The sequence below is a fragment of the Ranitomeya imitator genome, chromosome 6 (genome assembly GCF_032444005.1).
Source record: "Ranitomeya imitator isolate aRanImi1 chromosome 6, aRanImi1.pri, whole genome shotgun sequence".
NCBI lineage: Eukaryota > Metazoa > Chordata > Amphibia > Anura > Dendrobatidae > Ranitomeya > Ranitomeya imitator.
Window position 1 is genome coordinate 391,538,270 of NC_091287.1, and position 72,089 is coordinate 391,610,358.

The following is a 72,089-nucleotide window of genomic DNA, read 5'->3' on the forward strand; positions in this document are numbered from 1 at the left end:
GACTTACGAACAACACTTAATAGACCTGGCAGAAGTGTTCGAAGCCTTATCCAGGTATGGCATGAAAGTCAAGCCATCCAAATGTCACCTTCTCAAGCCAAAGGTACAGTACCTGGGACACATCGTGAGTTCGGAGGGAGTAGCACCAGATCCCGAGAAAATAAGCGCCATAAGGGATTGGCCAAGACCTACCAGCGCAAAAGAAGTGAGACAATTCCTGGGATTGGTGGGTTACTATCGCAGATTTATAAAAGGATTTACCAAGTTGGCAGCACCCTTGCAAGACACCTTGGTAGGGCAGACGAAGAAACCTTCAAACCGAAACCCTCCTTTTCAGTGGAACGACGAAAGGGAAGACTCCTTTGAACAACTAAAGAAGGCACTAACCGGAGAAGAGGTTCTGGCATACCCAGATTACCATAAACCTTTCATCCTCTACACCGATGCCAGTAATGTGGGACTAGGAGCGGTGCTGTCACAAAAGCAAGAAGGTCGGGAGAAAGTCATCGCCTTTGCAAGTAGAAAGCTCCGGCCTACTGAAAGAAATTCAGAAAATTACAGCTCCTTCAAATTGGAACTACTGGCAGTAGTTTGGGCTGTGACGGAGCGTTTCAAACACTATCTGGCCCTGCAGAATTTATTGTCTATACTGACAACAATCCGTTGACCCACCTGGACACAGCCAAATTAGGTGCGTTAGAACAGCGATGGATAGCCCGGTTATCTAATTACAACTTCATAATCAAGTATCGAGCAGGTCGCAAGAATGGAAATGCCGATGCCCTATCCCGGATGCCACACTTGAGAGATGTAGAAGAAGAAACGGGGGAGCTTGAAGAAATTGAACTACCAGCCTTCCATCGTCCCAAGGCAAAACATCATCAGTCAAGTACCTATCAGAAACAACAAGAGGTGAATTTTAATCCGTTAGCACACCATAGATGGGCTGACACCCAAGACAGCAATCCGGCTGTGAAGTTGGTGAAGGAACTGTTGACTGAGCAAAGTGCATATCCCTATGAGGATGCCCCAGAAGAGACGCATCAACTCTGGAAAGAGAGAGGCAAAATGTTCCTGTATCAAGGGAAGCTCTGTAGAAGATACACCAATCCGAAAACACATGAATTGGTTTGGCAGATTATTGTGCCTAAACAAGATGTGAAGATGGTCCTCGAAGCTTACCATAATGGTGCTGGTCACTTCGGTTGGAAAAAGTTAGAAGTACTTCTAAGAGAAAGATTTTATTGGGTCGGGATGAGAAAATCAATCGAACAGTGGTGCAGAAATTGTGGCCCGTGCAACCTCAGAAGAAACGATCAAAAGAACCAAAGAGCACCACTGCAGCCCATAATCACCAAACAACCACTTGAACTTGTAGCCATGGACCACGTGAAGTTGACACCAAGCCGGTCCGGCTATGTCTATGCCTTGACCATCGTGGACCATTATTCACGTTTCTTGGTAGTAGTACCCGTAAAAGATCTGACAGCAAAAACAGCAGCCAAAGCGTTCCAAACGTACTTTTGTAGACCCCATGGATATCCGGAACAGGTTCTCACCGACCAAGGTACAGCCTTTGAATCAGAGATCTTCAGAGAATTCTGTAATATGTATGGTTGCAAAAAGATCCGGATGACGGCCTATCATCCACAAACAAACGGCTTATGCGAGAAGATGAACCATATTGTAATAGACCTACTAAAGACTTTACCTGAGACAGAAAGGAATCAATGGCCAGAGAAATTGCCTGACTTGGTGGATCTGTATAATCATGTCCCGGTGAGCTCCACCAACTGCACCCCAGCTTACCTTATGCGTGCAAGACCCGGCCAATTACCAATCGATGTAGAAATGGGAATTCTGAAACCAGACGCAGAAGTTCAAGACTCCAATTGGGATATCATACGGCAAAAGCAGTATCGCCAAGTGCAAGAGAGTGTGGAAAGAAGCCTTCAGCAAACTAGAGAAAGACAAGAGCGAACTTTCAACCAGAATGCTCTAGCGACCCCATTAAGACCGGGTGACCAAGTGCTCAAGAGAAATCGTCGAACCAATAAACTGGACAATCAGTGGGAAGCCGTACCCTACACAGTTTTACCAACAAGAGTGGATAATCCTAAAATGTGTCTCATTAGCAAAAACGGAGGCTTAACATCTGTACTAGTGTCAAGAGACAATCTTAAATTATGTCCGGAAGCATTGAAAGAGCCAGACGTTGTCCAGCCAGAACCAGAAGTTATTCAACCCATACAGGTTCAACCAGTAAAGGAAAAAGAAGAGGAAGTGTATCACACCTGTATAGGAGACTTTCCCAAAACCCTACTAACATACCATGGTGCAGTAGTGGTTCCCATGGTGGCCTTTTACCCAACACCGAACCCAATACCAGAAGTCCCAAGACAGGAAGAGGCTGACCCCGTACTACAGGAGGTTCCAGGCCAGGAAGAACAGATTCCTGGTCAGAGTAATCCCATTCACGGTGGACTTGCCAACTCCATAGTCGTGGAATTATCTTTAGCAGAGCGGGCAGATACTACATCCGCAGTAGACAGTAGTACACCACATGAAGAGACACCGCTATTACTTAGATCACAGCGTAGTACCCAGGGTCAATTACCGGCCAGGTATGCAGATTACCAACTATAAAGCTCATAATGTGAATTGTATATATGTTATGCCGTATATAGTTAAACAGAAAATGTAGTATAGTCATTGCTATCAGTCTGCAACGTTTAAGCCCAGTGCCTACAGAGACTTGTCTGTATGAACTTATTGCATATTCTTTTTATCAGCCCGGAGGCACTAAATCAAAGCTCCGGAAAGACTGCTTTTTGAACTTTGCTTTTTGCTCTTTTTGAACTTTCTTTAGACTTTATATTGATAACTCCGTTGGAAAAATGGAACTAAATTCCTGGACACTAAGTACAGTGCCGTTCCTAATACCTTCAAGGATAGAACTGTATTAATGGACGCTATTTGAAGTGACTTTTTACAGAACTCTATTTTTGTTTCCTTGAGTGGTTTTTGTAACTTTTCATTTTTAAGACTCTGTACATATTAATTGTTATTTCAAAATGTTATTGTCCCACAGTCCCGGAGTACTGTTCTTAACTAAGGGGGAATGTGGCACCCCTAGGGGTATTTGCCACAAAAATAGTTACTGACAGTAAGTACAAATACTAAAATAGCAAGACTGCACTACCACCTCCGGCCAGAAGGGGGAGCTCCAGAGACTCCCCTTGATCCATTCCGGTCTGAGAGAAGAAATGGCAGTTGGGCCAAGGAGCTGATAGTGAGAGGTCATACAGTTGAATCTCTAACAGCCCTGTGACTGTTATCAGGCCTAAATCACCGGCCTGAGGAGAAGAGGGATAGAGAAAAAGGACATTGTGAGAACCGGGTAGCATTAATCACTACCCAGAACAGGCGCAAAGACGGATACCGGATCCGTGGCTGTATTCATTATATATAATACAGCAACCTGAAAAACGTGAGGTGATATCAGCTTCACTAGGGCCGGACGCAGCAACAGACACAGAGTTCAGCGGTACTCCCAGAGGGGGTAAACCGATAAAAGGACTCGGGTTGCCCGTCGAACCAGGACCCGGAGGGGACAGATTGGGCCGGCAGCCAGTTCACATACAGCAGCAGGGCCACACAGAAATTGCGCACAATAAGAGGCGAAGACCCCGGCAGGGTCAAAGTAACTCAGAGTTCCCATACAGACTCCGGTGACAGGACTGGTTGTAAATCCTTTTATGTTAAAGTAAACTGGTTAAACGTTTCAGTGCCTCAGTCTTTCATTTGGACAATAGCCATCTATCCAGGATCGAGATCGTCACCGCTGGGAGAACCTGCTGCTGATCAAGTAAGTGCCTGTCCCCTCATGATACCCCTTACACTGTGCATTGCCTGAGGCCACAGCACCGGGTCAAGCCACCCGTGACATCCCCCTCAAGAGACAGACTCCATTGGTCCGGTGCTGGGTATCCCGGTCTCCTGGGCGTCACAGGAACATCATGGGGATAGCCCCTGGAAGCATTTCTGACTCCTAGGTTACAGCTGTAAACAATGTTGTCAGAGTTTCACGCCATTTTTACAGGTGCACAAAAAAACATACAAAAACTAAAGCAAAATGGATTTTGCTGGGAAATATGTTAAGGAACATCTTTTCCAGGGTAATGAATTATATAAAGCAAAATAAGTAACCCCAACCAAAAATGTTCCTCCACCCCTTGGCAGCGTTTTTGATGCGTTTTTCAACTTTAGCATTGCTTTCAACCAATACAAATGCATTCACTGGGTAATGTCATTGTAACATTTAACAACCCTAGCTGGCCATGTGGTGTGTGACACATAAGCAGACACATCTTGTTTCATTTATGAAGGCGGGACTCAAAGTCAGAGAGCCTGTTTTTCGGAGGGCATCAGATGGCATTAATGTTCTTAAAGGACCATTAAACAGTGGGCTGCCAAAAATTATGATGCACCCAAATATCCCTTTCACAGACGTATAGTAGGGCTTCCGGAAAAAATGTTGCATTGAATGCACGGCGTGCCCTGCCCCCATGTTACATGTACCCCAATGACCGTTTTTTCAGATGTACTTGAGATTCTGGTTAACCCATTGAGTTTGCCCATTAGATTACGGGTGAAATGCTGAAGAGATTGACAGGTGGATCCCCAAATGAGTGCAAAATGCCATCCAAAATTTGGATAAGGTCTTGGCGTTAGGTGAAGCGGTCAGCGCAATAAAGTGTAACATTTTACTGAATCTGTCCACCACAACCAAAATTACAATATTGACTGCTGACACGGGTAGATCAGGGATAAAATGGACCGATAAATTAGTCCAAGGTCTACTTGGAATCATCAATGGTTGGAGAGACCCAGACGGACGAGTATGAGAGGTTTTAGAATGGGCACAGACACTGCAGGCGGCTACATACTCCTGGACATCCTGATGTATCCTTAACCACCAAAACCACTGAGTAAGAAGATCTGTGGTACTTTTAATACCGGAATGTTCGGCCAAGACTGAATCATGATGTTCACTAAGAACTTTCAGATGGAAATTCACAGGTACAAACAGTATCCCTAACAGACAGGCAGCAGGGGTGTCCCACTGAGCCTCAACAACCTTTTTCACAAGATCAGAGTACATAAACGCAATAATCACACCTTTTTCTAGTATAGGAGCTGGTTCACAATTATCTCCACTCCCAGGAATAAAATGAGATAAGGCCTTAATGTTCTTGTTCCCCGGCCTATATGTAACAAAAAAGTTAAACCTGGTGAAGAATAATGCCCATCTTGCCTGTATAAGCATTAGATGTTTTGCAGATGCTAGATATATGAGATTCTTATGATCCATGATTACCATAACCGGAAGAACTGGCCCCTCCATAGAATGATGCCTCTCTTCAAAGGCCCACTTGATTGCCAAGACTTCCCTGTTACTAATGTCATAATTTCTCTCTCACAGATGACAGGTTTTTAGAAAAGTTTGTACGTGAGACATAGCGTGCCACTAATTAACCCCTTCATGACCGGAGATATTTTCGTTGTTGGGTTTTCGTTTTTTTTTTTGCTCCCCTTTTTCCCAGAGGCATAACTTTTTTATTTTTTGGTCAATATGGCCATATGAGGGCTTGTTTTTTGCTGGATGAGTTGTACTTTTGAACAATACTATTGGTTTTAATATATCTTATACTGGAAAATGGGTGAAATTGCAAAAATAAGTGCAATGATACAATTGTTTTATGCTTTGCTTTTTTGCTATATTCATTAAATGCTAAAACTGACCTGTCATTATGAACTTCAAGGTCATTATGAGTTTATAGACACCAAACATATATAGGTTCTTTTTATCTAAGTGGTGGAAAAAAATTCCAGAATTTGCTAAAAAAAAAAAAGTGCCACTTTCCAATACCCATAGCGTTTCCATTTTTCATAATCTCGGGTTGGGTGGGGGCTTATTTTTTGTGTGCCGAGCTGACATTTTTTAAAGATTTAAGATACCGTTTTGGTGCAGATATGATCTTTTGATTGCCCCTTATTGCATTTTAATGCAATGTTGTGGCAACCCAAAAAATGTAAGTCTCTCGATTTTACTTTTTTTCTCATAACGCTGTTTAGTGATCGAGTTAATTTTTTTTTATATTGATAGATCGGGCAATTCTGAAACCGGGCGATACTAAACATGTGTATGCTTGATTTATTTTTATTGTTCTATTTTGAATGGGACAAAAGGGGGGTGATCTGAACTTTGATTTTTTTTATATTTTTAAAAACTTTTTTTTACTTTTGGCATGCTTTAATAGTCTCCATGGGAGACTAGAAGCTGCCATAACTTTATCACCTCTGCTGAGGGCCGCCATCAGGGCATTACAGCCGTAACTGGCGTATGGGGCCCGGTGGGCAGAGGGGGCCCGCATCGGGCCCCATCTCATCTGCCCATCGGGCCCCGACCCCTGCGGCAGGCTTCAGACAGTACACTAAACCTGCGTCTGAGACGCAGGTTCAGTGTCCTCTGTTGCTTGCGGGCCCTTCCGGGCCTGCTAATAAACAAGAAAAGAAAAGCCACTATAATGTATGCACACCACCAAAAGTTATAATAAGTCACACAAGCGTTATTGGTAACATATAAAAACAATTAAAACCATACACACAAAACTCCCTCCATATACATGTGCCCAACACACAATACTTCCATATAGTAGTGGAAAACATGCATCAAATATGGCAGATAATGAAATAGTATACACAAATAATTACTGGCAAAGCCGCCCTGTCCTGATCAGCAAAAGATATATCTGTCAATAGCAAAACCCTGTCAGGCTGCAGCTTACCCACAGCAAATAGTCCTCCTGGTATATAATGAGTAGGGCACATGCAAATATGGCCAAATAATTACCCCAAATAGGAAAAAGGAGCACGGCTGTCACCCGTCCTGAGCATAAGAGGGGACATGCTGCGGCAGCTAGAAGGTGATCCAGACAGAAGGCTCACAAAATATAGAGACAATTGTTATGGCTGGCAATCAGGCAACACAGCGTGCAGTAATCAGCGCACATACAGAGATCTGGCAATAACCCAAAACAATAGGACGAGCTCTGAGACGTGGAATCTCTGTAGACTGCAGTACCTGATCTATCCTCACACAACTGGAAGCAGCAGTGGATTGCGCCTATCAACTACCTATGCAACTCGGCACTGCCTGAGGAGCTGACTAGCCTGAAGATAGAAATACAAGCCTGACTTACCTCAGAGAAATACCCCAAAGGAATAGGCAGCCCCCACATATAATGACTGTTAGCAAGATGAAAAGACAAACGTAGGAATGAAATAGATTCAGCAAAGTGAGGCCCGATATTCTAGACAGAGCGAGGATAGCAAAGAGAACTATGCAGTCTACAAAAAACCCTAAAACGAAAACCACGCAAAGGGGCAAAAAGACCCACCGTGCCGAACTAACAGCACGGCGGTGCACCCCTTTGCTTCTCAGAGCTTCCAGCAAAAGATAATAACAAGCTGGACAGAAAAAACAGAAAACAAACTAGAAGCACTTATCTAGCAGAGCAGCAGGCCCAAGGAAAGATGCAGTAGCTCAGATCCAACACTGGAACATTGCCAAGGAGCAAGGAAGACAGACTCAGGTGGAGCTAAATAGCAAGGCAGCCAACGAGCTCACCAAAACACCTGAGGGAGGAAGCCCAGAGACTGCAATACCACTTGTGACCACAGAAGTGAACTCAGCCACAGAATTCACAACAGTACCCCCCCCTTGAGGAGGGGTCACCGAACCCTCACCAGAACCCCCAGGCCGACCAGGATGAGCCACATGAAAGGCACGAACAAGATCTGGGGCATGGACATCAGAAGCAAAAACCCAGGAATTATCTTCCTGAGCATAACCCTTCCATTTGACCAGATACTGGAGTTTCCGTCTAGAGACACGAGAATCCAAAATCTTCTCCACAATATACTCCAATTCCCCCTCCACCAAAACAGGGGCAGGAGGCTCCACAGATGGAACCATAGGTGCCACGTATCTCCTCAACAACGACCTATGGAATACATTATGTATGGAAAAGGAGTCTGGGAGGGTCAGACGAAAAGACACCGGATTGAGAATCTCAGAAATCCTATACGGACCAATAAAACGAGGTTTAAATTTAGGAGAGGAAACCTTCATAGGTATATGACGAGAAGATAACCAAACCAGGTCCCCAACACGAAGTCGGGGTCCCACACGGCGTCTGCGATTAGCGAAAAGCTGAGCCTTCTCCTGGGACAAGGTCAAATTGTCCACTACCTGAGTCCAGATCTGCTGCAACCTGTCCACCACATAATCCACACCAGGACAGTCCGAAGACTCAACCTGTCCTGAAGAGAAACGAGGATGGAACCCAGAATTGCAGAAAAATGGAGAGACCAAGGTAGCCGAGCTGGCCCGATTATTAAGGGCGAACTCAGCCAACGGCAAAAATGACACCCAATCATCCTGGTCAGCGGAAACAAAACATCTCAGATATGTTTCCAAGGTCTGATTGGTTCGTTCGGTCTGGCCATTAGTCTGAGGATGGAAGGCCGAGGAAAAAGATAGGTCAATGTCCATCCTACCACAAAAGGCTCGCCAGAACCTCGAGACAAACTGGGAACCTCTGTCAGAAACAATATTCTCAGGAATGCCATGTAAACGAACCACATGCTGGAAGAACAAAGGCACCAAATCAGAGGAGGAAGGCAATTTAACCAAGGGCACCAGATGGACCATTTTAGAAAAGCGATCACAGACCACCCAAATGACAGACATCTTTTGAGAAACGGGAAGGTCAGAAATGAAATCCATCGAAATATGTGTCCAAGGCCTCTTCGGGACCGGCAAGGGCAAAAGCAACCCACTGGCACGTGAACAGCAGGGCTTAGCCCTAGCACAAATTCCACAGGACTGCACAAAAGCACGCACATCCCGTGACAGAGATGGCCACCAGAAGGATCTAGCAACCAACTCCCTGGTACCAAAGATTCCTGGATGACCGGCCAGCACCGAACAATGAAGTTCAGAGATAACTTTACTAGTCCACCTATCAGGGACGAACAGTTTCTCGGCCGAACAACGATCAGGTTTATTAGCCTGAAATTTCTGCAACACTCTCCGCAAATCAGGGGAGATGGCAGACACAATGACTCCTTCCTTGAGGATACTCGCCGGCTCAGATAACCCCGGAGAGTCGGGCACAAAACTCCTAGACAGAGCATCCGCCTTCACATTTTTAGAGCCCGGAAGGTACGAAATCACAAAATCAAAACGAGCAAAAAATAACGACCAACGGGCCTGTCTAGGATTCAAGCGCTTGGCAGACTCAAGATAAGTAAGGTTCTTATGATCAGTCAAAACCACCACGCGATGCTTAGCACCCTCAAGCCAATGACGCCACTCCTCGAATGCCCACTTCATGGCCAGCAACTCTCGGTTGCCCACATCATAATTACGCTCAGCAGCAGAAAATTTCCTGGAAAAGAAAGCACATGGTTTGAACACTGAGCAACCAGAACCTCTCTGTGACAAAACCGCCCCTGCACCAATCTCAGAAGCATCAACCTCGACCTGGAACGGAAGAGAAACATCAGGTTGACACAACACAGGGGCACAGCAAAAACGACGCTTCAACTCCTGAAAAGCTTCCACGGCAGCAGAAGACCAATTAACCAAATCAGCACCCTTCTTGGTCAAATCGGTCAATGGTCTGGCAATGCTAGAAAAATTACAGATGAAGCGACGATAAAAATTAGCAAAGCCCAGGAATTTCTGCAAACTTTTTAGAGATGTCGGCTGAGTCCAATCCTGGATGGCCTGAACCTTAACCGGATCCATCTCGATAGTAGAAGGGGAAAAGATGAACCCCAAAAATGAAACTTTCTGCACACCGAAGAGACACTTTGATCCCTTCACGAACAAGGAATTAGCACGCAGTACCTGGAAAACCATTCTGACTTGCTTCACATGAGACTCCCAATCATCTGAGAAGATCAAAATGTCATCCAAGTAAACAATCAAGAATTTATCCAGATACTCACGGAAAATGTCATGCATAAAAGACTGAAAAACAGATGGAGCATTGGCAAGTCCGAACGGCATCACCAGATACTCAAAATGACCCTCGGGCGTATTAAATGCCGTTTTCCATTCATCTCCCTGCCTGATTCTCACCAGATTATACGCACCACGAAGATCAATCTTAGTAAACCAACTAGCCCCCTTAATCCGAGCAAACAAGTCAGAAATCAATGGCAAGGGATACTGAAACTTAACAGTGATCTTATTAAGAAGGCGGTAATCAATACACGGTCTTAGCGAACCATCCTTCTTGGCTACAAAAAAGAACCCTGCTCCCAATGGTGACGACGATGGGCGAATATGTCCCTTCTCCAGGGACTCCTTCACATAACTGCGCATAGCGGTGTGTTCAGGTACGGACAAATTAAATAAACGACCCTTAGGGAATTTACTACCAGGAATCAAATCGATAGCACAATCACAATTCCTATGCGGAGGAAGGGCATCAGACTTGGACTCTTCAAATACATCCTGAAAGTCAGACAAGAACTCTGGGATGTCAGAAGGAATGGATGACGAAATAGACAAAAATGGAACATCACCATGTACTCCCTGACAACCCCATCTGGTTACCGACATAGAGTTCCAATCCAATACTGGATTATGGGTTTGTAGCCATGGCAACCCCAACACGACCACATCATGCAAATTATGCAGTACCAAAAAGCGAATAACTTCCTGATGTGCAGGAGCCATGCACATGGTCAGCTGGGCCCAGTACTGAGGCTTATTCTTGGCCAGAGGTGTAGCATCAATTCCTCTCAACGGAATAGGACACCGCAAAGGCTCCAAGAAAAATCCACAACGTTTAGCATAATCCAAATCCATCAGATTCAGGGCAGCGCCTGAATCCACAAACGCCATGACAGAATATGATGACAAAGAGCACATTAAGGTAATGGACAAAAGGAATTTGGACTGTACAGTACCAATAACGGCAGAGCTATCGAACCGCCTAGTGCATTTAGGACAATTAGAAATAGCATGAGTAGAATCACCACAATAGAAACACAGTCTGTTCAGACGTCTGTGTTCGTGCCGTTCTACTTTAGTCATAGTCCTGTCGCACTGCATAGGCTCAGGCATACTCTCAGACAATACCGCCAGATGGTGCACAGATTTACGCTCGCGCAAGCGACGACCGATCTGAATGGCCAAGGACATAGACTCATTCAAACCAGCAGGCATAGGAAATCCCACCATTACATCCTTAAGAGCTTCAGAGAGACCCTTTCTGAACAAAGCCGCTAGTGCAGATTCATTCCACAGAGTGAGTACTGACCATTTTCTAAATTTCTGACAATATACTTCTACATCATCCTGACCCTGGCATAAAGCCAGCAGATTTTTCTCAGCTTGATCCACTGAATTAGGCTCATCGTAAAGCAATCCCAGCGCCTGGAAAAATGCATCAACATTACTCAATGCAGAATCTCCTGGTGCAAGAGAAAAGGCCCAGTCCTGTGGGTCGCCGCGCAAAAAAGAAATAATAATCAAAACCTGTTGAATAGGATTACCAGAAGAATGAGGTTTCAAGGCCAAAAATAGCTTACAATTATTTCTGAAGCTCAGGAACTTAGTTCTGTCACCAAAAAACAAATCAGGAATCGGAATTCTTGGTTCTAGCATCGATTTCTGATCAATAGTATCTTGAATCTTTTGTACATTTACAACGAGATTATCCATTGAGGAGCACAGAGCCTGAATATCCATGTCCACAGCTGTGTCCTGAAGCACTCTAATGTCTAGGGGAAAAAAAAGACTGAAGACAGAGCTAAGAAAAAAAAATGATGTCAGGATTTCTTTTTTCCCTCTATTGGAAATCATTGAATGGCTCCTTGTACTGTTATGGCTGGCAATCAGGCAACACAGCGTGCAGTAATCAGCGCACATACAGAGATCTGGCAATAACCCAAAACAATAGGACGAGCTCTGAGACGTGGAATCTCTGTAGACTGCAGTACCTGATCTATCCTCACACAACTGGAAGCAGCAGTGGATTGCGCCTATCAACTACCTATGCAACTCGGCACTGCCTGAGGAGCTGACTAGCCTGAAGATAGAAATACAAGCCTGACTTACCTCAGAGAAATACCCCAAAGGAATAGGCAGCCCCCACATATAATGACTGTTAGCAAGATGAAAAGACAAACGTAGGAATGAAATAGATTCAGCAAAGTGAGGCCCGATATTCTAGACAGAGCGAGGATAGCAAAGAGAACTATGCAGTCTACAAAAAATCCTAAAACGAAAACCACGCAAAGGGGCAAAAAGACCCACCGTGCCGAACTAACAGCACGGCGGTGCACCCCTTTGCTTCTCAGAGCTTCCAGCAAAAGATAATAACAAGCTGGACAGAAAAAACAGAAAACAAACTAGAAGCACTTATCTAGCAGAGCAGCAGGCCCAAGGAAAGATGCAGTAGCTCAGATCCAACACTGGAACATTGCCAAGGAGCAAGGAAGACAGACTCAGGTGGAGCTAAATAGCAAGGCAGCCAACGAGCTCACCAAAACACCTGAGGGAGGAAGCCCAGAGACTGCAATACCACTTGTGACCACAGAAGTGAACTCAGCCACAGAATTCACAACAGACAATATAGCAAGGACTGGGCAGCCAGCAAGTGAAGGGCAACAGAGGGAGAGCCCTACGCGTATCGCTGTTCAAGACAGCTTCGTCAGGGGAAGTGAGCTCTAAAAGCACCAACAGCGCTTGTATATACCCGATCTAATGAAGCAGATCGCAGTCTGGTGTGCAGGTAATCAGGAACGATGGCGTCAGAGGCTGTAGTAAGAAGATATTGCACTGACCCCTGGTGGATGAACAGCGCATACGCCGGCCTGCCAGACCAACGGATCGCACAGAGGAAAAATAAGAAGCTGGAGCAGGGGAAAACAAATAGATAGGAAATGCTAAAGCGCACGCGCGGCTCCCGGGAGCGGGCGATGTGACAGTCAAACATGCTCGACTGTCACAGTGCCACAGAGAACCCACTGAAAAATGAAGAGATAATTTATCTGTGCACATATGCAGAAAGAGGGGACAAAGATAAGTCCTATTGCCATAAGTCCTGTTGTCACAGTACCAAGGAGAACACACTAGAAAATGAGAAGATAACTTATTTGTACACATATGCAGAGAGAGGACAAAGATAAGTCCTAAGGTGAAAAAAAAAAAAAAGACGCTGTCATATAAGCCCAAGAAAAAGCAGGAGGGCAGAAGAACGCCCCCCCTAATCTAAAAGAGAAGTTGCATAATTAAATAAGGCATAGGGATGTGTGTATGCCACACTAGATATTATAACATGAAAAATACATACACATGGATGTCCATAATATATAATTAGTAGGAATACAAAATGGTGATATACACATTTATGCATTATCCATAAGGAACAAGCAAATGAATGGCAATGCACAGCCAAAATGCTGAAAAAAAATTTAGTGAATTTCTTCCATTCTAAACAAAGTTCGTTCTCATATAATCATCTCCCGAGCAGGATCGAGCCAAGTCTCACTCGCCAGAGACCAATTCTTCATGCTTGAACATAGCACGCAGCCCCATATTCTCCAGATCCACGCGGTATAGATGTAGTTTTGACTAGACAAGGTCCCATTTCGTGTCCACATAATAAAGTCCAATTATCCCAGGAAGCCTGTAAATAAAAGATCTTCGTTAATCCCGTGGGGTGCCATGGAGTGAAGTAGGTAGATCCATCGGGATTCTACCTGTAACAGCTTGGTCCGTAAAGATCCACCCCTGCCTGAACTTTTCAAATGTTCAAGTCCAACCACCCTCGTATCCGTATAGCTCCCAGTGTGATGGGTCAGATAATGAGCTGCCACTGTGGTTAATGTTTTACCTTTCCGCTTGTCAGCAGCTGCTGTGTTGATCGTAGAGAAATGTCCCTGAATCCTTCGTCTTAACCCTTGTGAGGTTTGCCCTACATATACACGAGGGCAGGGACAAATGATGGCATAAATAACATTAGAGGTTTTACAGTTGATATAGGATTTCATTTTATAAGTCCTCTGATCAAGTGGGTTAATGAAACTGTCACGAGTGGGATGCATATATGGACATACCGTACAATCTCCACATGGGAACGAACCTCTAAGTATGATACCACGATTGAGTCTAATGGTTGGCCTGGAGTAGTGGCTCCTTATGAGCATGTCCCTAAAATTTGGGGCCCTTCTAGCCGTCACCAAGGGTCGTGGGCTAATTACTTGCGCCGTTTGTGTGTCCGTAGTCAATATTCTCCAATGGTTATTTAAGATGTTTCTTACCTGATCCCACTGGGTGTGGTATCCTGTAATAAAGCGTGCAAAGTTGTCCGTTTTTTTCTTTTTGGGGACAAGTAGGACATCCTGTGACTTAGACTTGGCTCCCTGATATGCTCGAGATATGCACTTCCTGGGATAATTTCTCATTTTAAATCTTTCTGTGAGATCACGTGCTTCCTTTCGAAAGTCTTCGTCACTTGTACAGTTACGTCTTGTCCTAAGGAACTGGCCTCTTGGAATTCCATCTTTCGTGTGTCCAGGGTGAAAGCTGCGATACTCCAAACTATTAACCGCTGTAGGTTTTCGATATAGGCAGGTGGACAGAATGCCGTCTTGACACTTGACCTCAAGGTCTAAAAAATAAACTGCAACAGAAGAAAACTGGTGGGTCAAAAAAATATTAAAGGGATTATGATTGAGCAAATCCAAAAACTCCATACATTCCTCTGGAGAACCTGACCAAATGAAGAAAATGTCGTCTATGAATCGCGACCAATGGCGTACCTTGTTGTTGAACTGGCTTGAAACATAGACGACCGTGGATTCCCACCACCCTAAAAACAAATTTGCGAAAGCCGGGGTACAGCGCGCCCCCATAGCTACGCCGGATGTTTGAAGAAAGACCTGTCAAATAAGAAAAAAATTGTGTCTCAAAACAAAATCCAATAGATCAATGATAAAGGAATCGTGCATTCTGTGAGAGTTCACTTGTTGGTCTAGAAAAAACAAAACTGCCTGTAAACCATCATCATGGTTAATATTTGAGTAAAGGCTTTCCACGTCACAGGTGACCATAATCTCATCTGGAGATAGAGTAGTACCCTTATACGTATTAAGAAAATGTGACGAATCTCTGATATACGAAGGTAGTTTTAACACAAGTGGCTGGAGAAAAAAGTCAATGTACGTGCATGCCCTCTCACAAAGGCTGCCAATACTAGACACAATTGGCCGACCCGGAGGTTTAGTCAGGTTTTTGTGAACTTTGGGTAGTAAATAGAACGTAGACGTTATTGGTTCATCTACCCAAATAAAATTCCGTTCACTAGCACTGATGACTCCCAGTTCAAAAGCTCTATCTATCAGGGTTCTCATTTTACTGGCGAAAATCTCCGTAGGATTAGAGGGAAGTTTCCGGTAAAACCGTTGGTTATCCAGCTGTCTATGGGCTTCTTCAAGGTACATGTCATGAGGCCATAAAACGACATTACCCCCCTTATCTGCTTCCCTAATTAGAAACTTGTTGTTCACTCGCAAGGCAGATAAAGCCTGCCGCTCCTGAAATGTTAGATTAAATGTAGGGTATGATCTTAGGGGTAACGCTTCAATGTCCTGTTTCACCATATCAAAAAAAATGTTTACAGCTGGTACAATAGAGAAAGATGGAGAGACAGTAGATCTATTTTTAGGAGGGAATCTTGGCCTACCTGTGGTCGAATCAGCTTCCTGAAGAAGATCCATCAGATCTTGAAAGACCCTATGTTCCGTTTGTTCCAAGGAGGACATAACCTGCGGCTGGATATGCAGGACCTGTAGGACAATTTTCCTACAGAATAAAAAAAGGTCCTTGATCAAGGTAAATTTATCAGTCTGTTGTACGGGTGAGAATGTTAATCCCCTGTTGAGACAGATTAATGATCTGCAATGTGTCATGTTTAACAGCAGAAATACACTCACCCATGTCTGTAGTACATGATGTGATTATTTGCGATGTTGTTTCCGTCTGTTCTGGTACGAGGGCCTGTGCCCCCTGCTTCTGATAATCCGAGTGAACAGACCTGTATTTCCTACGCCCTCTCCTGGTCCGAGTCCTGGTTCTGACTCGCTTTCCGCGGATGATAAAAAAAATCACTTGATGACGGACCGTCCGTTGTAAGAACATTCTGTGAGGAGCCAACAGGACCTTGTCTAGTATTTGTCCCCCGACGCCGGTTACCCTGATGTCTCCATTTATATGCAGTGTGTTGGTCAAAATCCAACTTGTCCCTTAAAAATTTGGATCTTTTTTTATTCATGATTTCTTGATCGTACTTATCAAGACTTTCTTTAAGTCTAACCTTGAATGGTTGAACTTGTGAGACATCAAATTTATGGAGCCCACCTTCCAAATCCTTGATTTCGGTTTTTACCTGTGCCAGAAGTTCTTTGTCATGCGTAATCAGCATCTTAATCACAATCTGTGAGCAACGGAGCAACCCCTCCTCCCAAGTAGTGCGAAAAGCCATGGAGGGTTCCCACGTTGGGAAAATAGATACCCTCAGACCTCTGGGAACTAAATTGAGTTTCAAATACTCTTCTAGGCACTGAATGTTCCACAGTAGTTTAATGCCATGCTTTTGTGCTGCCATGAGGTCCATGGATAACCATGTAAAGTCTGAGTCGGGGCCCTGGCTAGTGGTCTCTACAAATACCGTGGATGCCGTGGCCCTCCATGCTGCCTCTCTCGCCTCCCAATCCATAACCACAACAAACCGTCCGTTAGGGAAACCAATGATAATTGTTTCCACCAATACATATGTCAGCTAAAATGAGCCGTGTGCTGCCAAACACAAGAAATAAACACCATTAGGTGTTTAGAGAAGAATCATGCATCATAGAAAAATTAGTTGGCGCACCACAATGATATCAAATAAATAAATATATATTGGGGGTGCAAAACAATGGCTAATACGCAGAGCAGATAATAAACAAGAAAAGAAAAGCCACTATAATGTATGCACACCACCAAAAGTTATAATAAGTCACACAAGCTTTATTGGTAACATATAAAAACAATTAAAACCATACACACAAAACTCCCTCCATATACGTGTGCCCAACACACAATACTTCCATATAGTAGTGGAAAACATGCATCAAATATGGCAGATAATGAAATAGTATACACAAATAATTACTGGCAAAGCCGCCCTGTCCTGATCAGCAAAAGATATATCTGTCAATAGCAAAACCCTGTCAGGCTGCAGCTTACCCACAGAAAATAGTCCTCCTGGTATATAATGAGTAGGGCACATGCAAATATGGCCAAATAATTACCCCAAATAGGAAAAAGGAGCACGGCTGTCACCCGTCCTGAGCATAAGAGGGGAACATGCTGCGGCAGCTAGAAGGTGATCCAGACAGAAGGCTCACAAAATATAGAGACAATATAGCAAGGACTGGGCAGCCAGCAAGTGAAGGGCAACAGAGGGAGAGCCCTACGCGTATCGCTGTTCAAGACAGCTTCGTCAGGGGAAGTGAGCTCTAAAAGCACCAACAGCGCTTGTATGTACCCGATCTAATGAAGCAGATCGCAGTCTGGTGTGCAGGTAATCAGGAACGATGGCGTCAGAGGCTGTAGTAAGAAGATATTGCACTGACCCCTGGTGGATGAACAGCGCATACGCCGGCCTGCCAGACCAACGGATCGCACAGAGGAAAAAGTAAGAAGCTGGAGCAGGGGAAAACAAATAGATAGGAAATGCTAAAGCGCACGTGCGGCTCCCGGGAGCGGGCGATGTGACAGTCAAACATGCTCGACTGTCACAGTGCCACAGAGAACCCACTGAAAAATGAAGAGATAATTTATCTGTGCACATATGCAGAAAGAGGGGACAAAGATAAGTCCTATTGCCATAAGTCCTGTTGTCACAGTACCAAGGAGAACACACTAGAAAATGAGAAGATAACTTATTTGTACACATATGCAGAGAGAGGACAAAGATAAGTCCTAAGGTGAAAAAAAAAACAAAAACGCTGTCCGGGCCTGCAAGGCAACAGTTAAAGCCGCCAGCCAATCGGAGGCTGGCAGCGATGTCAGCGCGCACGGACGTCATTCGCCGGCGACTCCATGCTGAAATGCGATGCCTGGTATGGACGTCGGCGCTGGAGCCTGGCCAAGTAAGGAGAAAGGATTTTTTTTATTTTTTTTACTGAATGCGGCAAGCCCGGGGCATGATAAAGATAAGAGGGCAGGATGGGAGACACAGGGGCTTGATGTAGACACGGGGGCAGGAATGTGAGACACAGGGGCAGGAATGTGAGACACAGGGCAGGAATTAAAACACAGGGGGCAGGAATTAAAACACAGGGGGCAGGAATGTGAGACACGGGGCAGGAATTAAAACACAGGGGGCAGGAATGTGAGACACGGTGCAGGAATTAAAACACAGGGGGCAGCAATGTGAGACACGGGGCAGGAATGCAAACACGGGCAGAATGTGTGACACAGGGGGTAGAATGTGTGACACAGGGGGTAGAATGTGTGACAAGGGGGCAGGATGGAGACAAATGGGGCAGGATGGAGACATGGGCCAGGATGGAGACATGGGCCAGGATGGAGACACGGGGCAGGATGGAGACAAATGGGGCAGGATGGAGACAAATGGGGCAGGATAGAGACAAATGGGGCAGGATAGAGACAAATGGGGCAGGATGGAGACAAATGGGGCAGGATGGAGACAGATGGAGACAGATGGGGCAGGATGGAGACATGGGGCAGGAATATAGGGCAGGATGGAGAGAAATGGGGCAGGGATATGGGGCAGGATGGAGACAAATGGGGCAGGATGGAGACATGGGGCAGGATGGAGACATGGGGCAGGATGGAGACATGGGGTAGGATGGAGACACGGGGCAGGATGAAGACAAATGGGGCAGGATGGAGACATGGGGCATTATGGAGACATGGGGCAGGATGGAGACACGGGGCAGGATGAAGACAAATGGGGCAGGATGGAGACAAATGGGGCAGGATGGAGACAAATGGGGCAGGATGGAGATATATGGGGCAGGATGGAGACAGATGGGGCAGGATGGAGACATGGGGCAGGAATATAGGGCAGGATGGAGACAAATGGGGCAGGAATATGGGGCAGGATGGAGACATGGGGCAGGATGGAGACATGGGGCAGGATGGAGACAAATGGGGCAGGAATATAGGGCAGGATGGAGACAGCTGGGGCAGGATGGAGACAGATGGGGCAGGAATATGGGGCAGGATGGAGACAGATTGGGCAGGATGGAGACAGATGGGGCAGGATGGATACGATGGAGACAGATGGGGTGGCAGGATCATTGGACAGATAGGTCAGGATCATGGGACAGATAGGGCAGGATCATGGGACAGATGGGGAGATCATATGGGGGCAGAATGTGAGAACATATGGCTGGAGCCAAGAATGAGATACACAGGCCAGGATGGGGGATATTATTACCATAGGGGCTAATTAAGGGATATTATTACTGCAGTGATGTATTTATTTTATTTTTTGAAGATACTGTTTTAATTGGGGGACCGTCCTGTTACTGTGTAGAATGATACTATGTCACCTTTTTTTCTTCATCTGGTGTAGTGTAGAAGTTGTGGAAAAAATTAAGCAATGTGTTCTGCAAGAGGAGCTCTAGATAACTGTGTTATTTCCTGCAGAGACAAGTCCTGGCTGGAAGACGTGATGGCGGTCTGTGCTGGATAAAGATGGAAAGCGAGGCTGAAGGACTTCTTCTAGAGACGTCACTGGTGAGTCAGTGTGTTACCTGTACACGGACACTGCATACTAAGTACAGATCTCCTGTGTATAATGGCTCGTATGGTGATATTAGTATTGTGGTTTTTTTTTTTATTAATGGTCAGTATTGCAGTATTCAGTCACTATGTGGTGGTAATATGTGGACTGGTCATGGTGCGGTGGTATTTGTCCCTTGTATGTGATATTATTCGGTCACTGTGGTGGTAATATGTGGTCTGGTCATGGTGTGGTGGCATTTGTTCCCTGTATGTGGTTTTATTGACCACCATGTGGTGGTAATATGTGATTTGGACATGATGCGGAGATATTTGTTCCTTGTATGTGGTATTATTCGGTCACAGTGGTGGTAATATGGTGTTTGGTTATGGTGTGGTGGTATTTGTCCCTTGTATGTGATATTATTGGTCATTTTAAAAATTGAAAAATAAATAAAAATATACCTAAATTGTATTTCATATTTTAACAAATTTTTAATAGGGTACAGTAGCGTAGGGCCTGGCCAAAAGAGTCTACCGTGTCGTGGTGGCAGATTAGAAATTTTTTTTGGCCAAAACAAAAGCTGCTGTTATATGTGTAATCTGGTGATGGGAACTGTTAATGTGTGATGATAGGTGAGAAGTGGAGTTTTTCCAAGAGAGAGCGGTGGGGCTGTGGACAGTTCGAGGGGTGGAGCCTGGGTGGAGTCTCAAGGGGGCCCAAAAAATGTTGCCACTATGGGGCCCCGAAATTCCTAGTGGCAACCCTGCCTCTGCTACATTCAGACGATGATCAGATCGCCTGTAAGTAGCAAAATTGCTGACTTGCTATGAGCGCCGTCCACCGGGTGGCGCTCATAGCAATTTGGAAGCCACAACCATAGAGTAATCAATAAATATAACCCCAGGCTCATAATGCAAAGTGTCCAAGTACCATGTCCTGGGCGCTATAAATCACTACTCCAAAAAGTACTGATATAATTAAAGGAGAACAAAAGGAGCATAGAACATACCGACGTAAAAAAGTACAAAATTTATTGAAACATAAACAAAAGACATATACAAACACATACATGAAGATAAGGACACTAAAAAGAACCCCTAACACCCACACTGGTCCTCAAAGGTGTAGAACGTGTATAAGGCACCAGAAAAACGTGTCACGCAAGAGGCACAAAATGGGCAACCGTGTCCATATAGAGCACCCTGGGTCCTAGACTCAGCCCCTATGGTCTTAAGGTATAGACCTAAATGGGGCTGACAGACAATGCTGCAATATAAACAGTCTATGATCCCAGAAACACTCTAGGAAACCGATGGCACTGCCGGTATAAGGAGAGCATATAGCATAATAGACGCAGTGAATTCAGTAACAAAAACGTACCTCTTACCCGGGTGAAGGGATCAAAAGAGTTGGGCGACACCCCTGACGCGCGTTTCGCACTAGCGTTCTCTTTGCTTTCTCAAGGGGAAGTGTCTAAAACTCCACCGAAGAAGCCCTATATCCCATACTTCCGGTCACATGAAAAATCATGTGACCCGGAAGTCATTACGGCTGCAAATGAACGGCGCATGCGTCCATGGCCCCCGACGCCGCAACCACCCCGCCCAGCCAGGCTACTGAGCCAAGCGAGTGGGAGCATGGAATAACCATGACACCCAGTCACAAGACCCAGAACGCCGAGCGGCCGGACCGAGGGGGGGCGGAGCCAAGGGCAAACGGGCGCATGCGCACTGCAGGCACAGGACCATGTCAGGGCATGGAAACACTGGAAACATGTATATGTAGTGGACACACTATCATGACAATTGAAGTATCCAGCATACCAGAAAAGGTAACAAGATAGAAATAAATGGTCATAATCAAAATATAACCGAATATAATAACAATAATTATACCAGACAGATACAATGGCATACAATTATAGCAGCAAATGTGAAAGCAGTAATTGCAGCGAACATGTATTGAGTCCATCCGGTGCTTCAACATGCCAGTCACAGATCCAGATATGTAAAGGGATATCAGGAACATAATGGAAAATATTCAAAGCATATCAGGAACATAATGAACAACTATAAAAAACACAAAAACAAATAATTAAAAACATGTATTAAAAAGGTGAAGCAGACACCTAAAGAAACAGAGGGAAGATCAAAGATCTTAAAAAGAGGGGCTACAGGAACGGGGCAAAATTGAGAGATTCGTTAAGACCCCCGGGTCTAACAGTGCCCAAGGTCACAATCCACTTAAGTTCACGTTGGGCAAGGAGTTGTTTAACATTACCCCCCCGTATACCCATGTGGACGACATCAATCCCCCTTACAAAAAACTGGCTGGGGTCACAATCGTGATACTTACTAAAATGTCTCGGTATGGTTTTCAATTGAGAGACATCCTCCACCATCTTGGCTGCGCCAATGTCCCGCACATGCTCCCTCACCCTCACTCTTAATTCTCGTGATGTTAGACCTACATAAATGAGACGGCAGCTGCAGGTAGCATAGTAGATCACATTTTTGGTACCGCAGGATATATAATGTCTTATGTCAAATTCTCTTTTGCCGTCTGCCGAGGAGAATGAGGAGCTGCGCAGGACATTGGCGCAAGCCACACAGTGTCCACACGTATAACACCCTACAGTACGACGGACCGAACCAAAAAGGGGAGCCTTGGGTGCCACATAGTGGCTCCTAACTAAAAGATCTTTAAGGCTCCTGGCTCTCCTGGGAGTCATCAGGGGGTGGTCAGACAGAAAGGGGCTCAGAGACGGCTCAGTACTTAAAATCCGCCAATGTCTACCCAAAATAGTACGTATATTGTCCCATTCATGATTGAATTCAGATATAAACCGAATCGACTCGTCCTTCCTTTGTTGTTTTTTCGAATACAAAAGCCGATTACGCGATGTATTATTAGCCCTGTTATACCCATATCTCACACACCGATGGCTGTATCCCCGTTGTTCAAAGCGTTGTCTCAAATCGCCAGCCTGCTGTTTAAAGGTATGGTCATTCGAGCAGATCCGTCTCACCCGGAGGAACTGTCCGACCGGGACGGCCCTAATTGTGGCTTGACTGTGCCCAGACGTGGCATGCACCAAGGCATTAACAGCCGTAGTTTTTCTAAAGACCTCTGTCTCTATAAGCTGATCATCCCCTACCCTCAGAAGTATATCTAAGAAATCGATTTCACGGGGGTCAGACTTATAGGTAAGCTTAATATTGAAGGTGTTAGAATTGAGCACAGTCATAAAATCCCCGAGCTGCTGTTCCGTTCCGCGCCACAAAAACAAAACATCATCAATGTATCGCCACCAGCACAGCACATGGTCGGCGGCCTCCCACCCTGCACCTCCAAACACCAACCTCTCCCAAAACCCCAAAAAGAGGTTGGCGTAGGCCGGTGCACAGGCCGCCCCCATGGCTGCGCCGCGCTTTTGATGGAAAAAACAATCTTTAAAAGTTAAAAAATTGTGCGTCAGAACGAACTCCAGCAGCTCGAGGATAAGCTCACATAGTGGGCCGTCCAGGTCGGAGGCCTCCAGGAAAAAACGGACCGCCCGCAGCCCATCGGTGTGATCGATACAGGTATACAGGGCCTCCACGTCCGCTGTGACTAATAGGACATCACGGTCCACAGAGACTCCGTCAACCCTCGTCAGGACGTCCGTTGTGTCCTTCACAAATGATGGAAGCGTTTCTACCAGTTTTTTAAGGTAAAAATCAACAAACTTACATATCGGGTCACACAAACCCTGCATGCCCGACACAATGGGACGTCCCGGAGGGTTGACTCGGTCTTTGTGGACTTTCGGGAGGAGATAAAAAGTAGGCACTTTCGGGAACCGGACTGTCAGTCCATCCAGAACTTTCTTATTAATAGTCCCCTCCTCAAAGGCCCTAGACAAAATAGCCTGTAACTGCACCGAGAAAGAGGCAACCGGATTATGGGTGAGTCTAGAATAAACATTATCATTACGTAGTTGTTTAAACGCCTCTTTCTCATACATCTCCACCGGCCAAACCACGATGTTTCCCCCTTTGTCCGCAGCCTTAAATACCACATCATTGAGGGACTGAAGTTGTTTAATAGCCTCCCTCTCCTTCCAAGTTAAATTGTCAAAGCGCCTCCTCGTGGAGAGTTCCTTAAGATCCTCCGTTACTAATTTGGTGAACACCTCCACGGCAGGGCACAGGGACAAAGGGGGAAACCTCGTGGACTTGGGGAGTATCGCCGGTGGAAACTCACCTTTCTCTGGAGTAGACTGCTCCTCCAGTAACTCTTCCAAAATTCGGAGAGCCTCCCCCTCAGTGCAGTCCAGAACATCCGATCCCTGTCCACCTCTGGAGTGTAGCTTTTTGAGGATCAGCTTACGTGAAAATAAATGTAAATCTTTTAAGGCTGTAAAGAAATTAAACCCATTAGTGGGTGCAAACGATAAACCCTTCCCCAATACACTCAGTTGACTCTCAGAGAGGACATGGTCAGACAGGTTAATTACCTGAAGCCCCCCCTGATGACTCCGCCCATCCGACAGTTTATTCATCGGGCCCTTTTTAGCATTCAGTCTTGTAATCATTTTCGTACTGCTTTGGGGATCATCTTTCTCCCTATCATGAGCACCCTTTCTGGCTGTGGACCTTTCGTCAGTGGGTACAGATGATTTCTGCGAAATAGATCGTGATCTTGACCTTGACTCATTTCTGTAGTAGGGGCGTGACCGATCACTCACGGTTCTCCATTTATACATTTTATTAGTGTGTTTATCATTAATGTCTCATTGAAACTTCTTAGTTTTGACCTGCTGGATATCCTCCACCCATTTCTGAACCTCAGCCTCTACTTTAGTATTGAATTTGATGAGAGCCTCACCAGACATATCCTTTTTGATCATACTTTGTAGGGTGTCTATTTCGCTCTCAATTTCTCTAATTGAGGCGGAGTTCATATCTTTGAGGATCTCCATAAAGCCCATCGAGCACTTGTTAGCACAATCCTCCCATCTTTCTCTAATGTTAGCGTCCTCCACCGGAAAGGACGGGAACACCTGTACCCGGAAGCCCCTCGGGATTAATCCCTTAAGTAAGTATCTATCCAAAAAGGCGTGATTCCACCAAATCTTTGTTCTTTTTCTCAATAGATCTTTAAACCTTAGTATCGTATCCTGTAGCCCAACATTACTTCCCTCCGCGCCCAACTCATTAGTATCCTTAAAAACATCATTCAATTGTGTGAGCCATGCGCCATCGCGGGCCCGAAAATCCATCTTAGTAGTGCTGGGACCTGCTGTGAGAAGCACAGAAACATATATCAATAAATATAACCCCAGGCTCATGATGCAAAGTGTCCAAGTACCATGTCCTGGGCACTATAAATCACTACTCCAAAAAGTACTGATATAATTAAAGGAGAACAAAAGGAGCATAGAACATACCGACGTAAAAAAGTACAAAATTTATTGAAACATAAACAAAAGACATATACAAACACATACATGAAGATAAGGACACTAAAAAGCACCCCTAACACCCACACTGGTCCTCAAAGGTGTAGAACGTGTATAAGGCACCAGAAAAACGTGTCACGCAAGAGGCACAAAATGGGCAACCGTGTCCATATAGAGCACCCTGGGTCCTAGACTCAGCCCCTATGGTCTTAAGGTATAGACCTAAATGGGGCTGACAGACAATGCTGCAATATAAACAGTCTATGATCCCAGAAACACTCTAGGAAACCGATGGCACTGCCGGTATAAGGAGAGCATATAGCATAATAGACGCAGTGAATTCAGTAACAAAAACGTACCTCTTACCCGGGTGAAGGGATCAAAAGAGTTGGGCGACACCCCCGACACAATTGAATGATGTTTTTAAGGATACTAATGAGTTGGGCGCGGAGGGAAGTAATGTTGGGCTACAGGATACGATACTAAGGTTTAAAGATCTATTGAGAAAAAGAACAAAGATTTGGTGGAATCACGCCTTTTTGGATAGATACTTACTTAAGGGATTAATCCCGAGGGGCCTCCGGGTACAGGTGTTCCCGTCCTTTCCGGTGGAGGACGCTAACATTAGAGAAAGATGGGAGGATTGTGCTAACAAGTGCTCGATGGGCTTTATGGAGATCCTCAAAGATATGAACTCCGCCTCAATTAGAGAAATTGAGAGCGAAATAGACACCCTACAAAGTATGATCAAAAAGGATATGTCTGGTGAGGCTCTCATCAAATTCAATACTGAAGTAGAGGCTGAGGTTCAGAAATGGGTGGAGGATATCCAGCAGGTCAAAACTAAGAAGTTTCAACGAGACATTAATGATAAACACACTAATAAAATGTATAAATGGAGAACCGTGAGTGATCGGTCACGCCCCTACTACAGAAATGAGTCAAGGTCAAGATCACGATCTATTTCGCAGAAATCATCTGTACCCACTGACGAAAGGTCCACAGCCAGAAAGGGTGCTCATGATAGGGAGAAAGATGATCCCCAAAGCAGTACGAAAATGATTACAAGACTGAATGCTAAAAAGGGCCCGATGAATAAACTGTCGGATGGGCGGAGTCATCAGGGGGGGCTTCAGGTAATTAACCTGTCTGACCATGTCCTCTCTGAGAGTCAACTGAGTGTATTGGGGAAGGGTTTATCGTTTGCACCCACTAATGGGTTTAATTTCTTTACAGCCTTAAAAGATTTACATTTATTTTCACGTAAGCTGATCCTCAAAAAGCTACACTCCAGAGGTGGACAGGGATCGGATGTTCTGGACTGCACTGAGGGGGAGGCTCTCCGAATTTTGGAAGAGTTACTGGAGGAGCAGTCTATTCCAGAGAAAGGTGAGTTTCCACCGGCGATACTCCCCAAGTCCACGAGGTTTCCCCCTTTGTCCCTGTGCCCTGCCGTGGAGGTGTTCACCAAATTAGTAACGGAGGATCTTAAGGAACTCTCCACGAGGAGGCGCTTTGACAATTTAACTTGGAAGGAGAGGGAGGCTATTAAACAACTTCAGTCCCTCAATGATGTGGTATTTAAGGCTGCGGACAAAGGGGGAAACATCGTGGTTTGGCCGGTGGAGATGTATGAGAAAGAGGCGTTTAAACAACTACGTAATGATAATGTTTATTCTAGACTCACCCATAATCCGGTTGCCTCTTTCTCGGTGCAGTTACAGGCTATTTTGTCTAGGGCCTTTGAGGAGGGGACTATTAATAAGAAAGTTCTGGATGGACTGACAGTCCGGTTCCCGAAAGTGCCTACTTTTTATCTCCTCCCGAAAGTCCACAAAGACCGAGTCAACCCTCTGGGACGTCCCATTGTGTCGGGCATGCAGGGTTTGTGTGACCCGATACGTAAGTTTGTTGATTTTTACCTTAAAAAACTGGTAGAAACGCTTCCATCATTTGTGAAGGACACAACGGACGTCCTGACGAGGGTTGACGGAGTCTCTGTGGACCGTGATGTCCTATTAGTCACAGCGGACGTGGAGGCCCTGTATACCTGTATCGATCACACCGATGGGCTGCGGGCGGTCCGTTTTTTCCTGGAGGCCTCCGACCTGGACGGCCCACTATGTGAGCTTATCCTCGAGCTGCTGGAGTTCGTTCTGACGCACAATTGTTTTACTTTTAAAGATTGTTTTTTCCATCAAAAGCGCGGCGCAGCCATGGGGGCGGCCTGTGCACCGGCCTACGCCAACCTCTTTTTGGGGTTTTGGGAGAGGTTGGTGTTTGGAGGTGCAGGGGGGGAGGCCGCCGACCATGTGCTGTGCTGGTGGCGATACATTGATGATGTTTTGTTTTTGTGGCGCGGAACGGAACAGCAGCTCGGGGATTTTATGACTGTGCTCAATTCTAACACCTTCAATATTAAGCTTACCTATAAGTCTGACCCCCGTGAAATCGATTTCTTAGATATACTTCTGAGGGTAGGGGATGATCAGCTTATAGAGACAGAGGTCTTTAGAAAAACTACGGCTGTTAATGCCTTGGTGCATGCCACGTCTGGGCACAGTCAAGCCACAATTAGGGCCGTCCCGGTCGGACAGTTCCTCCGGGTGAGACGGATCTGCTCGAATGACCATACCTTTAAACAGCAGGCTGGCGATTTGAGACAACGCTTTGAACAACGGGGATACAGCCATCGGTGTGTGAGATATGGGTATAACAGGGCTAATAATACATCGCGTAATCGGCTTTTGTATTCGAAAAAAACAACAAAGGAAGGACGAGTCGATTCGGTTTATATCTGAATTCAATCATGAATGGGACAATATACGTACTATTTTGGGTAGACATTGGCGGAATTTAAGTACTGAGCCGTCTCTGAGCCCCTTTCTGTCTGACCACCCCCTGATGACTCCCAGGAGAGCCAGGAGCCTTAAAGATCTTTTAGTTAGGAGCCACTATGTGGCACCCAAGGCTCCCCTTTTTGGTTCGGTCCGTCGTACTGTAGGGTGTTATACGTGTGGACACTGTGTGGCTTGCGCCAATGTCCTGCGCAGCTCCTCATTCTCCTCGCCAGACGGCAAAAGAAATTTTGACATAAGACATTATATATCCTGCGGTACCAAAAATGTGATCTACTATGCTACCTGCAGCTGCCGTCTCATTTATGTAGGTCTAACATCACGAGAATTAAGAGTGAGGGTGAGGGAGCATGTGCGGGACATTGGCGCAGCCAAGATGGTGGAGGATGTCTCTCAATTGAAAACCATACCGAGACATTTTAGTAAGTATCACGATTGTGACCCCAGCCAGTTTTTTGTAAGGGGGATTGATGTCGTCCACATGGGTATACGGGGGGGTAATGTTAAACAACTCTTTGCCCAACGTGAACTTAAGTGGATTGTGACCTTGGGCACTGTTAGACCCGGGGGTCTTAACGAATCTCTCAATTTTGCCCCGTTCCTGTAGCCCCTCTTTTTAAGATCTTTGATCTTCCCTCTGTTTCTTTAGGTGTCTGCTTCACCTTTTTAATACATGTTTTTAATTATTTGTTTTTGTGTTTTTTATAGTTGTTCATTATGTTCCTGATATGCTTTGAATATTTTCCATTATGTTCCTGATATCCCTTTACATATCTGGATCTGTGACTGGCATGTTGAAGCACCGGATGGACTCAATACATGTTCGCTGCAATTACTGCTTTCACATTTGCTGCTATAATTGTATGCCATTGTATCTGTCTGGTATAATTATTGTTATTATATTCGGTTATATTTTGATTATGACCATTTATTTCTATCTTGTTACCTTTTCTGGTATGCTGGATACTTCAATTGTCATGATAGTGTGTCCACTACATATACATGTTTCCAGTGTTTCCATGCCCTGACATGGTCCTGTGCCTGCAGTGCGCATGCGCCCGTTTGCCCTGGCTCCGCCCCCCCTCGGTCCGGCCGCTCGGCGTTCTGGGTCTTGTGACTGGGTGTCATGGTTATTCCATGCTCCCACTCGCTTGGCTCAGTAGCCTGGCTGGGCGGGGTGGTTGCGGCGTCGGGGGCCATGGACGCATGCGCCGTTCATTTGCAGCCGTAATGACTTCCGGGTCACATGATTTTTCATGTGACCGGAAGTATGGGATATAGGGCTTCTTCGGTGGAGTTTTAGACACTTCCCCTTGAGAAAGCAAAGAGAACGCTAGTGCGAAACGCGCGTCAGGGGTGTCGCCCAACTCTTTTGATCCCTTCACCCGGGTAAGAGGTACGTTTTTGTTACTGAATTCACTGCGTCTATTATGCTATATGCTCTCCTTATACCGGCAGTGCCATCGGTTTCCTAGAGTGTTTCTGGGATCATAGACTGTTTATATTGCAGCATTGTCTGTCAGCCCCATTTAGGTCTATACCTTAAGACCATAGGGGCTGAGTCTAGGACCCAGGGTGCTCTATATGGACACGGTTGCCCATTTTGTGCCTCTTGCGTGACACGTTTTTCTGGTGCCTTATACACGTTCTACACCTTTGAGGACCAGTGTGGGTGTTAGGGGTTCTTTTTAGTGTCCTTATCTTCATGTATGTGTTTGTATATGTCTATTGTTTATGTTTCAATAAATTTTGTACTTTTTTACGTCGGTATGTTCTATGCTCCTTTTGTTCTCCTTTAATTATATCAGTACTTTTTGGAGTAGTGATTTATGTGTTTGTATATGTCTTTTGTTTATGTTTCAACCATAGAGTAATGCTGGAGACCTCTGGTTGTCATGCCAACCCATCGGTGACCCGCAATCATGTGACACGGGTGCCGATGGGTGGGATTTCCTGCGTGCTTGCCGGAAGTGCATGTTAAATGCCACTGTCAGAGTTTGACAGTAGCATTTAATGGGTTAACAGCCCCGGGAGGATCGAGATTCCTCCCGCGGCTGTTAGTGGCACATGTCAGCTGTTCAAAACATAGAGGGTGTCCGACATCGGCATATTATGCCCGATTTTGGAAAGGGGATAAAGGAGCACAGGAAGGAGGGCTCACAAGTACCACACATTTCTTATACATTGGTTATGACACAACTCATCAGACCTGAATCAGGGTCTCTGGCTATTGTGGGGTCCTAAGATATTTATCCCACATTTTTCCTTTTGCTCCCCTAACGAATCCCCCCTACTGGGGAGGAAGCACATATGAATAAAAACAAACTACAGTATTTTTTGAACTACGGTATAAGACGCACTTGTTTCCCCAAAAAAGGGAGGAAAATGGGGGGTGCGTCTTATAGTGCGAACGCAGGCTTACCATGGGGTGTAGCAGTGGAATCGGCAGTGGCATAGGTGTGGCGATGCTGCAGCGGTGGGGAGTGCATCTGAGCAGGGTTCCTTCCTCAGGATGTAGGAGGCAGAAATGTGGTTCGATGTCACAGCTTGGTGTCCACAGCGAGCAGAGCTGAGTGCATCAATGGTTTCCCAGTGGCCATCTTCCTAAAGCCGTGGGCCACCGGAGACTTCAGGAAAATGACCTCCAGAGGCCGCATGTGCGCAGGAAGATGGCCACAGGGAAACCGGTGCTGCACTCAGCTCTGCTCACTGTGGACACCGGGCCGCGGTGTTGCCACATTTCTGCCACCGTATCCTGAGGAAGGGACCCTGCTCCATGCTCTGCCTCACTGCCAACACCGGACCCGCAGCATCGCAGCCCAGGACTGCAGCATTACCCCACTTCTGCCGCCACTGGCTTCCTGAGCAAGGGACCATGCCTTCTGTGACCCTGCTGTATCACCGCCAGCCCTCAGGTAAGATAAGATACCTTAAATTCGGACAATAAGATGGACCTCCATCTTCTGAAAATCTTTTTTCTGCCATTTTCCACTCCAAAATTTGGGTTGTGTCTTATGGTCTGGTGCGTCTTATGGTCCGAAAAATATGGTATACTATGGTGGGTACATCTTAGCAGCCTACACTTGAGGATTGTCCTTGTGGGGGCGAGAGTAATACAGGGGCATGACAGGGAATTGCATGGAATTTACCCCCTACATGAAACTACTTTCTTTGTTCCTATGAGACCTGAACCTGCTAATGAAAAATTCAACAAACTGGTGAGACCAAACCATTTTTTAAATGAGCACAGGTTTAAGCACTGGCACTTTAACAATGTGTATATCATTTTTTGTGTCATTACTATGTATATCCGGAGTTAATTTTAATTTATCTTGAATAAAAGTTACATTTTAGATATAGGGAATATCTCCCTGCTGTATTCCTACTATTCCTGAGAATATAATCAATAGTGAGTTTAAATTACTACACTACTGCTGATTTCCCTGTTACTAATGTCATAGTTTCTCTTTGCAGATGACAGATTTTTAGAAAAGTATACACATGGACTCCATTTACCAGGAGACTCACCGTGTGACAATACAGCCCCCACCCCCATTGCAGACATGTCAATTTCTACAATAAAAGGCTGAGTGACGTTTGAGAATCGGCGCAGATGGAAAATACTCTTTCAAGGTATCGAATGTTTCCCTGACTGGACTGGACCATTAGGAAAAGTTTGTCTCTTTCCTGGTCATATCCATCAGAGGTTTGGCCACTACCAAAAAGTTTTAGATGAACTTAGTAGAAGTAGCGAAACCCAAAAACCTTTGTAACCCATTCAAATCCTCATGACATTTCCAATCCTGTACCGCCCAGACTTTTGCCGGATCAAAGCGAAAACCAATGGACGATAAAATGTAGCCTAGAAAATGGATCTCCTCAAGTGAATAAATTAATATGTCATCAAGGTAGATCACAACAAATATACCTACGAGGTGACTAATTATGTCATTTACAAAGTGCTAACAAAGAAACCGCAGGAGAGATCAGCGCAAATAGGGTCTTATCCAATGGATATTTAAGACATATACTCTGATTAAACTAACCTGAAAGATTCCTTTATTAAGCCGTGTAGATATCATGGAGATGTCGGCTGCAGCAGATCCACGGATTAGCAAGTGACCGTATCAGGAACAATGAAAATGGAAATCTGTGGATAAAATCCGCACTGCTAACAAAATGTAGGTCCATATGTATTTGACATGGTGGTTTATTCAACGGGTTTCGAAGTCCAAGTGACTTCTTCCTCTGGAGTTAACCCCATGTATTTACAAAGTGCTGGAAGACGGCGGAAGCATTAGTTAACCCAAATGGCATGACAAGGTTCTCATAGTGTTCCTCAGGCATATTGAAAGCGGTTGTCCATTAATCCCCCTTTGTAATGCAAATGAAATGATATGCCCCTCTGAGATCCAATTTAGAAAACCATATTCCTCTGCCAGCCGATCTCCCTGCTGAAGCTGACATAGTGTGCACTCAGCCTGGAAGATGCGGTTGGGTTGTCGTATATATAAACCAGTGCCAAAAAAAATTCTTCCGCTGTCTAAAGTGACTGGGAATCAGATTGGAGAGAGAATGCCCATGCTTGGAGATCACCCTAAAGGTGAGAGATTATTAGCCCCACCTGTTGCTCCTCTGTTGTTGAGGAACAAGGACGTAACCTGAAGTATAGCTTACATGCCTCCCTGAAAACAATAAACTTGTCACACACCCCAGAGAACCTGTCAACAAAGCAATCTTGGGCTCCACTAAGGGATGCTTGGGAGTTATGTCCCCTAATCTGATGTGTTAGGGTGCTGTAAAATGATAGTGCGTAGATCTGCCACCTCCAGGCTGCCCTGCTGCAGTTGCCATGTCAGAGCAGTGATAGGATTCATAATGGATCAAAAAACGGTTCCGGTCATAGTTAATGTTGCAACTCTGTTATAGAGTGTCCTAGGACTAGGGGTTGCTTCCCTGTCCCTAATACTATGGGCGCCCTAGCTTGCCCTGCTCCCTGGATTACATTTGATGGTAAAGACGCCGGGGCCATGTACCTTGCCTTTGCTCCTGAATCTGCCCTCAGTTTGTACCCTTCCCCACCCAGGGAAGAGGGGAATAGTAGTCTACCATAATACACCAACCAGACAAACAAGGTAATATGAACAGAGATAAAGGATAATACCAATGATACAAATATACATTCATAAACAACGTAGGTAAACACTGGGGTGTGGAGAATGGGGTTAAACCAAAGTAGGAGATGAAAGGGAATTATCACACACTCAAAACCTAGCACCAGTCACAGATAAATCCACCAAACACATTCTCCAACAACCACTAACAACCTCTAGCCGTGCTAGCTCTGACAATGAGTGCTACCCAGGACCCAGTTTATATCGGAAATGGGAGTGGCTAACAGTGCACAGCTGAGAGCATTAATGAAGGAAAGCTTCCAGAAGCTCTTAACTGATCAGATTAACCCCTGCTCTGCTAAAATAAATTTAAACTGTTTAATATGAAGGTGAAGTGCTTTTAATCAGTGCCGGAGTAGGAGAACTCAGATGCTGCGGTCTTCTGGTTCCTCTCTGTTGCTGTTGTTGTTGTAAACCCGTGACATACCCTGTGGAAATTGATGCCACTTTAGTGGTGTGTAACAATAATTTTTTGAAATGTGGAGACTCCAAGTTGTGTCTACATCTGGTGGGTTGCCTGTAGTGGAAAGTGTGTCAGACACCTATCATACTGTTTCTACTCTGTGAAAATGATGCTACTTTAGTGGTGTGTGACAATAATTTTATGAAATGTGGAGAATTCAAGTTGGGCATCTTTCATGTGTGTTCCCTGTAGAAGTAGCGTTCCCAGACAGGAAAGCCTGCCCTTACTTTCACTAAACTACCTGTGTTGCTATCCTTACATTTTCCTTCCAAAACTACTCCATGAAACTGATGCTTGTGCCACATGAGTGTGGTTGGGAAAGAAAAAATTGGAGCTGTTGCATGAGGTATCAAGGTTCCCAGCAAAGAAGGCTTACACCACTCCCTTAACCACCAGGTCTTAATTTAAACTTTAATTAAAATCTTTAAATGCTGGGCCAGACCCTGATACCTCATACATTGCCAATGGTGTTATGATAGGCAATTCAGTAACACAATGTACATAGCGATCAGAGCACATACAGTGATCTGACAATAACCCAAAATAATAGAACGAGCTCTGAGACGTGGAAACTCTGTAGACCGCAATTCCTGATCCTCTCCAAACACAACTAGAGGCAGCTGTGGATTGCGCCTAACGCTCCCTATGCAACTCGGCACAGCCTGAGAAACTAACTAGCCTGAAGATAGAAAAATAAGCCTACCTTGCCTCAGAGAAATACCCCAAAGGAAAAGGCAGCCCCCCACATATAATGACTGTGAGTAAGATGAAAAGACAAACGTAGGGATGAAATAGATTCAGCAAAGTGAGGCCCGATATTCTAGACAGAACGAGGATAGGAAAGATAACTTTGCGGTCTACACAAAACCCTAAAGAAAACCACGCAAAGGGGGCAAAAAGACCCTCCGTACCGAACTAACGGCACGGAGGTACACCCTTTGCGTCCCAGAGCTTCCAGCAAAACAAATAGACAAGCTGGACAGAAAAAATAGCAACAAATAGCAAAGAAGCACTTAGCTATGCAGAGCAGCAGGCCACAGGAATGATCCAGAGAAACACAAGTCCAACACTGTAACATTGACAGGAAGCATGGATCAAAGCATCAGGTGGAGTTAAGTAGAGAAGCAGCTAACGACCTCACCAGATCACCTGAGGGAGGAAACTCAGAAGCTGCAGTACCACTTTCCTCCACGAACGGAAGCTCCCAGAGAGAATCAGCCGAAGTACCACTTGTGACCACAGGAGTGAACTCTGCCACAGAATTCACAACAGTACCCCCCCCTTGAGGAGGGGTCACCGAACCCTCACCAGAGCCCCCAGGTCGACCAGGATGAGCCACATGAAAGGCACGAACAAGATCGGGAGCATGGACATCAGAGGCAAAAACCCAGGAATTATCTTCCTGAGCATAACCCTTCCATTTAACCAGATACTGGAGTTTCCGTCTTGAAACACGAGAATCCAAAATCTTCTCCACAATATACTCCAATTCCCCCTCCACCAAAACCGGGGCAGGAGGCTCAACAGATGGGACCATAGGTGCCACGTATCTCCGCAACAATGACCTATGGAATGCGTTATGTATGGAAAAAGAATCTGGAAGGGTCAGACGAAAAGACACTGGATTAAGAACCTCAGAAATCCTATACGGACCAATAAAACGAGGTTTAAACTTAGGAGAGGAAACCTTCATAGGAATATGACGAGAAGATAACCAAACCAGATCCCCAACACAAAGTCGGGGACCCACACGGCGTCTGCGATTAGCGAAAAGTTGAGCCTTCTCCTGGGACAAGGTCAAATTGTCCACTACCTGAGTCCAAATCTGCTGCAACCTGTCCACCACAGTATCCACACCAGGACAGTCCGAAGACTCAACCTGTCCTGAAGAGAAACGAGGATGGAACCCAGAATTGCAGAAAAACGGCGAAACCAAGGTAGCCGAGCTGGCCCGATTATTAAGGGCGAACTCAGCCAAAGGCAAAAAGGACACCCAGTCATCCTGATCAGCAGAAACAAAGCATCTCAGATATGTTTCCAAGGTCTGATTGGTTCGTTCGGTCTGGCCATTAGTCTGAGGATGGAAAGCCGAGGAAAAAGACAAGTCAATGCCCATCCTACCACAAAAGGCTCGCCAAAACCTCGAAACAAACTGGGAACCTCTGTCAGAAACAATATTCTCTGGAATGCCATGCAAACAAACCACATGCTGGAAGAACAAAGGCACCAAATCAGAGGAGGAAGACAATTTAGACAAGGGTACCAGATGGACCATCTTAGAAAAGCGATCACAGACCACCCAAATGACTGACATCTTTTGAGAAATGGGAAGGTCAGAAATAAAATCCATAGAGATATGTGTCCAAGGCCTCTTCGGGACCGGCAAGGGCAAAAGCAACCCACTGGCACGAGAACAGCAGGGCTTAGCCTGAGCACAAATCCCACAGGACTGCACAAAAGTACGCACATCCCGCGACAGAGAGGGCCACCAAAAGGATCTAGCCACTAACTCTCTGGTACCAAAGATTCCAGGATGACCAGCCAACACCGAACAATGAAGTTCAGAGATAACTCTATTCGTCCACCTATCAGGGACAAACAGTTTCTCCGCTGGGCAACGATCAGGTTTATTAGCCTGAAATTTTTGCAGCACCCGCCGCAAATCAGGGGAGATGGCAGACACAATTACTCCTTCCTTGAGCATACCCGCCGGCTCAGATAAACCCGGAGAGTCGGGCACAAAACTCCTAGACAGAGCATCCGCCTTCACATTTTTAGAGCCCGGAAGGTACGAAATCACAAAGTCAAAACGGGCAAAAAACAACGACCAACGAGCTTGTCTAGGATTCAAGCGCTTGGCAGACTCGAGATAAGTCAAGTTCTTATGATCAGTCAATACCACCACGCGATGCTTAGCTCCTTCAAGCCAATGACGCCACTCCTCGAATGCCCACTTCATGGCCAGCAACTCTCGGTTGCCCACATCATAATTTCGCTCAGCAGGCGAAAACTTCCTGGAAAAGAAAGCGCATGGTTTCATCACTGAGCAACCAGAACCTCTCTGTGACAAAACAGCCCCTGCTCCAATCTTAGAAGCATCAACCTCAACCTGGAACGGAAGAGAAACATCTGGTTGACACAACACAGGGGCAGAAGAAAAACGACGCTTCAACTCTTGAAAAGCTTCCACAGCAGCAGAAGACCAATTGACCAAATCAGCACCCTTCTTGGTCAAATCGGTCAATGGTTTGGCAACACTAGAAAAATTGCAGATGAAGCGACGATAAAAATTAGCAAAGCCCAGAAACTTTTGCAGACTTTTCAGAGATGTCGGCTGAGTCCAATCATGGATGGCTTGGACCTTAACCGGATCCATCTCGATAGTAGAAGGGGAAAAGATGAACCCCAAAAATGAAACCTTCTGCACTCCAAAGAGACACTTTGATCCCTTCACAAACAAAGAATTAGCACGCAGGACCTGAAAAACCGTTCTGACCTGCTTCACATGAGACTCCCAATCATCCGAGAAGATCAAAATGTCATCCAAGTACACAATCAGGAATTTATCCAGGTACTCACGGAAGATGTCATGCATAAAGGATTGAAACACTGATGGAGCATTGGCAAGTCCGAACGGCATCACTAGATACTCAAAATGACCCTCGGGCGTATTAAATGCAGTTTTCCATTCATCGCCTTGCCTGATTCTCACCAGATTATACGCACCACGAAGATCTATCTTAGTGAACCAACTAGCCCCCTTAATCCGAGCAAACAAATCAGATAACAATGGCAAGGGGTACTGAAATTTAACAGTGATCTTATTAAGAAGGCGGTAATCTATACACGGTCTCAGCAAACCATCCTTCTTGGCTACAAAAAAGAACCCTGCTCCTAATGGTGACGATGACGGGCGAATATGCCCCTTCTCCAGGGATTCCTTCACATAACTACGCATAGCGGTGTGCTCAGGCACGGATAAATTAAACAGTCGACCTTTTGGGAATTTACTACCAGGAATCAAATTGATAGCACAATCACAATCCCTATGCGGAGGCAGGGCATCGGACTTGGGCTCATCAAATACATCCCGGAAATCAGACAAGAACTCTGGAACCTCAGAAGGGGTGGATGACGAAATTGACAGAAATGGAACATCACCATGTACCCCCTGACAACCCCAGCTGGACACCAACATGGAATTCCAATCCAATACTGGATTATGGGCTTGTAGCCATGGCAACCCCAACACGACCACATCATGCAGATTATGCAACACCAGAAAGCGAATAACCTCCTGATGTGCAGGAGCCATGCACATGGTCAGCTAGGTCCAGTATTGAGGCTTATTCTTGGCCAAAGGTGTAGCATCAATTCCTCTCAATGGAATAGGACACTGCAAGGGCTCCAATAAAAACCCACAATATTTAGCATAATCCAAGTCCATCAAATTCAGGACAGCGCCTGAATCCACAAACGCCATGACAGAATACGACGACAAGGAGCATATCAAGGTAACGGACAGAAGAAATTTTGACTGTACAGTACCAATGGCGGCAGACCTAGCGAACCGTTTAGTGCGCTTAGGACAATCAGAGATAGCATGAGTGGAATCACCACAGAAACACAGCCCATTCAGACGTCTGTGTTCTTGCCGTTCAACTCTGGTCATAGTCCTATCGCACTGCATAGGCTCCGGTTTAATCTCAGGTAATACCGCCAAATGGTACACAGATTTACGCTCACGCAAGCGTCGACCGATCTGAATGGCCAAAGACATAGACTCATTCAAACCAGCGGGCATAGGAAATCCCACCATGACATCCTTAATGGCTTCAGAGAGACCCTTTCTGAAAATGGCTGCAAGCGCAGATTCATTCCATTGAGTGAGCACGGACCATTTTCTAAATTTCTGGCAATATAGCTCTATCTCATCCTGAGCCTGACAAAGAGCCAGCAAATTTCTTTCTGCCTGATCTACTGAATTAGGCTCATCGTACAGCAATCCAAGCGCCAGGAAAAACGCATCGATATCACTCAATGCAGAATCTCCTGACGCAAGAGAAAATGCCCAGTCCTGAGGGTCGCCACGCAAAAAAGAAATGACGATCCTAACCTGTTGCGCTGGGTCACCAGAGGAGCGAGGTTTCAAAGCCAGAAACAGTTTACAATTATTCTTGAAACTCAGAAATTTAGTTCTATCTCTAAAAAACAAATCTGGAATAGGAATTCTCGGTTCTAACACAGAATTCTGAACCACAAAATTTTGAATATCTTGAACTCTTGCCGTGAGCTGATCTACACATGAAGACAGACCTTTAATGTCCATTGTAACACCTGTGTCCTGAACCACCCAAATGTCTAGGGGGAAAAAAAGACAAATCACAGTGCAAAGGAAAAAAAATGGTCTCAGAACTTCTTTTTTCCCTCTATTGAGAATCATTAGTACTTTTGGCTTCCTGTACTGTTATGATAGGCAATTCAGTAACACAATGTACATAGCGATCAGAGCACATACAGTGATCTGACAATAACCCAAAATAATAGAACGAGCTCTGAGACGTGGAAACTCTGTAGACCGCAATTCCTGATCCTCTCCAAACACAACTAGAGGCAGCTGTGGATTGCGCCTAACGCTCCCTATGCAACTCGGCACAGCCTGAGAAACTAACTAGCCTGAAGATAGAAAAATAAGCCTACCTTGCCTCAGAGAAATACCCCAAAGGAAAAGGCAGCCCCCCACATATAATGACTGTGAGTAAGATGAAAAGACAAACGTAGGGATGAAATAGATTCAGCAAAGTGAGGCCCGATATTCTAGACAGAACGAGGATAGGAAAGATAACTTTGCGGTCTACACAAAACCCTAAAGAAAGCCACGCAAAGGGGGCAAAAAGACCCTCCGTACCGAACTAACGGCACGGAGGTACACCCTTTGCTTCCCTGAGCTTCCAGCAAAACAAATAGACAAGCTGGACAGAAAAAATAGCAACAAATAGCAAAGAAGCACTTAGCTATGCAGAGCAGCAGGCCACAGGAATGATCCAGAGAAACACAAGTCCAACACTGGAACATTGACAGGAAGCATGGATCAAAGCATCAGGTGGAGTTAAGTAGAGAAGCAGCTAACGACCTCACCAGATCACCTGAGGGAGGAAACTCAGAAGCTGCAGTACCACTTTCCTCCACAAACGGAAGCTCCCAGAGAGAATCAGCCGAAGTACCACTTGTGACCACAGGAGTGAACTCTGCCACAGAATTCACAACACAATGGCTGACTATTTCAGTGCCATTATAAAATGTTCTTTAATGGGTTAATTAATCAGTCAACTACCTGTGTTACTTTCCTTACATGTGTCTACCAATAGTACTCTATAAAACTGATTTTTGTGCCATATGAGTGTGGCTGGAAATAAAAATTGAGATGTTGCATGATGTATCTGGGCTCCCAGCAAAGAGGGCTTTCACTTTTCACTTAACCACCAGGTCTTAATTGAAACTTCAATTCAAAGCTCTAAATGCTGGGCCAGACTCTTATACCCCATGCATGACCCATGGCTAACTGCTGCTGTGCCATTAGCACATCTATAATGTAACGCTGGGAGTGTCACTCTGTCCGAAGCCTTTATAGACGCAGTCTGGGCCTCACAGAGTGACGCTCCTGGGAGATCGCGGTATGCGTTCACACTGAACGCACACAGCGATCTCCAACAGAGAAGCAGGGACCACCAGGAGGGTGAGTATCGCCTATATTCACCTGTCCTCCGTTCCACCGCTGAGCTCCGCCATCTTCCCGGTCTTCTGCCTGTGACCTTCAGTTCAGAGGGCGCGATGACGCGCTTAATGCGCGCCGGCGCCGCCCTCTGACTGAACAGTCACAGCCAGGAGACCGGGAAGATGGCGGCGCTCAGCGCTGGAACGGGACAGACAGGTGAGTATAGTAAGTGCTGGGGGGCCTGAGCTGGCGGCGATACCGGCACCAGACCCCCACAGCGCGCCGGTGGCCCCGCCTGCTCAGGCCCCCGGATGGGTGCAGCACATACCAGGATGGGGACGCAGGATGGGTGCAGCACATACCAGGATGGGGACGCAGGATGGGTGCAGCACATACCAGGATGGGGACGCAGGATGGGGACGCAGGATGGTTGCAGCACATACCAGGATGGGGACGCAGGATGGGGACGCAGGATGGTTGCAGCACATACCAGGATGGGGACGCAGGATGGGTACAGCACATACCAGGATGGGGACGCAGGATGGGTGCAGCACATACCAGGATGGGGACGCAGGATGGGGACGCAGGATGGTTGCAGCACATACCAGGATGGGGACGCAGGATGGGTACAGCACATACCAGGATGGGGACGCAGGATGGGTGCAGCACATGACAGGATGGGGACGCAGGATGGGTGCAGCACATACCAGGATGGGGACGCAGGATTGGGACGCAGGATGGTTGCAGCACATACCAGGATGGGGACGCAGGATGGGGACGCAGGATGGTTGCAGCACATACCAGGATGGGGACACAGGATGGGGACGCAGGATGGGTGCAGCACATACCAGGATGGGGACGCAGGATGGGTGCAGCACATGACAGGATGGGGACGCAGGAAGGGTGCAGCACATACCAGGATGGGGACGCAGGATGGGTGCAGCACATACCAGGATGGGGATGCAGGATGGGTGCAGCACATGACAGGATGGGGACGCAGGATGGGTGCAGCACATGACAGGATGGGGGCGCAGGATGGGTGCAGCACATGACAGGATGGGGGCGCAGGATGGGTGCAGCACATGACAGGATGGGGACGCAGGATGGGTGCAGCACATGACAGGATGGGGACGCAGGATGGGTGCAGCACATACCAGGATGGGGATGCAGGATGGGTGCAGCACATGACAGGATGGGGATGCAGGATGGGGACGCAGGATGGGTGCAGCACATACCAGGATGGGGACGCAGGATGGGTGCAGCACATGACAGGATGGGGACGCAAGATGGGTGCAGCACATGACAGGATGGGGACGCAGGATGGGTGCAGCACATGACAGGATGGGGATGCAGGATGGAGCAGCACATGACAGGATGGGGACACATGATGGGTGCAGCACATGACAGGATGGGGACGCAGGATGGGTGCAGCACATGACAGGATGGGGACGCAGGATGGAGCAGCACATGACAGGATGGGGATGCAGGATGGGTGCAGCACATGACAGGATGGGGACGCAGGATGGGTGCAGCACATGACAGGATGGGGACGCAGGATGGAGCAGCACATACCAGGATGGAGACCATATACCAATATAAATGCTCGCCACCCGGGCGTAGAACGGGTTCAATAGCTAGTTTCTAATATGGGTCAATTGATGTAACTTTTCATGGTGTCTGCCCCTAATTTTAGCTGTTTGGGAAGCTTTTGTCACCCCTTAATAAATTGTGGAAATGTTTGGTTTTACTCTCCTATTGAATTTAATGGGGTTCGGGTAGTTCGTCGAACTGTTGGACAAACATATTCGGTGAACATCGGGAAGTTTGGCGAACTGAACCAAACCTTGGAAGGTTTGCTCATCTCTAGCCCTAACCACTTTTGCAATTTGCTTTGTAATAAAATGCTCTACCATCCATATACAGCTATTCCCTATAGGTGCTCATTTTCTTTACTTTCTGTGATGAGAAAGTGTAAAATTGGACATCACAGGAGGATTGCCCTGCAGCCATTTCCATGTAGCTTCTATTATCCATGCCCGTCTGTGAAACCGGATGTCATCAGGGGGTGGTGGTGTTGTCACTTAAGGTACCGTCACACTAGATGATATCGCTAGCGATCCGTGACGTTGCAGCGTCCTCGCTAGCGATATCGTCCAGTGTGACAGGCAGCAGCGATCAGGCCCCTGCTGTGCTGTCGCTGGTCGGGGAAGAAAGTCCAGAACTTTATTTGGTCGCTGGACTCCCCGCAGACATCGCTGAATCGGCGTGTGTGACACCGATTCAGCGATGTCTTCACTGGTAACCAGGGTAAACATCGGGTAACTAAGCGCAGGGCCGCGCTTAGTAACCCGATGTTTACCCTGGTTACCATCCTAAAAGTAAAAAAAACAAACAGTACATACTTACCTACAGCCGTCTGTCCTCCAGCGCTGTGCTGTGCACTCCTCCTGTACTGGCTGTGAGCGTCGGTCAGCCGGAAAGCAGAGCGGTGACGTCACCGCTCTGCTTTCCGGCCGCTGTGCTCACACAGACAGTACAGGAGGAGTGCAGAGCACAGCGCTGGAGGACAGATGGCTGTAGGTAAGTATGTACTGTTTGTTTTTTTTACTTTTAGGATGGTAACCAGGGTAAACATCGGGTTACTAAGCGCCCTGCGCTTAGTTACCCGATGTTTACCCTGGTTACCGGCATTGTTGGTCGCTGGAGAGCGGTCTGTGTGACAGCTCTCCAGCGACCAAACAGCGACGCTGCAGCGATCCGGATCGTTGTCGGTATCGCTGCAGTGTCGCTAAGTGTGACGGTACCTTTATTAAAGCTTCTGTCACCTTTGTCCCTTGATGATGTCCTGATTAAGGGTGGTTGATGGAGAAGTGATTGTAGCTTCAATGGCCACTGCAACACTTGTTCTGTGCTCACCAGTCACCACCTCTCTCTTTAGTGAAGCTGCTTGAGAGATTTGCAAAGGCGTGTTAAGCTGTTATCATTTCAAAAGTGGGGTACATTGAGGAATCTAAAATTTAACACATATTCTGGTGTGTTTCACTTGTTTTCCACAACTCCTTGTTTTTATATGCGTTTTTTGTGGTTTTTGTTGCCTTCAGTCTAAATCTACAACGTGCACGTTTGAATAAAATCAAGGAAAACCTTTTCATGGACACATAAGCATGTACAAACTTTTGACTGGTTCTATACTATACTTAAAAATGTTCAACGTGCTAGCTTATTTTTATACAAATTAAATGCATTCACACCAGCCAGAACTTGTAAATTTAATTTTGCTAGGAGTTGCTCATCAATTTATTCCTGACTACTAGTGATGAGCGAGTATACTCTGCTCAGGTTTTCCCGAGCGCGCTCGGGTGACCTCTGAGTATTTATGACTGCTCGGAGATTTAGGTTTCATCCCGGCAGCTGAATGATTTACAGCTACTACCCAGCCTAAGTACATGTGGGGGTTGCCTGGTTGCAAGGGAATCCCCACATGTAATCAAGCAGGCTAGTAGCTGTAAATCATTCAGCTGCCATGATGAAAATTAAATCTCCGAGCAGTCATAAATACCTGAGCGTGCTCAGGGAAGACCCGAGCAACGAGTACACTCGCTCATCACTATTGACTACTAATGAGAGCATGTCAAAGCCTCCCTCAATTTTGTGGCAACTGCAAGAAGAAATTCTATCCTCATGGACTAATATTTCTCCAGAAATATTTCCACACCTAGTGAAGTCTGCAGCATGTCACAACAAATTGCCATGGCTCTGAAGGCCAAAGGAGGTTTAACAAACTAATACAGGTCCTTCTCAAAAAATTAGCATGTAGTGTTAAATTTCATTATTTACCATAATGTAATGATTACAATTAAACTTTCATATATTATAGATTCATTATCCACCAACTGAAATTTGTCAGGTCTTTTATTGTTTTAATACTGATGATTTTGGCATACAACTCCTGATAACCCAAAAAACCTGTCTCAATAAATTAGCATATCAAGAAAAGGTTCTCTAAACGACCTATTACCCTAATCTTCTGAATCAACTAATTAACTCTAAACACATGCAAAAGATACCAGAGGCTTTTATAAACTCCCTGCCTGGTTCATTACTCAAAACCCCCATCATGGGTAAGACTAGCGACCTGACAGATGTCAAGAAGGCCATCATTGACACCCTCAAGCAAGAGGGTAAGACCCAGAAAGAAATTTCTCAACAAATAGGCTGTTCCCAGAGTGCTGTATCAAGGCACCTCAATGGTAAGTCTGTTGGAAGGAAACAATGTGGCAGAAAACGCTGTACAACGAGAAGAGGAGACCGGACCCTGAGGAAGATTGTGGAGAAGGACCGATTCCAGACCTTGGGGAACCTGAGGAAGCAGTGGACTGAGTCTGGTGTGGAAACATCCAGAGCCACCGTGCACAGGCGTGTGCAGGAAATGGGCTACAGGTGCCGCATTCCCCAGGTAAAGCCACTTTTGAACCATAAACAGCGGCAGAGGCGCCTGACCTGGGCTACAGAGAAGCAGCACTGGACTGTTGCTAAGTGGTCCCAAGTACTTTTTTCTGATGAAAGCAAATTTTGCATGTCATTCGGAAATCAAGGTGCCAGAGTCTGGAGGAAGACTGGGGAGAAGGAAATGCCAAAATGCCTGAAGTCCAGTGTCAAGTACCCACAGTCAGTGATGGTGTGGGGTGCCATGTCAGCTGCTGGTGTTGGTCCACTGTGTTTCATCAAGGGCAAGGTCAATGCAGCTAGCTATCAGGAGATTTTGGAGCACTTCATGCTTCCATCGGCTGAAATGCTTTATGGAGATGAAGATTTCATTTTTCAGCACGACCTGGCACCTGCTCACAGTGCCAAAACCACTGGTAAATGGTTTACTGACCATAGTATTACTGTGCTCAATTGGCCTGCCAACTCTCCTGACCTGAACCCCATAGAGAATCTGTGGGATATTGTGAAGAGAAAGTTGAGAGACGCAAGACCCAACACTCTGGATGAGCTTAAGGCCGCTATTGAAGCATCCTGGGCCTCCATAACATCTCAGCAGTGTCACAGGCTGATTGCCTCCATGCCACGCCGCATTGAAGCAGTCATTTCTGACAAAGGATTCCCGACCAAGTATTGAGTGCATAACTGAACATTATTATTTGTTGGTTTTTTTGTTTGTTATTAAAAAACACTTTTATTTGATTGGATGGGTGAAATATGCTAATTTATTGAGACAGGTTTTTTGGGTTATCAGGAGTTGTATGCCAAAATCATCAGTATTAAAACAATAAAAGACCTGACAAATTTCAGTTGGTGGATAATGAATCTATAATATATGAAAGTTTAATTGTAATCATTACATTATGGTAAATAATGAAATTTAACACTATATGCTAATTTTTTGAGAAGGACCTGTAGATAGATGTCTCTGAAAAATAAGTGGCCGTTCAGTGTATATGTATCATTGCTATGTCCTGAGAGAAATTAAGAAGGCTTTAATTCCATAGCAACATAAGAAAATCAGATCAAAGTTTGCATATGAAGAGCAGAACAGAGACCTAGGCTTTTGTAGTATGTTTTACTACTAAATGCTATAGATCTTTTAAATGTTTTACTACTTTTCCACAATGAAAACAAATTTGACGGATGACTTGATATTTTCGTTGATACCAATCTGTGATAAACAATAAACAGCAACCATTTTTTTTTATAGTATTCACCATGTGTGTTACTTACCATGATAGTTTCATAGTTCATAATGTCACAATCGCATCATTAACAATTATTTACTTTTAATTTATATATTTTTACAAAATAAAAGTTGTTACTTCTCCTGAATCTAATGATGAACGCTCCATCCTACATTTGCAGCTGCAGGCTCTCTCTGCTTCTCTGCACACTGGTTTACCTTTTTAATCACATGTACTCCAATGACATCACTCACCTGGGCCATTTATCCTAGCTCAGGTGGCAAGACATCACCTAAAAATTCAGGTTGTCAATTGGATTTTGCTGTTAAGGTATGTTATCTGACAAACTAAACTCTGCTATTTTTCCCTTTTGAACTTCCTGGCATACCCAGCTTTGCTATATCACTTTTCTCTGCTACAGTGCCTTGCGAAAGTATTCGGCTCCCTAGAACTTTTCAACCTTTTCCCACATATCATGCTTCAAACATAAAGATACTTTATTTTACATTTTTGTGGAAAATCAAAAACTGAAAAGTGGGGTGTGCAATATTATTCAGCCCCTTTAACTTAATACTAGTGTTGAGCAAAACGGGTCGGTCATTTTCAGAAGTCGCCGACTTTTGGCAAAGTCGGGTTTCATGAAACCCGACCCGACCCCTGTGTGGGGTCGGCCATGAGGTCGGCGATCTTCTGAATCTGGTATTGGAATTCCGATACCGAGTTCCGATATGTTTGCAATATCAGAAATCGGTATCGGAATCCATATTTAAGTGTAAAATAAAGAATTAAAATAAAAAATATCGCTATACTCACCCTCTGACGCGCCCTGGTACTAACCGGCAGCCTTCCTTCCTTAGAATCAGCGCGTGAAGGACCTTAGATGACGTCGCGGCTTGTGATTGGTCGCGCGACCGCCCATGTGACCGCTCACGCGACCAATCACAAGCCGCGACGTCACCGAAGGTCTTTCAAGCGCTGATTCTTAGGATGGAAGGCTGCCGGAAAGAAGCAGGGCGCGTCCGAGGGTGAGTATATACCTAATAGGAATATACTCACCCTCGGACACGCCCTGCTTCTTTCCGGCAGCCTTCCTTCCTAAGAATCAGCGCTTGAAAGACCTTCGGTGACGTCGCGGCTTGTGATTGGTCGCGTGAGCGGTCACATGGGCGGTCGCGCGACCAATCACAAGCCGCGACGTCATCTAAGCTCCTTCACGCGCTGATTCTAAGGAAGGAAGGCTGCCGGTTAGTACCAGGGCGCGTCTGAGGGTGAGTATAGCGATATTTTTTATTTTAATTCTTTATTTTACACTTAAATATGTATCCCAGGGCCTGAAGGAGAGTTTCCTCTCCTTCAGACCCTGGGAACCATTAGAAACCCAATGCACTGCATTGGGTTTCGAGTTTCGGCCGACCCCGAACCCGACTTTTCTATAGGATCGGCCGATTTCACTCGACCCAACTTTTGAGAAAGTCGGGTTTCGTGAAACCCGACCCGATCCTATAAAAGTAAAAGTCGCTCAACCCTACTTAATACTTTGTCGCGACTCGCACCACCTTTTGCTGCGATTACAGCTGCAAGTCACTTGGGGTATGTAGATCACCCCCATGGGGCCATGGGGTACTCGGTACCGGGTCCTTCAGTTCACAAGGGGATGTCACGGTGGCTGACCCAGTCCATGGCCCTGGGAGGTCCGTGTAAAAGGGAAAGGTCTTTAAAGGGATAGAGTTTATGTTCGTGATGCCACCTTTGGTATTCGGTCAGAGTGACCGACGCTGCTTAAGGGGTCCGCTGGGGTGATGTTATGGCAGCTAGATGGTATACCTTCCCACAGGTGAAGTGTATCCTCAGGGCTTCCCGGTGTGCAGATGGTGGATGGTGAGAGGTGCAGAGAAGAATGAGGACACAAGGTTGCAGCCTCTTTACCTTTACTGAAGACTTCAGCATCGACAGTTCAGGGCACAAGATCACAGGGCAGGCAGAGTCCAGCCAGTTTGGAGACAAGTCCAGAGTCCCCTTGTCCAGGTGGAAATCAGTAGCCTTCCCTGTGCTGCAGTGTTATAGTCCCTTACTGCTAAGCTTCTCATAAGGTCCTCACAACTGTTATAGATGTTATGTCCCTGTCTCTCTGTCCCCCAGATAGGATAGGACAAACCCGTCTGACTGGTGGCTTGAGGCAGTTTATAACTCTATCATGCCCTAGCCTCTAAGGGGTGCCACCGTGCCTCCTGGGTGTAGGGCGGACAGGTAATGTTAAATTTGCTGTCCTGCCGATCTCTGGAGCAAGGCATAAAGATCATTACTCCCTCGGTGTTCCGGCTACCAGGCTTCAGCGCCCAGAAGGAGGCAGCCTGTGTGGGGCTGGTCCCCTTCTGATATCCACTCCTTTGCTACAACTTCCTTCCATGCTTACTGCAATACAGTTCTTCCTTCGATGTCTCTTTCTAGGAACTGCAGCTCTGACGGCATGCACAGCTCTGTGTCCTTCTCCTTTGTTCTCTGAAAGGATCCCACCCCTGCTAGGGACCAACCAACTGAACTGAGCCAGCAACAAACTAACTTTCCCTACAGGCGACCAGTTTTACCAATGTGGGAAGTGACCTAATAAATAGGAGCAAGAGCTCCCCCTGGTGGCCTGGAGTGTAAACTGTGTTGCATGTTTGTGGTACCTGGATGCAGTTATCCTTCATTGCCTCCAAACGTAGCATCACTTTCCCCAAGAGGAAAGCAATACCACTGTGAGGACCAGGACTCTGGGGCACGGCATATGTCTCTATCAGTTTTGTACATCGAGAGATTGAAATTCTTGCCCATTTCTTCCGTGGCAAACAGCTTGAGCTCAGTGAGGTTTGATGGAGATCATTTGTGAACAGCAGTTTTCAACTCTTTCCACTGATTCTCGATTGGATTGAGGTCTGGACTTTGACTTGGCCATTCAAACACCTGGATAAGTTTATTTGTGAACCATTCCATTGTAAATTTTGCTTTATGTTTGGGATCATTGTCTTGTTGGAAGACAAATCTCCATCCCAGTCTCAGTCTTTTGCAGACTCCAACAGGTTTTCTTCAAGAATGGCCCTGTATTTGGCTCCATCCATCTTCCCATCAATTTTAACCATCTTCCTTGAAGAGGAAAAGCAGGCCCAAACCATGATGCTGCCACCACCATGTTTGACAGTGGGCATGGTGTGTTCAGGGTTATGAGCTGTGTTACCTTTATGCCAAACATATCGTTTGGCATTGTTGCCAAAAGTTCGATTTTGGCTTCATCTGACCAGAGCACCTTCTTCCACATGTTTGGTGTGTCTCCCAGGTGGCTTGTTGCAAGCTTTAAACAACACTTTTTATGGATATCTTTGAGAGATGGCTTTCTTCTTGCCACTCTTCCATAAGGCCAAATTTGTGCAGTGTACGATTGTTGTCCTATGGCTAGACTGTCCCACCTCAGCTGTAGATCTCTGCAGTTCATCCAGAGTGATCATGGGCCTCTTGGCTGCATCTCTGATCAGTATTCTCCTTGTTTGAGATGAAAGTTTAGAGGGACGGCTGGGTCTTGGTAGATTTGCAGTGGTATGATACGCCTTCCATTTCAATATGATCGCATGCACAGTGCTCCTTAGGATGTTTAAAGTTTTGGAAATCATTTTGTATCCTAATTCAGCCTTAAACTTCTCCACAACAGTATCACTGACTTGCCTGTTGTGTTCCTTCCTGTGGTCTTCATAATTCTCTCTGTGCTTCAAACAGAACCCTGAGACTATCACAGAGCAGGTGCATTTATAAGGAGGCTTGATTACACACAGGTGGATTATATTTATCATCATTAGGCATTTACGACAACATTGGATCATTCAGAAATCCACAATGAACTTCAGGAGTGAGTTTGCTGCACTGAAAGTAAAGGGGCCGAATAATATTGCTTGCCCCCCTTTTCAGTTTTTGAATTTCCACAAAAATTTAAAATAATCAATAAATTTCGTTCAACTTCACAATTGTGTTCAACTTGTTGTTGAATCTTCACCAAAAATTTACGTTTGGTATCTTTATGTTTGAAGCATGATATGTGGAAAAAGGTTGAAAAGTTCCAGGGAGCAGAATACTTTCGCAAGGCACTGTATATGCTCACTCTGTATATTCTGACATATCAAGATCTGCTAAACTGCTGGACTCTGCTGCATTGTTACTGAATACTCAGTTCTGCTATTCTGTTGGGTTCTTCTTCATTGACTTTGAGTGCCTTCTGACATTCCATGCTCTATTCATCTCTGGGCTCTGCATCATTAGCACCTACAGCTCCAGGGGACAGCAATGGGGCGCCCTCATATGCTAATTTGTTCCTGGGGCTGTGGGAGAAGACATGTTCTCGTCAGATCGGGGTGTGTCGATAGAGCGGGTGATTTTTGGGGCTCGCCACATCGACGACATTTTCTTGATCTGACAAGGGACACCTAATGAGTTGAATTCTTTTTTTCAGGATCTTAACAAGAATGATTTGAATATTCATTTGTCCTTTAATTTCAGTTATCATCAGGTCGAATTTTTTGATGTCTTGGTCAGGAGGGGCCCTGATGGTCTTCTGTCTTCCCATGCTTTCCATAAGGACACGGCAGTTAATTCAGTTCTTCATGCCAGTTCCTCACATCCTCCACATGTGGTTAATGCTGTCCCCATTGGACAGTTTTTATGCATTAGAAGAATTTGTTCAAATATGTCGGATTTTGAGGTTCGAGCAATGGAGATGAAGGCATGCTTCTTGGAGAGTGGTTACAGCAAAAGATCCATTAAAGAAGCATACAACAGAGCTAGGAATACGGACCGGCATCAATTATTGTACTCTTCAGGGAGAAAAGAACCAACTAACCAGGTAAGACTGGTCACCACATATAACTCTCATTGGAAAAAGCTGTATGGAATTATGAAAAAACATTGGCCTATACTTTTGGCTGACCCTATACTCAAGCAACATTTAACTCCTGAACCATCACTAACAGCCAGACTATCACCAAATTTGGGAGATCTGTTGGTTAGGAGTTATTATACACCTAAAACTCCTTCTCCCATTTTCCGTACTGGACAACCAAAACCTCAATCAGTTTGGGGTTGTAAGCCATGCGGAAAATGTGTGGCATGTCCCAATATTGTGATGGCAAAGGATTTCATTTCAACGGATGGGCGTATATTTAAAATAACGCATACCATTACATGCTCAAACACGGCGGTGGTTTATTATGCGTCCTGTTCCTGTACTAAGATTTATATTGGGCAGACAAAAAGAAAGAAGGAACATAAACCAGCTCACCCGTGATTCAGCAACCAAACCTCGGGAGCACGGACCCGCTGTGTCCAGGCGTGCAAGATCCAAAAAAAGAAAGAAATGTCCAGCTTCACCGAGTCCGTAAAAAAGCGATTTCTTTATTAACAAACTTTAAACATGGAGGATACAGACTTCAGCACAACCATATGGGTAAGAATCTCAACGCGTTTCTGGAGACTAGGCTCCCTTAATCATGGTCATGATGGTCATGATTAAGGGAGCCTAGTCTCCAGAAACGCGTTGAGATTCTTACCCATATGGTTGTGCTGAAGTCTGTATCCTCCATGTTTAAAGTTTGTTAATAAAGAAATCGCTTTTTTACGGACTCGGTGAAGCTGGACATTTCTTTCTTTTTTCAGACAAAAAGAACCCTGAAGGTTAGAGTTAGGGAACATGTATGAGATATATTGGCTGCCAAAGAGGAGGAGAATATTGAGATCTTGAAAAGTATACCGAGGCACTTCAAACAACATCATGCATGTGATCCCACTGACCTCCAGGTGAAGGGCATTGATTGTGTCCACATGGATCTTCAGGGTGGGAATGTTGGGCGTCTTTTAGCCCAATAAGAAGCCCAGTAGATTTGGAAACTACGCACAATACATCTATATGGCCTAAATGAAATGATAAGCTACGCCCCGTTTCTCTGAGCTCCCTGTCATCAAATTTTAATTGGCCTCGTCAGGGATTTTTATTTTTTTCTATAAGTTGTCTTTTAGATCTTTACATTAATTGTTTTTTATTTTTTAGTTAACCGGTTAGCAGGACTTTATCTATGATTGCTGCCTTTTTGGTGAAAATTCAGGCTGTGTGTAGCATGAAGAGGATTTCGTATGACTACTAATGATCATTTGATCAACGGACTACAGAACCTTCAAACACTTATTATTCTTAATTATTAATATATTGCACTTTAGCACTGTTAGCACCTTATATTTGCACACAATCATGATTATTGCGTATTATTTGTTTTTTTTGTATAATTAATAATGTTTATATATTCTCATGTTTAAGATATACTAGTATTTGTTGTATAATATTTAATGCACTGATACACTTTTATATATGCAGTGGTTTTGCCGTTCTTGTTACTTACATAAATTGTTCTTCTCGTCCTCCATTTGGCCGATGCGCATGCCCGTTGTTAACGGGTTGCCTAGCATCACTGACGGCGTCTATATCACACTCATCTTTTGGTGCGGGCTGGGACCTGCCCACGTGTTTGTGGGCGGTATCCCTGTATGACCACATGACGATGACGCACTCGGTGATGCAGATGCCTCGAACCTCAACTGGGCATGCGCCGATATAGGGCTAATACTAAATGTCATTTTAATGACACAATCCGATTGGGTGGCTTTTGGTATTTATGCTGCTACAAGACCTGACAACGCCACTCCCCCGGAAGAAGGCACGCACGCCGAAACACGCGTAGGGGTGGTGGCGCCGCAGGTCTGAGGTAAATATGCTGCACGAGTGGTTAGAACTCCCTTAATGTCTTCCCCTGTGTTGTTGCTGGATGCTTTTTACCAGCTTAGTGTATTATCTTCTATTTTCAGTGGACTCACTATGCACATGTGTTATGATTAACTAAGGGCATAAGTACTATTACATGCATGTTTGTAGCCTCCGACCTGTGGCTCCCTCATAGTTGTCATTCATCAGAGTATCCCACAGATTGTTAGGATTTTGATTTTATATGTGTTTTGTATAATAAAAATTATTGTGTCTGATTTTGATCCCGTTCGTGCAAATTTTTTCTATGTAGGGGATATTTATCAATAGCACTATGTGGTTCCTGACATACAAAACTCTACTACAGTACTAGACTCTGCTACATTACTACAGAGTGACTTTGCACCTATTCAAATCTGCTAAATCCCTACAATGAATGTAAATCATAACAGATTGAAAGAATTGAATGACTCACCCGGATCCTTCTTGATGTGCAATTTTATTCCATGGTAAAATGTGACGTCAAACCATATTAAAGTGCGGAGTGCAGGTAGCAGGGGAGCTATGTAGATGAGAGAGCCTCTTATGTATTACCTGGAAACACACAGTATTAGGCCGGTTTCACACGTCAGTTGCCGGTAATCTGCCCCCTCCCACCCCCTGTGCGCCCCCCCGCTGGCATTAAAATACTTACCCAGCTCCCTCGGCGCTTACATCCTCTCAGCATCGCTGCTTTTCCTGTATGAGCGGTCACGTGGTGCCGCACATTACAGTGATGAATGTGCGGCTCCACCTCCCATAGGGGTGGAGCCGCATATTCATTACTGTAATAAGCGGCACCACGTGACTGCTCATACAGGAAGAGCTGCGACGCTGAGAGGATGTAAGCGCCGAGGCAGCTGGGTAAGTGTTTTAATGCCAGTGGGGGGGGCGCACAGGAGGTGGGAGGGGGCAGATTACCAGCAAATTTATTTTAAAAACAAAAATAAATAAAAAAAAAAAGATTATTCATTCCTTCTTTCCAGCGAACGCTGCTGGGAAGAAGGGATGAATACCGGCTTCAGCACCGCACGCAGGGGACAGCACTTAACTCTAGCGCTGTCTCCTGCACGGTCCGTGTGGTCCTCAGTCGGCACACAGGCGGCACACGGCTGCCGCAGGTGTGCCACACTGATGTTCAACGTAAGCACACGGACACACAGACACGGATAATTCCGGTACCGATTTTTCCGGTACCGGAATCTGGACGTGTGAGACTGGCCTTAGAAACAACATTTTGCAAGTCCTAATAGGCTTTCATGCATAGTGCACTCGAATGCCATTCTTAGGACTCTGGCTGCCACAGCATCCCATCGACACCTAGCAGTGAGGCAGCCCCTTCCCTCAAATGCTAAAATGTTATGGACAATACTGACTGTGACATCAAAGAAATTAAATAGGTGGAATTGGAGTTGTCTCTGATCTCAACCATTGAACTGGATACCAGCTAACATTCCAAAGCCTTTTGACATAACTATATTGTGGATGTCAGAAGAGGGTTAATAAATTTGTTTTGTGTATGACAGGAGTTCCTGACTAATCCTGTCAATATTTTTGTTGAAATTTTAAACTATTTATAGGATTCGAGATAGTTATTATCGACCATTTTTTGAAAAATAAAATGACATTTTTCAAACCATTGAAACATGGTCAGGAATCAGTTATGAACCCTCATGTTGTCTTTACATACCGATGTGTCATAGTTAATTTTCTGTGTATGACGTGTATAGTTTTAAATTCTAAACCTAGATTTTTTTTTATCCAAAAACTGTACACATGCCTAATGTATGTGTTAGTACTATTGGTACACACACACAATTTCTCATTGTATTATTTTCACCTAATATGCCAGTATCTGACCAGAATGTAAAATAAACTAAGAGTGCCCGAATGGTTAACTTGATAGTGGAGCACTTCAAAAGTAAATCAGGCTACTTCCTTTTATTAGATTTTATTAAAGAACATGCATTCTGTTCCCTTGATAGCAGAGCAGATCTCCTTGCTTATGTGTTCAGATTTTCATTATGCTAAAATGACTTCTTTTCGGGAAGGAGAGACAAACTGGAATACAGCAGTATAGTTAGGACTCCCAGCACAGTAATGAGAGAGTACATGATAGCTTTGTGTTTTTTGTCATTTTTACTGTTCAGTCATTTGTGAAATACTACCCCAATATAGAGATAATTGTTTTCATTTAAAATCTCGGAGCAGGATATTTATCTTGAGACCAGCTGTGACACTTAAGTATTTCCTGCTTTGATAAGCCAGACTAACAAATAATTTAATTAGTGCCTGATGAGGAACAGTCAGAAGTCTTATAGCTTTTCTAGCTTTGTAAAATGATCTCTAAAATTTCTTCAGCCCTTTTTTTTTTAATTACAACAGTTTATTAGCAGCAATCTCCAATCGTAAACCCTAAAATACAAAGCCTATAGATAGGATTACTTAACGGATTCTCAAACGCGGAGTTAGAATTCCCCTGACATCTCCATAATGTGTTTCTGTGCTAAATTATGAAAAATTCCCTAGTAACAAGTATTCTCCAGTAAACAACACTCTATAAGCTCTTGGCTGTGTTATTCTGAGCTCCCAGAATGCTCAATATCATAACAGGGAAAGCAGGGAAAATAGGTATGCACATAAAACTAAGCAATTGGCACAAATATCTAGAGATTAAAGTGGGATGAGCCCCATGCCATATTATGAGGTAGACATGGTTTGGACTGTTTGAATTTTAAAAAATAATTCATGTGTGATATACTGGATGTGGATGAATATGCAGAGGATGAGGGGATCAATTGCAAGATGGGGCTGAGATGAGCAACGTACTACAGGAATGGCCTTTATACATAACTGATGAACTAAATGATGGGACTATATATACAGAAGTGATATACTGAAGGGTGAGGATATATATACATGAGAGGAGAGTGATCCACCCGTGGCTGTTAACATGTTAAATGTTGCTGTCAATCTCTGACCACCAATGGGATGGCATGACTACCAGGGGTCTGCAGGAGACCCCATGCTGTTGCCAGCACTCACACAGATGAGCATCATTTTAGCCACACATAGTAGGGCTTCAGCCCAGCAATGTGTAGCACAGGCAATCAGAAAATCGCAGCTTACAGTCTCCCATGGAGACAACTGAAGCCATTGAAAAGTACAAACATTTTTTTTTAAATATAAAAGCTTAAATCACCCCCCTATCACCCCATTCAAAATAATGCAATAAACAAAAATACAACTATTTGGTATGGCTGCATTCTGGAATGCCCAATCTATCAATATATAAAGAGGATTAATCTGATGGGTAAATGGTGTACCTAGAAAAAAAATCAAAACTTCAGAATCACATTTTTTTGGGTCACCGCAACATTGCAATAACAATGCCGAGTGCTTCCGTTCAGCATATTGTGGATCCGGTAGCCAAAATTCTGGGTGGGGCTGTGGAAAACCCAGGTGCCGTGGTACACATTGGTACCAATGAAAGTTAAAGGAAGGTGGAACGTCATTAAAAATGATTAAAGGAACTAGGAAAGAAGCTGAAGTCTAGTACCTCAAAGGTGGTGTTTTCAGAATAACTGCCAGTGCCACGAGCATCACTAGAAAGACAGCAGGAACTTAGAGAGATAAGTGGCTTAGAAATTGGTGCAGGAAGGAAGGGTTTGTGTTCATGGAGAACTGTGATGAACTCTCTGTCGGCTACAGACTCTATGGTAGGGACAGACTGCATCTCAATGAGGGGGGTGCATTAGTGCTGGTGGAAAAATGGACAGACAAATGGAGGAGGTTTTAACCCCTTCATGACCCAGCCTATTTTGACCTTAAAGACCTTGCCGTTTTTTGCAATTCTGACCAGTGTCCCTTTATGAGGTAATAACTCAGGTACGCTTCAATGGATCATAGCGGTTCTGAGATTGTTTCTTCGGGACATATTGGGCTAGTGGTAAATTTAGGTCAATAAATTCTGTGTTTATTTGTGATAAAAACGGAAATTTGGCAAAAATTTTGAAAATTTCGCAATTTTCACATTTTGAATTTTTATTCTGTTAAACCAGAGAGTTATGTGACACAAAATAGTTAATAAATAACATTTCCCACAAGTCTACTTTACATCAGCACAATTTTGGAAACAAAATTTTTTTTTGCTAGGAAGTTATAAGGGTTAAAATTTGACCAGCGATTTCTCATTTTTACAACGAAATTTACAAAACAATTTTTTTTAGGGACCACCTCACATTTGAAGTCAGTTTGAGGGGTGTATATGGCTGAAAATACCCAAAAGTGACACCATTCTAAAAACTGCACCCCTCAAGGTGCACAAAACCACATTCCAGAACTTTATTAACCCTTCAGGTGCTTCACAGCAGCAGAAGCAACATGGAAGGAAAAAATGAACATTTAACTTTTTAGTCGCAAAAATGATCTTTCAGCAACAATTTTTTTATTTTCCCAATGGTAAAAGGAGAAACTGAACCACAAAATTTGTTGTCCAATTGGTCCTGAGTATGCTGATACCTCATATGTGGGGGTAAACCACTGTTTGGGTGCACGGCAGGGCTTGGAAGGGAAGGAGCGCCATTTGACTTTTTGAATGAAAAATTGGCTGCACTCTTTAGCGGACACCATGTCACATTTGGAGAGCCCCCGTGTGCCTAAAAATTGGAGCTCCCCCACAAGTGACCCCATTTTGGAAACTAGACACCCCAAGGAACTTATCTAGATGCATAGTGAGCACTTTAAACCCCCAGGTGCTTCACAAATTGATCTGTAAAAATGAAAAAGTCCTTTTTTTTACAAAAAAATTCTTTTAGCCTCAATTTTTTCATTTTCACATGGGCAACATGATAAAATGGATCCTAAAATTTGTTGGGCAATTTCTCCTGAGTATACCGATACCTCACATGTGGGGGTAAACCACTGTTTGGGCACATGGTAAGGCTCGGAAGGGAAGGAGCGCCATTTGACTTTTTGAATGAAAAATTATCTCCATGGTTAGCGGACACCATGTCGCGTTTGGAGAGACCCTGTGTGCCTAAACATTGGAGCTCCCCCACAAGTGACCCCATTTTGGAAACTGGACCCCCCAAGGAACTTATCTAGATGCCTAGTGAGCACTTTAAACCCTCAGGTGCTTCACAAATTGATCCATAAAAATGAAAAAGTACTTTTTTTTCACAAAAAATTTCTTTTCGCCTCATTTTTTTCATTTTTACATGGGCAACAGGATCAAATGGATCCTAAAATTTGTTGGGCAATTTCTCCCGAGTACGCCGATACCTCATATGTGGGGGTAAACCACTGTTTGGGCACACGGCAGGGCTCGGAAGGGAATGCGCGCCTTTTGACTTTTTGAATGGAAAATTAGCTCCAATTGTTAGCAGACACCGTGTCGCGTTTGGAAAGCCCCTGTGTGCCTATGCATTGGAGCTCCCCCACAAGTGACCCCATTATGGAAACTAGACCCCCCAAGGAACTTATCTAGATGCATACTGAGCACTTTAAACCCCCAGGTGCTTCACAGAAGTTTATAACGCAGAGCCATGAAAATAAAAAATATTTTTTCTTTCCTCAAAAATGATTTTTTAGCCTGGAATTTCCTATTTTGCCAACGGTAATAGGAGAAATTGGACCACAAATGTTGTTGGCCAGTTTGTCCTGAGTATGCAGATACCCCATATGTGGGGGTAAACCACTGTTTGGGCGCACGGCAGGGCTCGGAAGGGAAGGCACGCCATTTGGCTTTTTAAATGGAAAATTAGCTCCAATCATTAGCGGACACCATGTCGTGTTTGGAGAGCCCCTGTGTGCCTAAACATTGGAGATCCCCCACAAATGACCCCATTTTGGAAACTAGGCCCCCAAAGGAACTAATCTAGATGCGTGGTGAGCACTTTGAACCCTCAAGTGCTTCACAGAAGTTTATAACGCAGAGCCATGAAAAAAAAAAAAAAAAAATCTTTTCTCAAAAAATGATTTTTTAGCCTGCAATTTTTTATTTTCCCAAGGGTAACAGGAGAAATTTGACCCCAAGAGTTGTTGTCTAGTTTCTGCTGAGTACGCTGATACCCCATATGTGGGGGTAAACCACTGTTTGGGCACATGCTGGGGCTCGGAAGTGAAGTAGTGACGTTTTGAAATGCAGACTTTGATGGAATGCTCTGCGGGCGTCACGTTGCGTTTGCAGAGCCCCTGATGTGGCTAAACAGTAGAAACCCCCCACAAGTGACCCCATTTTGGAAACTAGACCCTGAAAGGAACTTATCTAGATGTGAGGTGAGCACTTTCAACCCCCAAGTGCTTCACAGAAGTTTATAACACAGAGCAGTGAAAATAATAAATACGTTTTCTTTCCTCAAAAATAATTTTTTAGCCCAGAATTTTTTAATTTTCCCAAGGGTAACAGGAGAAATTTGACACCAATATTTGTTGTCCAGTTTCTCCTGAGTACGGTGATGCCCCATATGTGGGGGTAAACTACTGTTTGGGCACATGCCGGAGCTCGGAAGTGAAGTAGTGACATTTTGAAATGCAGACTTTGATGGAATGCTCTACGGGCATCACGTTGTGTTTGCAGAGCCCCTGATGTGGCTAAACAGTAGAAACCCCCCACAAGTGACCCCATTTTGGAAACTAGACCCCAAAATGAACTTATCTAGATATGTGGTGAACACTTTCAACCCCCAAGTGCTTCACAGAAGTTTATAACGCAGAGCCGTGAAAATAATACATACATTTTCTTTCCTCAAAAATAATTTTTAGCCCAGAATTTTTTATTTTCCCAAGGGTTACTGGAGAAATTGGACACCAATAGTTGTTGTCCAGTTTCTCCTGAGTATGCTGATACCCCATGTGTGGGGGTAAACCACTGTTTGGGCACACGTCGGGGCTCAGAAGGGAAGTAGTGACTTTTGAAATGCAGACTTTGATGGAATGGTCTGCGGACGTCACGTTGCGTTTGCAGAGCCCATGGTGTGCCTAAACAGTAGAAACCCCCCACAAGTGACCCCATTTTGGAAACTAGACCCCCCAGGAACTTATCTAGATATGTGGTGAGCACTTTGAACCCCCAAGTGCTTCACAGACGTTTATAACGCAGAGCCGTGAAAATAATAAATACGTTTTCTTTCCTCAAAAATAATTTTTTAGCCCAGAATTTTTTATTTTCCCAAGGGTTATAGGAGAAATTGGACACCAAACGTTGTTGTCCAGTTTCTCCTGAGTACGCTGATATCCCATGTGGGGGGGTAAACCACTGTTTGGGCACACGTCGGGGCTCAGAAGGGAAGTAGTGACTTTTGAAATGCAGACTTTGATGGAATGGTCTGCGGACGTCACGTTGCATTTGCAGAGCCCATGGTGTGCCTAAACAGTAGAAACCCCCCATAAGTGACCCCATTTTGTAAACTAGAACCCCCAGGAACGTATCTAGATATGTGGTGAGCACTTTGAACCCCCAAGTGCTTCACAGACGTTTACAACGCAGAGCCGTGAAAATAAAAAATAATTTTTCTTTCCTCAAAAATGATGTTTTAGCAAGCAATTTTTTATTTTCTCAAGGGTAACAGGAGAAATTGGACCCCAGTAATTGTTGCACAGTTTGTCCTGAGTATGCTGGTACCCCATATGTGGGGGTAAACCACTGTTTGGGCACATGTCGGGGCTCAGAAGTGAGGGAGCACCATTTGACTTTTTGAATACAAGATTGGCTGGAATCAATGGTGGTGCCATGTTGCGTTTGGAGACCCCCTGATGTGCCTAAACAGTGGAAACCCCTCAATTCTAACTCCAACACACCCCTAACCCTTATCCCAACTGTAGCCGTAACCCTAATCACAACCCTAACCCCAACACACCCCTAACCACAACCCTAACCCCAACACCCCTAACCTTAACCACAACCCTAATTCCAACCCAACCCTATCCCTAAGGCTATGTGCCCACGTTGCGGATTCGTGTGATATTTTTCAGCGCCATTTTTTTAAAAATCCGTGGGTAAAAGGCACTGCACCCCCTGGGCTGAAGTACAACTCCTCCTGTCCCTGCAGGCCGGGTGAAATTGGAGTTAACCCTTTCACCCGGCCTGCAGGAGCCCAACCCGGCCATGACGCATATGCTGCGTCACAGGTCGGATTGGCACGGGTTTTCATGACGCATACGGTGCGTCAAAGGTCGGGAAGGGGTTAAACTGGAATATGGGGGAAGGTAGATGTGCAAATAAGTGAATAGATGGAGCAGAGAGAGAGTGAGACAGTTGGGGTCAATGGGAATTTAGAGGAAATGGAACATGCAAGCAAAGTTGAGAGGTACAGTTAGGTCCATATATATTTGGACAGAGACAAAATTTTTCTCATTTTGGTTACAGACATTACCACAATGAATTTTAAACAAAACAATTCAGATGCAATTGAAATTCAGACTTTCAGCTTTCATTTGAGGGTATCCACGTTAAAATTGGATGAAGGATTTAGGAGTTTCAGCTCCTTAACATGTGCTACTCTGTTTTTAAAGGGACCAAAAGTAATTGGACAATTGACTCCAAGGCTATTTCATGGACAGGTGTGGGCAATCCCTTCATTATGTCATTCTCAATTAAGCAGATAAAAGGCCTGGAGTTGATTTGAGGTGTGGTGCTTGCATTTGGAAGGTTTTGCTGTGAAGTAAACATGCGGTCAAAGGAGCTCTCCATGCAGGTGAAACAAGCAATCCTTAAGCTGCAAAAACAGAAAAAACCCATCCGAGAAATTGCTACAATATTAGGAGTGGCAAAATCTACAGTTTGGTACATCCTGAGAAAGAAAGAAAGCACTGCTGAACTCATTAATGCAAAAAGACCTGGGTGTCCACGGAAGACAACAGTGGGGGATGCTCGCAGAATAATCTCCATGGTGAACAGAAACCCCTTCACAACAGTCAACCAAGTGAACAACACTCTCCAGGAGGTCGGTATATCATTATCCAAATCTACCATAAAGACAAGACTGCATGAAAGTAAATACAGAGGGTTCACTGCACGGTGCAAGTCACTCATAAGCATCAAGAATAAAAAGACTAGACTGGACTTTGCTAAAAAACATCTAAAAAATCCAGCACAGTTCTGGAAGAACATTCATTGGACAGATGAAACCAAGATCAACCTCTACCAGAGGGATGGAAAGAAAAAAGTATGGCGAAGGCGTGGTACAGCTCATGATCCAAAGCATACCACTTCATCTGTAAAACACGGCGGAGACAGTGTGATGGCTTGGGCATGCATGGCTGCCAGTGGTACTGGGTCACTAGTGTTTATTGATGATGTGACACAGGACAGAAGCCGCCGAATGAATTCTGAGGTATTCAGAGCCATACTGTGTGCTCAGATCCAGCCAAATGCAGCCAAACTGATTGGTCGTCGTTTAATACTAGAGATGGACAATGACCCAAAACATAAAGCCAAAGCAACCCAGGAGTTTATTAAAGCAAAGAAGTGGAATATTCTTGAATGGCCAAGTCAGTCACCTGATCTCAACCCAATTGAGCATGCATTTTACTTGTTAAAGACTAAACTTCAGACAGAAAGGCCCAAAAACAAACAGCAACTGAAAACCACTGCAGTGAAGGCCTGGCAGAGCATCAAAAAGGAGGAAACACAGAGTCTGGTGATGTCCATGAGTTCAAGAATTCAGGCAGTCATTGCCAACAAAGAGTTTTCAACCAAGTACTAAAAATGAACATTTTATTTACAATTATTGAATCTGTCCAATTACTTTTGGTCCCTTTAAAAACAGAGTGGCGCTTGTTAAGGAGCTGAAACTCCTAAAACCCTCATCCAATTTTAATGTGAATACACTCAAATGAAAGCTGAAAGTCTGAACTTCAACTGCATCTGAATTGTTTTGTTTAAAATGCATTGTGGTAATGTCTATAACCAAAATTAGAAAAATGTTGTCTTTGTCCAAATATATATGGACCTAACTGTAAGTAGGAGTAATAAATGTGCAGAAGATCAACTCTCCACTCTACTCTCAAGATCGCATCTCACCACCTGTGCACTTGACCCGCTCCCATCCCACCTCATCCCAAACCTCACCACAGTCTTCATCCCAACCCTAACCCATCTCTTCAACCTATCACTAAGAACTGGTGTTTTCCCCTAAAGCTTAAAGATGCCTCCTTCACACCTATCATCAAAAAGCCCTCTCTTGACCCATCCTCTGTATCTAGCTATCACCCTACATCACTTCTCCCTTATGCCTCCAAACTACTGGAACAACACGTTTACCTTGAACTGTCCTCCCATCTCTCTTCTTGCTCCCTCTTTGACTGCTTACAATCTGGCTTCCGGTCACACCATTCCACTGAAACTGCCCTAACTAAGGTAACCAATGACCTCTTAACCGCCAAGAGCAAGCGACACTACTCTATCATCCTCCTCCTCGACCTGTTGGCTGCCTTTGACACAGTTAACCATTCCCTATTATTACAGACCCTCTCATCCCTTGGCATCACAAACTTGGCCCTATCCTGGATCTCATCAACAGACCGGACATTCAGCGTCTCCCACTCACACACCAACTCCTCACCTCGCCCCCTATCTGTCGGAGTCCCACAAGGTTTAGTCCTTGGGCCCCTGCTCTTCTCCATTTACACCTTTGGCCTGGGACAGCTCATAGAATCTCATGGCTTTCAGTATCACCTCTATGCTGATGACACACAGATCTACATCTCTGGACCAGATATCACCTCCCTACTAACCAGAATCCCTCAATGTCTGTCCACTATTTCATCCTTCTTCTCCGCTAGATTTCGGAAACTTAACATGGACAAAACAGAATTCATCATCTTTCCCCCATCTCACGCGACCCCCCCAACGAACCTATCCATTACAGTAAATGGCTGCCCACTCTCCCCAGTCCCACAAGCTCGCTGCCTCGGGGTAATCCTTGACTCCGATCTCTCCTTCAAACCACATATCCAAGCCCGTTCCACTTCCTGCCGACTTCAACTCAAAAATATTTCACGAATCCGTTCATTCCTCAACCAAGAATCTGCAAAAACCCTAGTCCATGCCCTCATCATCTCTCGCCTTGACTACTGCAACCTCCTGCTCTGTGGCCTCCCCTCTAACACTCTTGCACCCCTCCAATCTATTCTAAACTCTGCTGCCTGACTAATCCACCTGTCCCCCCGCTATTCCCCGGCCTCTCCCCTCTGTCAATCCCTTCACTGGCTCCCCACTGCCCAGAGACTGCAGTACAAAACCCTAACCATGACGTACAAAGCCATCCACAACTTGTCTCCTCCATACATCTGTGACCTCGTCTCCTGGTACTTACCTACATGCAACCTCCGATCCTCACAAGATCTCCTTCTCTACTTCCCTCTTATCTCCTCTTCCCACAATCGTATACAAGATTTCTCTCGCGTATCCCCCCTACTCTGGAACCCTCTACCACAACACATCAGACTCTCGCCTACCATCGAAACCTTCAGAAAGAACCTGAAGACCCACCTCTTCAGACAAGCCTACAACCTGCAGTAACCGCTGCATGACCAGCTCTATCCTCACCTACTGTATTCTCACCCATCCCTTGTAGATTGTGAGCCTTCGCCGGCAGGGTCCTCACTCCTCCTGTACCAGTTATGACTTGTATTGTCTAAGATTATTGTGCTTGTTTTTACTATGTATACCCCTCCTCACATGTAAAGTGCCATGGAATAAATGGCGCTATAACAATAAATAATAATAATAATAATAATAATGTGCTAATAGTAGAGGATAAAATGCTGCTACAAATTAAAAAGGCAGCAAATAATAATAGGGTCCTTATTATGAGGGATGTTAACTATCCAGACATTCAAAGGGATATACTGTAGAATTGTCTGGATGTTTTAAAAGTTGCAGACCGGTCTTCTTAGACTTTCTTGTAACAGGGTTGGTGTCACGGGATTGAGGATGGCTGACGTGGTACCAATATTTAGATGCTTCCCGACCACCCACTGTAGGTAATTGTTGCCACTTGCCCAGTTTTGTGCAGCATCAACGTTTCTCTATGGTCTGCGGCCTTGCAGCACTCAGGATCCCCAGGTTCCTGAAAGTGCTGTAATTCCGGTACACAGTGGTAGCTCTGACAGGTAGCATCATCGGGACCTTATTGGATTAGGTCCAAATGATATTAACACTCTGCTAATCTCTAGATACCACGGCATTTGGAAGATTGCAGAGGAAGAGCACTCCTTTTCTTACTTCTCCGATCAAATCATAAGGGAGCCAAACATTGTTGTGGCAGCCGGAGGTCACATGATTTCCAGATCTGCCAGCTATGTTGGCCAGTTATACTTAGCCAGAGTCTTAACAGGCGATCTGCCAGTGTAAATCTGACAAGTCTCATGCATTGCAATCCATAGGTATTGCAATGCATGAGATCAATGCTCAGAAAGATAAAAATTGAAGTCCCATAAAGGGACTAAGTAAAGAAGTTAAAAAATTTTTTAAATTATTTATAAAAAATTCACAAAATAAATAAAAAGAATAAAAATATTAGACCAATAAATACTGTAGTATTTCTCCACTATCTGTGGACTGGGAGTACTCACTTGGCCGGCCGTTGAGGCATATGCTGTGACACTCAGGGTTAAAACAAAAGTCCATCTGGTTTAGTGATGCACAGCATAAACCGAATCTCCGGTACTCGGAACATGCAGCACCCCATGCACCATCTGGCTCTACAGTACCGATGGTCCTCACTGAGTGTAGGTGTGCCTAACACGGATTAATGTCCGTTAACTGTCCGTGACGACCGCACAGGTTCCCGGATACATCTTATCCTCAGAGGTGTCCTCTCCAGAGGTATACCACAGGCCTCCATTCTCTGGCTCAGCCTAGCCAGCACTTCCCGGTCAAAAAACACACGCACTCCATCTTGGGTGTTCAGACACAACTCCTTGGGTGGGGTATGTGGGTGACTGGACTCACCCATCTCTCCAAGTCACCTGGAAGCCTTCCCAATGTATAGTAACCCTCAGCAGTAGATCTACTGAGCAAAACAATCCCAGGCTTCCATCACAGGGCCACCCACCTCTGTGATACATACCGTCCATTAGCCACATGGCCACCAGCTATACCGCAATACATATATTTATGCAAAAACAAAAATGTTTACATATTTGGTATTGTTGCATTCAGATCAACCCGACCTCTTAAACTGTCCCAATAGTTTAAAGAAAAAAAACAGAGCAAAACTTTTGCCTTTTCATCATACCATTGAACATAAAGTTATATTAAACGCTATAAAAAAGTTAAATGGAAATAAAAATGGTACCAATAGACATCTTGTCTAGCAAAAAACAAGTCACCATACAGCTCAATCAGTGAAAAAATAAAAAAGTTATAGCTCTCAGAAGTGATGCAAAAGCAATTTATTTTTCTAAAAAATAGTTTTTATTGTGTAAAAGCAGCAAAACATTAAAAAAAAAATGTGTTATTGATGTAATCATACTGACCTGAAAAATAAAGCTGCCCATTCAAATTTACCACACATGGAATGTGTAAGTTGAATTGCTGTTTTTTATTCATTTTGCCTTTCAAAAATCTGAATAGAAGGTGATCAAAAAATATCATGTGCCCGAAAATGGTGCCAATAAAAATGTCAACTTCTCTTTCAAAAACAACCTGTCACATAACTCTATCGGACGAAATAAGGAAAAATTATAGCTATCTTAGCATGGCTATGCAAAAACTTGTTTTTTTTAAAAAAAAAAAAACGTGCTTTGTAGTGTGTCAGCAGCTAAGCATAAAAACCTGACATAAATCTGGTATCCCTGTAATTGCACCGACCTGAAGGATAAAATCGCTTTACCGCACAGGGAATGGCGTAAAAAATAAATAAAACCAATTTTTCACCTGCTGTTGATTTATTCATTCTGCCATCCAAAGATTGCAGTAAGGCTCGGCTCACACCGAGTTTTCCATGTAAATCTCTGTAATATGTGATACAGATGGAACCTCCAGTGAAAAATTCCCTATAATGAGGCAAGATGGAGGCACTATGGATGCCATCTGTGATTCTGCAAGCTCCTTCTATTTAGGTGTGCATAAAAACCCGGTTTGCCACAGTTTTGTGCACCTCTGAAAAGAAGGATACCACTTCTTCCACCTTAATATCACACACAGTACAGTCCTCAGAGGTGACACCCCAATATTACCCTTGCCTTCTCCCGCATCACAACTCTCCAACCGCCCAAAAGACCCAGAGTACAAATAGTATAATTGCGGCCTGGGACAGAGCTTGGACCAGCATTACTTGCTTAACCCCTTTCTGACATCAGATGTACTATCCCGTCGAGGTGACCTGGGCCCGTATTGCAATCAACGGGATAGTACGTCATACGCGATCATCCGTGCTGATGGGGGGAGCGCGGATGATCGTAGCTGGGTATCAGCTGATTAACCCCTTTCTGCCAGCTGATGAAATAGTATGTCAGCCGGCAGATCACTTGCTTTGAGGTGGGCTCCGGCGGTGAGCCCACCTCAAAGCCGCGACATGTCAGCTGTTTTGTACAGCTGAAATGTACGCGCAATCGCGATCATGTACGAGCGGAATCGCGATCTGCCCACGCCCATTAACTAGTTAAATGCCGCCGTCAAACGGCGCGCGGCTTGAAGTGCTCTCACCGCTGACCCCCGTCACATGATCGGGGGTCATCGGTGCATTGCCATAACAACCAGAGGTCTCCTTGAGACCTCTATGGTTGTTGATGGTCGATTGCTTTGAGCGCCACCCTGTGGTCGGCGTTCAAAGCACACCTGCATTTCTGCTACATAGAGGTGATCTGTGCTTCACCTCTATGTAGCAGAGCCGATCGTTTAGTCCTATGGAGGCTATTGAAGCATGCCAAAATAAAAAAAACTGTTTAAAAATATAAAAAACATAAAAAATATATAAAAGTTCAAATTACCCCCATTCGCCCCAATCAAAATAAAACAATAAAAAAAATATCAAACATACACATACTTGGTATTGCCGTGTTCAGAATCACCCGATCTATTAATAAAAACAAAGGATTAACCTGATCGCTAAATGGCGTAGTGAGAAAAAAAATCAAAACGCCAAAATTACGTTTTTTTTGGTCGCTGTGACATTGCATTAAAATGCAATAACGGGCGATCAAAAGAACATTTCTGCACCAAAATGGTATCATTAAAAACACCAGCTCGGCACACAAAAATAAGCCCTCACCCGACCCCAGATCACGAAAATTGAAGACGCTACAGGTATCGGAAAATGGCGCAATTTTTTTTTATTTTTAGCAAATTGTGGAATTTTTTCACCACTTAGTTAAAAGAGAACCTTTACATGTTTGGTGTCTATGAACTTGTAATGACCTGGACAATCATTATGGCAGGTTAGTTTTAGCATAAAAAGCCAAACAAAAAAAAAGTGTGAGATTGCACTTTTTTTGCAATTTCAACGCACTTAGAATTTTTTTCCCATTTTCCGTTACACGGCATGGTAAAATCAATGGTATCGTTCAAAAGTACATCTTGTCCTGCAAAAAATAAGCCCTCACATGGCCATATTGACAAAAAAATTAAAAAGTTATGGCTCTGGGAAGGAGGGGAGCAAAAAACAAAAACGAAAAAAGCTCCGGGGGTGAAGGGGTTAAACAAGCTGACACCCGGCACAGCTTCCAAGGGTCAGCCGGGGAGAAAGAGGGAGAACCTGGCCCCGTCACTAGAATTTAACCCCTGAGGGTGTGGCCTGACTCACCTTTTCTCCCCGGTTGGTCCTCTGGGCGTCCCAATCATGACCTCACCTGGGGAGGTAGTGGGAGGGGGGAATTGGGCACTGCACAGATTTCCCCTCTAGCTATCCCTTAGGGGCTCTGCAGTCAGAGGCACGTTCCTTATACAGTACCGTGCCTACCAGACTGCAGAGACCCGTGTGTCGTAACCAGTGCCTTCCCCCGTCCCACCATTCCGTAATAAAAGACACCAACAATTCTGGATGGGTTGAACAGGTCGGTCACAGTTTTATTATTTGCAAAGTAGAGAAGGGCAATTACACATCGCGACGCACTCATTGCTGAAGGCCCCAGCCGACGACCGCTGGGCCAGCAAGCCGATGAGAGGTTACGAACCTTTGCCCCCCTCTACCTACCGCCACAGAGGATCATGTGTATGACCTACACAGGACTCTGACCCCCACACAGCAGCGTTAGAGCCTGTTCAACCCCATCCTGCAAACCCTCCAAAGTTATGTCGAGCCCGTTGTCCGTGAGGTGGATGCCGTCCGGTCTTAGTAAAGCTAAATTGTTCCATTCTAGGTCCTGGTGGTGAACCACAATGCCGTAGTTTTCTCTCACAAACTTCGACATCTTCGTGTTAATCCTTTTTCTTGAGAGAGAGCAGGCACCAGCAAGCCTCCTTCCTTGCCTGTCAGATCACTGATCTGACACAGTGCTGTGAAAAGTGTTAGATCAGCGACAATGTAAAAAAGTATTATACTGTGCAAAAATATATTTTTAAAAAAATCCTAAATAAAAAAATAAATAAATATTGTTCCAATAAATACATTTCTTTATGTAAATAAAAAAAACAATAAAAGTACACATATTTGGTATCCCCACATCCGTAATGACCAGACCTATTATTATTATTATTATTATTTATTTATATAGCACCATTGATTCCATGGTGCTGTACATGAGAAGGGGTTACATACAAGTTACAAATATCACATACAGTAAACAAACTAACAATGACGGACTGATCCAGAGGGGCGAGGACCCTGCCCTTGCGGGCTTACATTCTACAGGATGGTGGGGAAGGAGACAGTAGGTTGAGGGTTGCAGGAGCTCCGGTGTTGGTGAGGGTGATCAATGAATGGAACAGGCAGCCACAAGAGCTGACGAGTTCTCCTTCAATGGAAGTCTTCAAACAAAGGCTGGACAGACATCTGTCTAAGATGGTTTAGTGAACTCTGCAATGACACTTGAGAATTCTTCCAACTCTAACATTTTATAATTCTATGAAGTCTCTGGCACTGCAGTACATAAGTCCCACTGCGGGACTGCGTGACCTATAAAACTGTCTCACTAGTTAGTCCCTTCAGTAAACACCGTAAAAAAATGAAGCAAAAAACAATGCTTTATCATCATACCGCCGAACAAAAAGTGGAATAACATGCGATCAAATAGACAGATATAAATAAACACGGTACCGCTGAAAATATAATCATGTCCCACAAAAAACGAGCGAAAAAATAAAAAACTTATAGCTCTCAGAATAAAGCGATGCAGAAACAATTATTTTTATATAAAATAGTTTTTATTGTATAAAAGCGCCAAAACATAAAAAAAAATATAAATGAGGTATCGCTGTAATCGTACTGAGCCGAAGAATGAAACCGCCTTATCAATTTTACCACATTTGGAATGGTATAAATGCCCCACCCAAAAGAAATTCATGAATTGCTGGTTTTTGTTCATTTTGACTCCCAAAAATTGTAATAAAAAGTGATAAAAAAAGCCATGTGCTTGAAAATGGTAACAATAAAAACGACAACTCGTCCCGCAAAAAACAAGACCTCACATGGCTCTGTGGGCCAAAATATGGAAAAATTATAGCTCTCAAAATATCGTGATGCAAAAAACATTTTTTGCAATAAAAAGTATCTTTTAGCATGTGACAGCTGCCAAACATAAAAACCCAATACGAAAACTCGCTATAAATAGTAAATCAAACCCCCCGTTATCACCCCCTTTATTTAGGGAAAAATGATAAAATAAAAAATGTATTTATTTCCATTTTCTCATTAGGGTTAGTGTTAGGGTTGGGGCTAAAGCTAGGGTTAGGGCTAAAGTTAGGGATAGGGTTGGGGCTAAAGTTTGGGTTAGGGTTGGGGCTAAAGTTAGGGTTGAAGCTAGAGTTGGGGTTAGGGCTTAGATTATGTTTACGGCTGTGATTAGGGTTGGGATTAGGGTTAGGGGTGTGTCAGGGTTAGGGGTGTGGTTAGGGTTATGGTTAGGGTTGAGATTAGGGTTAGGGGTGTGTTGTGGTTAGGGGTGCATTGGGGTTAGGGTTGGGATTAGGGTTAGGGGTGTGTTGAGGTTAGGGGTATGTTGGGGTTAGGGTTCTGGTTAGAATTGGGATTAGAATTAGGGGTGTGTTCGGGTAAGGGGTGTGCTTGGGTTAGGGGTGTGGTTATGGTTAGGGTTGGGATAAGGGTTAGGGGAGTGTTGGGGTTTGAGTTTGAGTTAGAATTGGTGGGTTTCCACTGTTTAGGCACATCAGGGGCTCTCCAAACATGACATGGCGTCAGATCTCAATTCCAACCAATTTTAGGTTGAAAAAGTAAAACGGTGCTCCTTCCCTTCTGAGCTCTGCCGTTCACCCAAACAGTGGTTTGTCCCCATATTTGGGGTATCAGCGTACTCAGAATAAATTGGACAACATCTTTAGAGGTCAAATTTCTATTGTTACCCTAGGGAAAATAAAAATTTGTGGGCAAAAAAATAATTTTTGTTAGAAAAATATGATTTTTTTATTTTTACGGCTCTACATTATAAACTTCTGTGAAGCACTTGGGGGTTCAAAGTGCTCATCAGACATCTAGATAAGTTCCTTGGGTGGTCTACTTTCCAAAATGGTGTCACTTGTGGGAGTTTCCACTGTTTAGGCACATTAGGGGCTCTGCAAACGCAACATGGCATACGATCTCAATTCCAGCCAATTTTGCACTGAAAAGTCAAACGGCACTCCTTCCCTTCGGAGCTCTGCCATGCGCCCAAACAGTGGTTTACCCCCACACATTTTACAACAACATTTGATGTTCAATTTTTCCTGTTACCCTTGGTAAAATAAAACAAATAGGATCTGAAGTAAATTTTCTGTGAAAAAAAGTTAAACGTTCATTTTTTTAAACATTCCAAAAATTCCTGCAGAGCACCTGAAGGGTTAATAAACTTCTTGAATGTGGTTTTGAGCACCTTGAGGGGTGCAGTTTTTAGAGTGGTGTCACTTTTCGTTTTTTTCTATCATATAGACCCCTCAAAGTGACTTCAAATGTTAAATG